This window comes from Strix uralensis, chromosome 2 (assembly GCF_047716275.1).
Source record: "Strix uralensis isolate ZFMK-TIS-50842 chromosome 2, bStrUra1, whole genome shotgun sequence".
NCBI classification, from domain to species: domain Eukaryota; kingdom Metazoa; phylum Chordata; class Aves; order Strigiformes; family Strigidae; genus Strix; species Strix uralensis.
This window is the reverse complement of record NC_133973.1, coordinates 61,520,388-61,592,476: the sequence shown is the minus strand read 5'-3', so window position 1 is coordinate 61,592,476 and position 72,089 is coordinate 61,520,388. Positions and strand designations below refer to the sequence as shown.

At 39.8% G+C, this 72,089-nt stretch overlaps 1 protein-coding gene across 1 annotated transcript; it reads right to left on the bottom strand.

Annotated features, from left to right (window-relative positions):
* Window positions 1-40,818: 40,818 nt before the first annotated feature.
* On the bottom strand, window positions 40,819-57,900 carry CRLF2 (cytokine receptor like factor 2). Its single transcript, XM_074860945.1, has 8 exons — window positions 57,669-57,900; window positions 52,260-52,371; window positions 51,314-51,486; window positions 49,585-49,724; window positions 48,709-48,871; window positions 46,923-47,037; window positions 45,793-45,877; window positions 40,819-43,227 (listed from the first exon to the last, which is right to left on the bottom strand). The coding sequence occupies exons 1-8, from the start codon at window positions 57,784-57,786 to the stop codon at window positions 42,958-42,960; spliced, it is 1,176 nt and encodes a 391-aa protein (XP_074717046.1). The 5' UTR covers window positions 57,787-57,900; the 3' UTR covers window positions 40,819-42,957.
* Window positions 57,901-72,089: the final 14,189 nt, after the last annotated feature.

Below are 72,089 nucleotides of genomic sequence, written 5' to 3'. Positions count from 1 at the left end.
GCATCATAGCTTGGAAGAGGTAATCAGGACTTCCTAGTGCTTTCCCAATTTCCAGGAAAATAACCTTTGAACTTTTGATGGGCCATCAGCACTTTCGAAAAGGAGTACCTTAAGTCATCCTATTCAGAGAGGATATTTGATATGAATACTTTCCTAATATTTAAAGGCTGAGAACTTGTATTCTTTAGTGTCTGGTTTAGCAGATGATACAATGCTTCAGATTAGTAGTGTAGATGTTATTCCATGCATTTTGGAACTTCTGTACTACTTCTTACCTTCTAAATTCACTGGAGGCAGTAATCTTCACTGACATTGATACACTGGAGAGTTTGATAGCCTCGCTATAATTATTCACTAGCACAACTCTAAATCAGGAAAAATGTGACTGGAGTCAATGCAATACAATGAGTGTGTAAAGACAACATGAGCAGACAGGACACTGACCTACAAGTTGTTTCCACCGGTGTAAACTATAATACCTTTTTGTCGTCCCTAATTTGAACTTTGTCTTGTACCTTGTGTCTAGTGTTTGTGTTAGTTACTCCATGGTGCTGAGTGTAATAATGTGTCTCTTGCCACTTGTAAAAAGTACAGTGGGAATTTTTTCTTGTCCAGCCTGAAATTACAAAAGTAGCCAAGCAGAGTTTAGTCACACTTACAAAGCAAATATTTAAGTACGACTAAGTCTATAAATAATAGTAGCAACCGGCTCACGTTGTTACCAGTTCAGAAATAAGGGTTTTGTAAATGAAAATGTTTTCATGTCATAATTATAATGGCAAAGGAAATCAACATCCTGGACAAAAGATGCTAGGAGTGAAGTGGCCCTTATTCTTACCTCAGATTTAATCCCCAGAGGGGCAAAGTGTCTTCAGTTCACATCAGTTTCAGTTTGAATTAATTGAGGTGCACTCAGTGTCCCATAGAGTCTGCCCCTCACACCTGCTTGGGGTTTCTTTCATCCTCTAAAGCATGGATGGCCAACTTTCATATCCTAAAAGCTTTTTTTATTCCCAGCCAGATGCTATGGGGCCAAACAGATATAGACATATTGCTACAGTGCTGCTCCAATGGACCAGACCAAACCCAGATCTGTACCTTCTCCCTCATACAACATGATATAGGAACAGGCCAGTTGCTGACTGGCCAGTGTTCCCCAAGCCAGAAAAATGTCCTTAAAGGCTGAGTCCTGGCCCTGAGCCATCTGTTGACTAGTTTGGCACAAAACTATTCCAAATCTCTTCCCTTTATTCTTCCTACCTCAAGGATCTGAATGATTAGATTCCAACCTCCTTTCCAAAACCACCTTTTTTACAATACTGGCACTGTTTCCACTAGTGACAACCTCTTCCTAAAAAATGAGCTTCTTCCCGTAAGTTTTTCTGAAAGGTTTTGTAATACTATTCTGGCATAGCCCCACCAAACAACATTACCCTTTGAAACTTTTGCTAAGAATTGCTTGTCTCATTATTTTCCTCTTTTTTCATGCCAGTGGCTGGGCTTTTTGTGTGTTTTCCCCCATTTCAACTGAGATGATGTTTTAAAAGGATCTGCTAGAAAAAGTCTTTCTGAATTCTCTCCATCTCCTAGGAAGGAGACAGAACAATTTTTATAATAATTGCTACAAGGTATATTCAATGTTTAATTATACTCACAGTAAATTAAAATAACCATCATAAAAATTAACACTGTAATTAAATGGAATGAAAAGACTTTAAAGCTAAAAGCTAGTGTCTGGCTTTAGTTATGTGAGCGGAGAGTCGTGTGTCATAACTTCTCTGACAACACTGGTGTCGAGCTTGATGGTATCCACTGAAAATCCAAGGAGATGAGGGGAAGTGGGGGTTCCTTGACATGAGAAGCTGATGAAGGAAAAGATGACTGTCAACTTGCTGATGTGCTTTGCTCTTGTCTATTATGATTTGTCTCTCTAACATTGTCCAATGAAATATATTTAACAAAGTAACAAAGTTCTGAAGACTGACAAACTGAGGACTCAAGGATTTCCTCGTGGTGGATGCATTTCTGTAGGAGGCAAACAGCAGACACAGAAGAAAACTATGGAGTTCATGGTGTACTGTAATGGGCAACATCTTGATGGATGGTCAAGTTTTTCTCTTTCCTACTTTATACAGCTCATGCTCTTTTTGATCAAGTCACTGCCAGTTTGTTTCCTATCCTTGTGACTCTGTAGCTGCTGCCTTTCCTGTATCAGTTAGGAACATCCAAACTGGAAATAAGGTATAACGTTTAACTGTGCTGGTAACTAATCATCACAACTACTTCACTACCTCACATGAAGTCCATAAGTCAAACCTGGTTATTTTCCTAACAGATGTATTTCAACTTAACCACCCACATCACTGGACTTGATGCAGTGAAACAGTGTGGCTTATGCCATGCCCCAGGTCAGATGAGATGGTCACGTCACTCCCCTTTGGATTTAAGGACCCATGAATCAAAACTGGTGCTTTGGTTTATTTCCAAAGAAACTAAGTAAAACAATCAGAGACGGTCCCCAAACAAAACTAGCTGCCTTGCACTAGTGGAAGTAAATTTGTTTAAAATGTGTTTTGACACCTAAGCTCAACTTAGAAAAAGAAAGCTTCCCTTTCATTGGTAAGCTCCACCTCACCTGCTTAAAAATATTACCACAGATGAAGTTTCCCTTTTTAACAATAAACTATTTAGTAAATGTTGGGCTTCAGCTTCTCACCTTTACAGCCAAATCATTAATTATGACCTTTTTAGTGCTGTTATTAAGCAGTTCCCTCCTTTCCCTTCAAATTCTTTTCCTTTTCTAACAGTGAACCTTCTGTGTCAATGGCTCATAGACTGAAGCAGTTGTAATGTGTAAGTAGCATCAACAGATCAAAGTGGGGGGAAAAGTGTACTGGAAAGGGGCAGTGCAGCAAAAACAGGAGGAGGCAGTACATGGACAGGCAAAGCAATGACTTATCTTTCTTTGTCCCTGTTACTAGCTGGGATTGTTTGGGGGTGGCTCTGCAGGGACAGCCATCAGGATTCACAGAAATGTGGAAGTTGAAATCATATGAGTCTCTGCTTTCTTAGGGGAGATGAGAAGGCTGCAGGCATCTCTCCAGCAAGTGAGCACCCAAAGCAAGCATGATGGGCTGCCACGGGCACCTGTTCCCAGAAGTGCTGCCTCCGGCACTGGCTCTGCTATGGCCTGGGCACTGCCTGCTGCAGAGCCCTGTGTGAACAGAAGGGTCGCCATCTGAGGAGGATCCATTGTGATTGCCCTGGAGACTTCCACAGCACAGTTCACAGAAAGAAGGAGCAACTTTTGCCTTTGAATAAAAGAGGCTCTCCCTTTTCATCTGTCCAGGCATTGCTCCCGGAGGGGATGAAAAGGCATGGGGGATGGGAAGACATGGGGGAGTCTGCACTTGGAAGGGGTGAGAGCTGCATTACCCAACACATTTTCTCAACTACAGATGCATCAGGCTTGTATACTTGCATTTGTTCAGTGTAAGTAAAGACTACAATGATGACATGTTCAGTGCAAGAGCTGAGGCCACTTTTGCCATTGCTCATGCATTCACTAAGGTCAACTGCCGGCTGGCCACTTCCCAGGCTGCCATTCACACTGTGCCCCTATCCTGGTGGGGATGCTTTCCCTTCTCTGCTGCATTTTCAAGGCACTGGGTGAGGGACATGGTATTGAGTTAGTGCAATGTGATCAGCAGAGGTGAGAGGCAGTCCTCTCATAGCTACCTGTGGCATTAAAATTGAGATACCTTTTTTTCCTCAGTAAGTTAATTTTAAACTTTATTCCTTCCTTCCTTTCTTCTTTTCTCTCTTTCTGAGTTGCTACAGAGATTGAAATCACCTCAGGAGAAATGAAACAGAGATCTGCTGCCACCTTCTGATCACTTGGAATTCCTTCCATGTCCCCAACACAGAAACAACGCTGTGGAATACAAGTGACTATGTTTCACTAAATGGTGAAAATATCATTCTGTCATCTATTGTACATTATATTAATTTTCATCAAAAATACACTAGAATAAAAACAATATTGGGTGAAGTATTCAGGGAAGGGGTCCCACTCTTGTGTGTATAAAAGCATTAGATGCCCAGTGCTGGTGTAGGTACCCAAAGTTTCCAGTGAGCTCAGTCAGTGCTAGAATTCAAAATGCTTTTGTGCGTCATGTCCAAAACTGGAAACAGCCACAGAATCCACCTTATTCTGAACAATCACAAGAGCTTTAAACCTGTCACTACTTTCATTTATTAAGAAGTTCTTAAGTTTATAGTTTGCAATATTTGGCATGGCAGGGATGGAAAAGGACGTGTGAACAGCCTATTACTGTTGATGGAGTTTTTAAAACACTCGAGGGGCTATTCCTTAGCTGCTCTGTAATCACTTATTTCAAATTTTGAATTACTCTGGTATGTAAATACTGATAATAGCTAAATATAACAGAAAGCGGCCACATAGACATGTGTACACCATATTAATCTGTCAGGATATTTTCCTGGGTCCTCAGCACCAAACCCCTGACCTTTACCACTTGAAATAAAGACTCTTTTGTCTATAAGCAAAGTTGCAGGCTGAACAGTAATTTTGGCCAGCCACAAGAAAGACAGTATTAAGCATTAACTTCTCAGAGGCATCAATATGGCTAATGATTTCAAACCCCTGACTCAGGCCTCCTGAAACCATTAGACAGGCCTTACAATCATCAGTGCTTAAGACAACAATAAAGATGTAAGTTTTTTTTTATTTTTCATCTGTTATTTGAATCTTTACAATTCTGGGTTTTAAATTTTCATCAATCACCCTGGCAGACAATTTTTAGGAGAAACTCAGCTTCTCCTGTGATTACCTGGCTGCAGAATCTGGAGTTTTATGGGGGAAAAAAACACACACACACCGACAGCTCCCCCCCCACACCCCCCAATGAAAATGTTAAATATTTGATGGCTATGAAATTTGGAAAGTCAGCAGCATGAGCGTAAGTTTTTGCAGCCCACCAAAGTGTGCAGAATATTAGATCCCCCCTTAAGCTGCCATTTAGTCATGGCTACTGTTCCATTATGGTGGTGACAGCAGCTCTGGCTCAGACTGGCTGCTCAGGCTCATGTGAGTTCTGCCATCCCAACCCAGCCACCAGAGAAGACAAGATGCCACACATAAGGCTCCTGTTGTCCTTTTGCAAAGGAACAAACCGTGGCAGGATTCCTGCTTAAGCACTGTAAGTCCTCGCATCTCTTGGCCCCAGCCGCCCGCTGTGCCTCCAAGATGGGCTCTGCCCCTTGCACAAAGGCAGATCTAGCTGGGTCATACGCTGTGCCTGATCCAGTCATGGGGAAAACCATGCCTGAAGAGCCAAGTCCTTCTGCATGAGATCAGCAGCCTGGATCACAGAGATATAAATGCGCTTATCTGACAGGCAATGCCAAAACTAAAAATCTTCAGCAAGTCAGGGAGAGGGACTGGGGACCCTCAGTTTTTGTTGTAGAGCTTAATGGAGACTGATATTCAGAAAACACTCAGCATCCACCCTCAGAAAATCAAGAACAGTGATGATGCCTAAAAGCAAGACTCTGACAACATTAGTCTCTTCTAAAAATCTCAGCAGGAGTTTTTAATCAGGATCAGTCTTGTAACGAAGAGACAAGTAATGATTTCCTATAGTCTGTAAAATTCTGATGAGGGTAAAGTAAACATTGCTATTACAGGGTTACAGAGTCAATTTCCTATCACTTTTCACTAGGACTATTGTAGGGAAACATTTGGGTAACCACATGTTGTGCTAAAAAAACCTCTAAACACTAGCAATGTTTCCTTTTTAGGAAAAGAGACTTGTGAATGATTTAAAGCCTGATTCTGTAAATTGGGCCCTCTTTTACTCTGAAAAGGAAGGGGGGAGAAGGGGGAGGGTGCCAAAACTATATTGCACATTACCAGATTTCCAGGATTCTGCATTTTCTTACTCATTAAACTTCACATTGAATATGCATCATTTCTCCGCACACAGTTCCAGCCCTAGGGATTGCACAGTCCAAATGTATTTTAATTACATTATTTATTATTTAAATTAATTTAATTACAAAAAATAACAGACTCTGCACATGTTCGAAAATGCCATGCTGTACAACTAAATCTTGAGTAATTGTTAAATTTCTTGCAGGCCTCCTGCTAGGAAGTACTGTTTTTCTTTAAAAGTGAGAACACTATTATATCCGTCAGTGGAAAGTTTACACATTGTATTTCTTCTTTCATATGCCGTTAAACATGAGGCTCTCTCATTTCCCCCTTTCTTCAGAAAGCAGGAGACCCATCTGGTAATATTCTGCAGATCAGCATTTCTTAAGGAGAGTTTGATTTAAGTGGTGGTTTTGTTGAAGGCAACGAAAAAGAAACTTATGAACCTGGGTTACAGCACTATGTCTTGTGTTGTTATTAAAGTTACTCCATGCTTGTTCCATGCCAAAGATAGAGCTGTCTTTAAGCTGCAGAGAATAAAAGCTATTCTCTTAGTTCTCATCCCACTGTATTTTGGACTTGCAGCAAAGAAAAAATGTCCAGTGTTTGCATAGCTCTTGACTTTGTTTTGAGGGTTGAAAACTGATATGGATAAAATAAGAGCTCCTTCATAAGCTCATGTGTTGTTTTAGAAAAAAAAATAAAAATGAAAGGAACTGTTTTCAAGACTGATAAGTGTCTGCATGCCTTTTCACTTCTGTTTTCTGTCTGGGACTGGGCACACGGTTGATGAGATACTTCAAGAAAGATACAGCCATCTCTCTTACCTGGATGAAATTTAGTGGTTGAGCCTCTTCCTTTCTCTCTCTGAACTGGGAATCCGGAGCAAAATGTGTAAAAATGGAATCAACCTTTCTTGAATGAGAGAATATATCTAAGGGATTTTGCTATAGAACAATGTCCCAACAAAGATCAGGAAACTTTTCAGAAGTTTCCTCTTGGGAAAAAAAAAAGCCCTCTTGACCAGAAGTCAAGTTCATTATACAACTATATTCTTTTTTTCTCAAACCCTAAATGCTCCAAATTACCCCAGACTTATGTTTTCTCTTCAACAGGACTTTGATACTGTAAGAGAAAACAACATGTGAAATCCACTGGAGAATTTTCTGCTGCTGTTGCTGGTGTTTTTCATGGATTTTAGTCAACAGCGATAAAAACTCAGTATAGGCATCAGGCAGGGAGTACACTGTACAGAAAATGCCAAGTTGGATCAGTGATCTATATAGTTCATATTTTGTTTCAAGAAAGGCTAGTGACAGATAATTCAGTCCTAGTCATTTAAGTAATTGCATCATCTGCAAATATTATAATACCATCTCAGTATTCAGCATGCTACTGAAATGACTAGCAATTATGTTAAACTGTTCTACTCAAACACACTGAGGCAGCGAAATGCTAAGGTATGCAGTGGTGAAAAATGCACTTTTAATTTTAGCCTGGTTTCAGTCAATCTAGCTTTAGGAAATTAGCTGAGGTCCGAAAATATAACTGTACTCTATGCTGTCTTTGTAGTTGTTGTAGAGAGAAAAGCACTTTTAGAAGGTAAGTAATCCAATATAAGTGTCCCACTTGCAATCTATAAATAGACTACCTTGGAAGAGTCTAGTTTTCTCCCTCTCTCTATAAAGAAGGGCCAGCAGGACTATTCTCTTGGCAACAATAAAAGACAATTTATCAATGACTTTTTTTTTATTCCACACCATAAAACAGCTTATTTGATGGATTGGCTTCCATCAGAGACTTAGACAAAGACTTTCTGAAAGTCCTTTCTCTCCCCTTTGAAAAGAGAAGAGTAGATATCTTTTACCTTGGCTTCATTAAGGCTTTCAACACTGTTTCCCATAACATCCTTGTAGAGAAGCTGATGAAGTGTAGGTTGGATGAGCAGTGGTGTGGATTGAAAACTGTCTGAATGGCCAAGCCCAGGGGGCAGTGATCAGTGACATGAAGTCTAGTTGGAGGTCAGTAACTAGTGGTGTACCCCAGGGGTCAATACTGGGTTCAGTCTTGCTTAATGTCTTCATTAATGATCTGGATGATGGGGTAGCACACTCTCAGCAAGTTAGTTGATGACACAAAACTGGGAGGAGTGGCTGAATCGCCAGAGGGTCATGCTGCCATCCAGAGGGACCACAACAGGCCAGAGAAATGGGCTGACAGGAATCTCCTGAAATTCAACAAGTGGAAGTGCAAAGTCCTGCACCTGGGGAGGAACAACCCCATACACCAGTACATGCTGGGAGCTGCCCAGCTGGAAAGCAACTTGGCAGAAAAGCACCTGGGTGTCCTGGTGGACACCAAGTTGAACATAAGCCACCAATGTACCCTGGCTGCAAAGGCGGCTAATGGTATGACACACTGCCTCTTGACACCTTGTCCCTTGTCCATCATCGACATGTAGGCAGGATGTCACCCACATCATCTAAAATGACATGTAGTGCATGCTACTGCCACTTGAAGTATGATTCTCTCAAATCACAGTACCATTGGTGGAGCCAAAGGGTGGCATGACTTTTACCCACATTCAAAAGGCATTTGCACAATTGACTGTGGCTGTCAGATGACCTGGACATTAAGCATCCCTAGCAGCTGCCAGAGCCAAGGCATTGTTTATGATCCTGTGTTTGCTATCGGTGATCTGATGAGTCACTGCGTGGGCACATCGTTGCTCATCTTTCTTACTGCCTCAATAAAGTTTGGTTTGTAACAGATTGTCAGACACCATTACTGTTTGGACCACATAGCATCCTGGGCTGCATTAGGAGGAGTGTTACCAGCAGGTTGAGGGAGGTCATCCTTCCCCTTTGCTCAGCATTGGTGAGGCCACACCTGGAGTGGTGGGTCTAGTTCTGGGCTCCCCGGTATGGGAAATGTGGACATACTGGAGAGAGTCCAGCAAAGGGCTACAAAGACGATCAAGGGACTGGAACTTCTCTTGTGTGAGGCAAGGCTGGGAATGCTGGAACTGTTCAGCCTGGAGAAGAGAAGGCTGATGGAGGGAATCTTACTAATGTATGTGAATACCTGAAGAGAGTGTGTAAAGACAAAGCCAGGCTCTTTTCAGTGTTGCCAAGTGACAGGACAAGAGGCAATGAGAACAAACCGAAACACAGGAGGTTCTAACTGAACATCAGGAAATACTTTTTCATTGTGAGGATGGACAAGTACCAGCACAGGCTGTGCAGAGGGGTTGTAGAGTCTCCATCCTTGGAGATATCCAAAAGGCATCTGGACATGGTCCTGGACAACTGACACTAGGTGTCCCTGTTTGAGCACAGGAGTTGGACCAGATGACCTCCAGAGGTGCTTTCCAACCTCAACCATTCTATGACTCTTTGGTGATGTCAGAGAATTTTAGTTTAGAAATTATAGATTTGTGGCTTTTTCTTACCTGATAGATTCCCTTACCACTTAAACTAGCCTAATTTTACTGATGTAGGCTTAAAACCAATTTTGTATTTATGCTGAGAATAATGATGACTGGGCCCATGGCCCAAGCATGCTATTTGCTTTCTGTAATGGACTTGAACTTTCTCTTTCTGAACTTCTGTTTCTGTGGTTCCTCTTTTCTGTGATCTTTAAAAGCTCGTGTCCTTTGTTAGCAGGATTTCTTAACCTCTGTACCCCTAACTGATATTTATCATTGTCCTGTATTTGCCCTTCAGTATATGTTATTTGAAAATATACTGATAGTATTAGACTGACTTTAGCTTTCATCCAGAATAATGCCATGAGGCCATATATTCCCCATGCTGTCAGGGCCAAAACAGAGTTTCCCTGTTTCTGAAAGTTTCATCTTCACTCTAAAAAGCTGTGTCCTTAGTGACAACAGCAGAGCTCACAATTTATAGGCCCACAGGTGAATTTTGAGATAATTTAGTTAAAAGTGTCAAGGCAAGGACCTGAAAAGGTCTCCTCTCCCATGAAAACGCTTAAGAGATTTGTGATTCAGTGAGATTTTGCATTCCTTAACATAAATGACATGTAAGAAATTCATCCCTCACAGCTAGATTAAACACTCCCCCAGCCTCTCCAAATCTAGCTTTGGTAGCCAAGAGAGTCATGAAAACAGGGATGAAATACTTCAAAGTCTGGATGTATATTTTGAGTACTTTTGAACCCATTACAAAATCCCAACTGTGGACCTTCATGTGTCTCATATACTCCTATTTCCTAAAGGCAGGATACATGCAGATGTGACACCTGATATCTTTGGCTTCTGGGGAGTATGGCACCAGGCAACTTACAATGCAGAATAATGCCATTGGATGGAACCACGCTTTAGAAAGACCTGTTCATTTGGCCCTTCTCAATGAGAAAGAAAAGGCTGGGGAAAGGGGAAGGTGAATGAACAGAGGAAAAAAGTGATGACTCCACAAAAAAATGAGTGGGCTTTGCTGAAAATGAGGTGAGCCTTGGGGCAAAGTAATAATAGAATAGTAACTTAAATTGATAAAATACCTTTCAGCATGGTCTCAAAGCACTGCACAGTTATTAAAACCTAATGCCAAATTTAGCACTACAATAAAAAGACAAAACAAAAGCAGTTCCACAGTATAGTGAAATATATATAAAATACCAAAAATAGAGTAACTCTAAACCCAGAACAATCTTACTTTCTCCCTAAGTTTGGAAATATAAAGTGATTTTCAGGGCTTTGAGTACTAGGTTATGTTGTTTTACAAAGATGACCATAAAGTAAGTAGGCAGTACACATTTTTGGGTAGGGGGCACATGTTGGCAGAAAGTAAACCTGCTAATTGTGTCATGGAAATGCCTTAGACCATAAGATTTTTAACATTGGTCATAGACTTTACATTTAAGATAGTCTAAAAGTTTGATATTAGAGGAAGAGGAAGGCAGGTAAGAAAAAATGGACTTTATTCATTGGGTCACAAGATATTTTTTGGCTCAGTGCAAGGACTATTGCATAAAATACCAGGTCTGGCTTATGCAGAAAATCAGACTATGTGATTATAATGATCCTTTTCAGTTTCAAGAACATATGCATATACCAGTAATTAATGTTATTTATTGTGCACATAAGTATAACTGAGACATATGGGGGATTCTTCTTGCAGCTTATGTCTGGCCTGGACATCCTACTCTTTTCTTACGATTAATAAAGAGATATGGGCTTCTTCATTCATCACTCACCTGCCTCACTATAGCTATCTCCATTAGGAGGTGATTAATTGTGTCCTAAAAATTCCTGTTTCCCTTCACCAGCTTCACAAGTTTAGTAGCACAGGCAGAGAGCTCTTCATTCAGTTAGATAAATTCTTACCTTGGGCTGGGGACTGAGGGAAAGAGAAATATTTTCCATTTGTGCAGGAAAAAAAAAAAAAAAGAAGAGACAGAAAATATTGTACTGGATGAAACTTTAAATAGTCAACCCGGAAAATATGGAATTTGGATGAGAGAGTTGTAGGCATTTCTTGTATGCCATCAACAATTTTGGAGTAGTTAATGAACACATCAATTTCCAGGACATTTTGTAAAACATTTTTTCAGTTTGGCTCTACTGAGTGCAGCTGGTCAAACTAGAGCTGCATTCAGTTATCAAAATATTTATTTGTGTGTCTTGCAATTTATAGAACAAGCTGTGTTCTCTCTCTTGTGGTCTCCTTCCACCCCTTCTCTCTCTAATTTGTTGCTGAGTGGTAAACAAAATCATGGGGAGTGTAATGAATAAGACAGGCTGTTTTTAAAACTTACTGATTTACACAAAATGAAAAATACTGCCAGAATTATACAAAAATGAGCTTTGACTTCATACCACTTGAGTAAATCTATTGTGACTGAAAGATGAAGAAAAATGCACAACCTGCAATCCCTTAAAATGTATATCCCAGAGAAAATTAACTACCCCTTCCTCTCTGGTTTAATGTCAGTAATTTGATATCTAAATTGCCAGTGCAATCAGGATTTGATAGGTTTAAAATCAATTAGAAGGAACTGGGAATAGGATCGGTAATCTACAGATGCTGACTAAAAACTGCAAAACTATAATTAGGTATGGATCTGGAAAATAAAATCAAGTGGATTTAGAACATAAAGGAAGAAATAATCTAAAAATTAGCTGTTTCCCACAAGGCACAGAGGAGTGAGAGATTCTGTTAACTGTTGTAACAATCTTCTGTCTTTTGCGTCTGACGACAAAACCAACAGTAAGGCCAGTGCTCCCAGGGGTCTCCAAACTGCCTCCTTCAACAGTCCTTTTCAAAGAAACTCAAGACCATGACAGTAAGTTTGCTCAAAATAGCAGATTCTGAAAAGGCCTGGAAAGTCTTAGTTTGGGAGGGTATGAGGCACATGTGCTTCATGACTATAGCCTACTATGGGAAAAATAAAAGAACTGAATGAGACTAATCCTGTCTTAAAATAATAAATGAAAGACAGAGGACACTTTCATTTCAATGGAGTTCACGCTGTAATGTATTTTACATATCAAGAACAGAAAGAGATCAAAAAGAAGAGGAAAGGAATGCAATCCTACAGAAACTGAAGTTAATGGAAATGATCTGGAAAATTATGAGCCAAATTTGTCAGAAAGTGAAAAGTTTCATGATTTTAGAGGTTAATTTTTTTTTAAATCTAAGACAAAGAAGGCATTGCAGAGCAAGGAAAGGAAAAGTGGTAAATAAAAATCATGACGCTGTGGTTGTTTGAGGGAATTTAGGTATAACTGAACAATAATATGCAAAACAGTAAAAGTACTACTGTTGGTAACAAATATGAAGAAAGTGGGTATCGAAAAGCATAACTCTAAACCCAAGAACACAGGAAAGAGAGATATGTATAGATTAACACAGGAAAGGTGAAGGAGGATGACCTGGAACAAGTTCTGCCCAAACACTGGTATCTTGATACAACACTGCCTCTTCACCCTGGTGGCAGACTGAAACCCTCCAGGTGGAACTTCATGCTGAAGGTGAGGAGGGGATGGGTGTTCCTCACCATCACAGGGTGAGTTTGAGTTTCCATGTTTAGGTTAAAAGAAAATAGGGTTGTGGAAAGGATTATCTGGGGATCCACATGAGTCAGCATTTGAGCTGAGGAAGCAGCCAGGGCTGAGGAGTAGTGTGAAGACATATTTAGCTGTTTGGGTCTATGGTTAAGAAAGTTAATTTTAGAGATTGTAGAAAATTATAAAAGAAGATTAAAAAAGTAATCTGCATATATTGGGAGACTGAGAAATAACCAAGACATTTATTATCTCTTAATTGTAAAAAAAGAAAGTCAGTTTTAAACTCTACACTTGTTACTATAGTTTAACACTGTATTGGCAGGTCTTAGTCTGACAGGGCTGGAATTACATTGTAGAAACAAAAAGGTTAAGAGAATATGGGCTGATAAATTGTGGATTTGTGAGACAATAAAAATTGTAGCTATAAAAATTACAGGTCCAAATGGGTCTGTCAAGGAAAAGAAGGTTTTACAAACAATACAGGTGGATATACCAGTTAATATACCGTAAAAGAAACCCATTTGCAAGTTGCAGATAAAAAATAACTAGGAATAACATACACACACAGCACATTGATCTCTACAAGAGCTAACTGAGAAAATGAAAGTCACTTTATTAGTTAAAAGTCACTTCTGTTTTAGGAGATATTCTGAAGAATGAAGAGGAAGATTAAAGGTCACCTAAAGAGGAATGAAAATTAATAGTTTTCCTATGAGCCACAGGCAGAATCAATTCTTTTCTTTTTGTTGTTTTTAAGGTATCTTAATAAATTCAGGGAGCAGGAGACTGCTGAAATGCCATAAACTGCCCCCTGTGAGTCACAGGAGTTGAGGACTGGAAAAAGAAAGTGACACAAAGAGCTAGTAAAGTGTTAGAATCGTGAGATCTGAACAGTATTTGAAAAACAAGGAAATTTGAAATTAGAACTCACACATAACGTTCACTACCACAATACACAATATATACACATCCTCCCTCCCAAATTCTTCTCAACTATCAGCTGCCATCATCACTTGCATTTGGTGTTAATATGCTGGTAATCAAAAAGCAAACAGTACAGATGGAGACTGAGCAGAATTATATCCTCTGACCTCATAAAAGTACAAGAATTATACAGGCACCTCTCAGAAATTTCTAAGAGAAAATGGTAAAGATGAAATAGATTAAAAAATGTTGTGGGATTCTAACAAGCAGTAATGAGAGAAATTTTTATTACTGAAGTTTCCCATCTTTAAAAAAGAGAACAAGAATTAAGAAGAGACAATATCTGTCAGAATCCTGGAATTAGAATAAATTTAGAGAGTCCAATAATTATAAGAAATTAGTGGAAGCGAGAAGAAATTAGACCTCTGCAAATTAGTAAAATGGAACAAACTTTAAGATAGTTAAAAAAGAATGTGACAAAGAAAAGGACAGGCAAATCTGTGACAAGAGAGCTTCAGAGAAAATGCCTGTTTGGCAATCATTTTAGTTAGAGATAATAACCCACAAGTATTCAAAAGAGACAATCATTCAAAAGACACAGCACATTATTTGAACAATTCTGTGGATTGCAAATTTTCAAAGCTGGAGGCTGGGGGAAGAGGTTGTCTTTATGTTTTATACCTGCTTCAGTTATAAATAGAAAATAGATGCTTTCTGGAGAACTGCATTACACAGGACATTCTTATTAGGAACCTGAAGAGAAATGTGATAACAAAATTTTACAAACTTCTGAGAAAGTTGATAATTTAAGGAATAAATTCTTTCCCTTCCAAGCAAGAAGGGTATCTGTCAGAGTCCAAAGCTCCAAAATAAATGAACAAGTTTAGAAAGACTGAAAGTGTATTTTTCAAGGACTTTCTGTTTGTGAATAAAAATCATTTGAAATAAAAGAATAAATAATTCTTTAAAGATTTTTGAGATAAAATGAGGAGATGCATTTTTCTGCTTTTTATAGAAGTCCTCATGTTTTTGTGGTAGGTAATGGAAATCTCAGATTTAATAAAAGTAACGCACATTTTCACCACTGTTGTTTACATTACCCATGGAATCCTCAACTTTAGTAATTTTCATGTGATTCTTCTTTAAAAGTAATAGTACTGTAAACATATACATTTAACTGTGCTTCTCCATGTACAATAAATAACGACAATCCAGAAACGTTAAATGGCAACATTTTTAAGGAAATTTAACTAGAACAGAAAAAATTGTAAAAAAACCCCTACAGATTCAATTGAGTTAAAAATGCAATAAGATGCCTAAATATAAACCTTACAGGAAAACATGGCAGCATGTAAAGTTCCTCATCTATCTAACTGTTGTAGCCCTCTGAAGAAACACTGGTTAACTGTCATTTGCCATATGATGAAAATAAAATCTTTCATGAGGACCACAACCATTTTGTTCTTGGTGACAAAGACTAACCATACTGCAATAGTAACATTGGAAAATGAGATACTTTGGCATTCTCCCAGTACCTGATGCAGGTTTAAAATAATGAAAGGCCTAAAATAATGGGAAGGAAGAAAGATCTTTTCAAGTGGAAGGAGCAGTTACCATCACAGGAAATGTATTTCCTAAATTTCTTTTCCATTTCAATGTTGACCTTTAACTATAATGGATAGACTGGTCTTTAAAGAGTGGGTATGAATGTCACCTGGAAGAGTGGCCAAGTATGACCAAGCATGTGAACACTGCATTATGCTGATGTTCAAAGAAAAACATTTTCACAGCTTTCTCAACCTAGTGAGCTGTTCTCTCATACAGCTCATCTGAAGAATGACATAAATCCACGTATTGATTGATCAAACTTTATTCACAGGTATGGACTGGAGAAGAATGACATGAGGAATTTGGTTTCTTAAATGTTTGCTGACAGAAAAGAATTCTGGTTAGTAAAAAGTAAAAGCTACTAATTTAGTCAAGCTATTTGAATATTGCTGAATAACTACAAGAAATTTCTTTCTCATGTATACTAACTAACTTCATCAAAAGTAAGAAACCAAGAAACTAAAAAACTTCTTATGACCCCCTTGGAGAGAAAAAAACCAAAAATCTTCTTTCAAATATTTTCAAATAAGAGTTTTAAAAATCAAAATAATCATATTGAAACTCTCACTGAAGTAATTCTATTGAACTATACCAATAACTCAAGAGGAAAAGCATTATTTTTAAAAGAAAAGAATAAAGAAAAAGGAGGGAATAGGGAGATTTAAGCAGAAGATGGTGTTGGAAGAAGACCTTAGGAAATACTGACATGGAACTGGAGTAAGACTACTTATTTTCCACTTGTTTTACACAGAGGAAATAGTATGAAATAATATGATGATAGAAGCTGTCTCCAGTTAGCATCAATGCATTTCCTAGCAGCAAGGCAATTTTCTGGAATAGCTGTAGAGAAAGAAGCTCCTTTTTCCGTCTCTGATGGTTATTCTCAGAAGTACAGGTGTGCTGGAGAGAAATTAGCATTGTAGTGGACAGCAATATCCCTACAGGTCTCCTAAGCTCTCATGTAAGAAAATTCACTTTGTGCAGAACAGAAAAGCAAGCAAACAAACAAGCAAAATCAGCTATCATTTCAGAGAATAGCTTCTGTTAAAGGTGCTGCTCAAATGTGTAAGGAAATTTTCATCCCTCTCTCTCCTGGTAGTCATGAAAATATGATATGGGATATCCTGATATTAAAAGAGTGATTCTGTCAAGGCAAGTTGTAAAGAAGAGGCAGAAGAGGCACAGATATTTATAAATATGGAATGTTTGTTGTAGGATGCACAAGACATACCACAGATTCAGTAAATCTAAATTCCAAATGAGATATTTTGAATACTAATAGTAATATTAGATGATATAAAGTTTCCCTAGATGGTGGAGATGATTTGAACTTCAGAAAACTTGTCACCAAGTTCGGTAAAGTGAACCCTTCATTTCTTCTGTAAAGCTAGAATAACTTCAGCTTTAGGCAGTTGTCTAGTTGTCTCTATATCTAGTGTGTTTGTAGGATTACTTGCACTGTTTCTTGACTTGCCTGAATAAAAAAGATCAATGAGCTCTTTCCAAGAGATACATGCACCATTTCTGACTGTGGTCCTTACCAAACTTGTGACTGTGCAGTATGGATGAGGTGAGTGTTCTCAATTTCACTGTGTAGTTGCTCTCTCACTCTGTCATAAGGCAGTACCAAATAGGAATTCACTGTTTTCTGACCTGCTGGCCTCTAAGACAATATCAAACACTTTTCCTCTTTATTTGTGCTGGAAAGAGAGTTTTTTATATATATATATATTTATATATATTTATATATATAAAGTGCCTATCACCATGTTGATAAACATTCTTTGGAACCACTCTGCAGCAGAGGTAAGAACAGGAGGTTCTACATCCTGTTAGTACCTCAGCACTTCTGTTTCCAACCAATTTAAAAAAAAAAAAAAAAAAAGCCAGAAGACTTTGCTGCCAGCCTGCCTGGCTGGTGTTTAATACTGTTACTCCATCAGGGTTGGAGGGAGACTTATTGTGAATGGCAGCAGTTTGCACTGTGACTTCTCCAGCTGTGCTGCAGAACAGTGCAGGTGTCGCAGAAGGGCAGTGGGCCATGAAGGCTCAGACCTGTTACCAGTCAAAACGTGTTTTCGGACCTGCTAGCCTCTAAGACGATATCAAACACTCTTCCTCTTTCTTTGTGCTGGAAAGAGAGTATGCATTTGTTGTATCCATGTGGAATTCATGCATATTCATAGAATGATAGGATGATAGAATATCTCAAGTTGGAAGGGATCATGAAGTCTAACTCCCTGATCCTTGCAAGACTACCTAAAACTAAACCATGTGACTAAGAGCGTCGTCCAGATGCTCCTTGAACTCTGACAGGCTGGGTGCCATGACCACTTCCCTGGGGAGCTTATTGCAGTGAATGACCACCCTCTCAGTGAAGAAACTTTTCTTAATGTCCCACATTGTTAAATATCTCCAATTCAGCACAACAAGCAACTTTTATTCCCCCAATCTGTAAGAGAAACCTGCAAGAGCAAATGATATGAAGGAGAAAAAAGGGTGAGTGTTGAGCTAATATTAATTTTGAGAAAATAGATATTTTCTGAATTTATATATCTTGTTTCCGTTTAAGAACCAATGCCTGTAATACATCTATTTTGTTGATTATATGCTTTTGAGAAAAAGACATTCAGTACTAACATTTCAATATTAGAATACACTACTGAAATTTTAACTTTGTTAGTACCCTATCAAGGAATTATTTACCTCTCTCTTCCCTCTTCAGAAATATACAGAAGGCATCAAAACCATCTCTGCTGCATTTATTTAAACACAAATGCAGTGCTTGATGACTATCAGTGTTCACAGTTTTAACAAAAATCATGAGAAAGTTCTTGCAGGAAATAAAAAATTATCTCCAAATGACAACACAATGTCCAGAGCACTGAGAAACCCACTCTAGAACAAAGAGAGTATCTGACCAACTTCAGGTGATGTCATTTTAATAGAAATTTATAACATGGAAATAGATATTCAGTAGGGCCTGTTTGAACAGAGGGATTGATCTGGAAATGTTAAGCTCCTGGTTGACTACCTGGACTTAAGTGCCCCATTTCTCCTCTGCAGCAGGTGCTGCTATATCTCTCCTAGATGACACACATGGGCTCCAGTGGTCCTTTTCGAATGCTGGTCTAATGCATCGGGCACTGTATGAGCAAGGGCAGGGAAGGCTACAAGGCCACATCTGCTTCACGCAAGCATCATGGGTCCCATTTGGTCACTCATCATTTTCTCATTCCCTGTCATCCCCCTTCCCATGCAACATGTGCCAAGGGGACATTTTAGAGCATTTGTGATCAGTTCTTCATGGGCAGGAATGGAAAGTTCCCACTGGTCTTTATCTCTCAGAGGAAGCTTAAATCACCATATTTGTGAGTATGGCAGGATCTCAAGCATTTTCTCAGTCTTGGCCCATCAAACTGGTGTTCCCATGCTGACAAATATATCCATTAGGATTGCTAACTTAATATTCCTCACCCTAAAGTAATAGAACCCAATTTCATTCTCCTTCCCTCTTCCACAACAGTGGTTTTTACTGGGATTGGAGACGCCAATCTGAGCCTAATAAACATTAGTAGTACTGGAGCCTAATTTTTCCTGAATAGACCCCTTATTTAACTAGATTCTTTTGTCACATCATCCATCACAACCATTGGTTTTAACCTGTTCCTGTGATTCGGTTACACTTAATGCAGCAGTTCAGCTAATTATGTGGCCTTGTACACACAGCAAAAGTTTTGTCTTATTTGCTGTTTGCTGAATTAGCATTTTATGACTAAGCGCTGATGACTGTCACTATACAGCCTCCTGATAAAGAGGACAATTATCACTTACACCATGTCATATTAGAAATGGAGATCATTCAAGGGAAATATACCACTCAGCTGAGAATTGTTAAATGAGCTTGTTTACAGGGTGAAACCTCATATAAAGCAGAAGTCCCTATTTTGCCAAATATAAAGCCATAACAAAAATAAACTGAAAACCAAAGTCCTCCCCTGCATACTACTTGGCAATTTGTTTTGGTGGTAACTTGCTTAATCAGGAAGCTCAATATAAAAATGTTAATTTTATGTTGGAAAATCAGCATGCCTGTCATTCCATGTTGCAACCTTTCCACATTTCAGCCAACACTGGCCTTTGTCAGGCTTATATAGTCTTGAATTTATTTTGACAAAGTCTAATGCTGTCCAAACTGCCAGAGTTACTTAACTTGGCTACAAATACCCTATGTAATAAAGGCTGTTCTTCAGCATGGACTGCATGACCTTTATTAAGCTTGATGACCTACCAGTAAGTTACTAGATGAAATTAAGCTTTTTATATATAATGTGTATACACACACACATATTTGAATGTACATTCATACACACATTAATTTGTAGAAAAAAGCCTATTAATTTCCTCCCAAGAAAAGACAGAACTCATGCCAAATAATTTTTCTAGAAAGACCTATATTAGGTTAACAGAGAAATCAGTTGCATTTTCAGCACTGTGAGAAATTCAGGTGTAAACAATTCCAGAAGATCATACATATGAGGAACATTTTAACAACTGGATTTCCCAATTGCTTCTGGCACCTAAAGATGTGAGTAGACCTTAAGGAGGACTTTCAGAAGTGTTTAACCAGCTTCACTCTCTAAAGGGCTTTTGTTACACCCAGGAGGTGACTACCTCATGTTTAGACACTCATATTAGCAAATTTGTCCTCACTGATTTTGAAGAGAGTATTATGCAGATTGACAGTGGGCAGCACCTCAGAAATGACAAAATAAAAAAGAAGAATCAAGCCATTTGTCCACAACATTTAGGGTTGAAAATCTACCATGAACCCACTTGCACAATAACCCTGTCGTACACTCTCCTACCTGAAGAGCTTTTTATTTAGCTGAGAATTATTATGATTTGTCTGACATCCTAATCCAGCCCTTATTCAGAAGAGGGTAGGATGACCTTCTGACCATAGTCTTGTCTCTTCCAACTACTGTGAAATTAAATAGCCAGACACCATGCAGACATTACCAGCTTGATGCAGGAACAGCTGATGAGCTCCTTCAGCCCCTGTGTTTGAGGAGATTAGTGCCAGCTGATACTATCTGCAGTGAAGCCAAATTTAACTTCTTTTAACTGATTATAGTGAGCTTTGAACCAACTTATTTGACAACTTTAAGGCAGATTTTGAAAACCAGTTAATGTAGCAGAGAGATGTAAACATAAGGTAGCTTGGCAAAGCAGTCAGTTACTGAGATGCTGGCAGAACAGCCACGTTTACTGGGGAGACCTCAGATCCACCTGATGTTCATTATACAATGTATATGAAAGCTGTTGTGATGTTTCACAACAGTTGTATCACAGGTGGCACTGGCAGTAATAGACTACTACCTTTTCCTGGAAGCTCAGGCTTTCAGCCACTTTGAACTTTGCTAACCTTTTTCTCACTGCTTGCTGCCCAGGCTTCCACACCCCTTCAGTCAGAAATTTGTGGAAGTCTGATGGAGACAGTTCAGCATGAGAATTGCTGTGAAAAGTTTTTTCAAAAATTTGAAAAGAAAATAGAGCTATCTTTCCTGCTTCTAGTCTGTGAAAATGGCTTGAAGTTCTAAAGATAATATTATTAGACCTAAGAAATACTTATTATTTTCATTGTGGAAAGAAGAAAATTAATTCATATATGCTCAGACTATAACACCCTGGAAATCACCTCTTCAGAACTTCTTAAGAGGTTGGGTCCTCTAATCTCTGGGTAACTACATGCACATGATAATGAAAATAAGGCTTATATGAACTCCAGCCTCAAAGAAGTCTTTACTTTTTTTTTTTTTTTTTCTGTAGAGTATGCTCAATGCCTGCAGTGGCACTTTATGCATGCCAGCTCTACTCACCTTGCTCAGCTTCTGAGGAATATAAAGATTTCTTGGACTCCACAGTTACATGCAGGCCGACCTGTCCTTTATTTCACTCACAAAGCAAATAATACTGATGCAAGAAAAGGATTAATGTTCATGCTAGGTCGTAGCATTTTCAGTGATGTCCAAAGTGGTAGACCTTCTGGTTCTCCCACAAGCTTACCAGCTTATACCAGATAAAGAAATTAGGGAAACCCCAGCATTTCTTAAGCTGGAAGCTAGCAATTTTCAACCTGTAACATTAAGCAATTTATTTCATATTCTACATATATGTTTATCACCCTCCAATATACTTAATAAAGAAATGTTATGATTACAAAGTCACAAAGAAAAGAGATAAATAAGAGTATTAGTGGCCTGTGTGCATGCATTATGATGCAGTCTTTAATTACACAGCCATGTCCACCCGCAGGACCCCTGTCTCATTCAGTGCACATGGCAGACTGTGCTCACAAAATGAGCAACCATGCAGTATTTCTTTTTCTTCTCATCATTTAATATATGTCCCCATGCCTAATTTTCTTCACACCATCCAAACCTTGCACTGAATACATAATTATTCATTTCCTAATGGGCTTTTCCCTGGTGCTTTTTTTTCATAGTATCCTACTTATTAACAGAAATTAATGAATTTATCTTCATAATGTCCCTGTGGTATCATTCTTCCCATTTTACAGATAGGGAATTATCAAAAGTGCCAGCTAATTTGGAGGTGTAATTTGAGATGCCTGAGGTCTGCTTTCTCACAGTATATAGCAGTATGTATGCTGAGAGTAGTGCTCCTATTTATCTTAGTGACTGCTGCAAAAGCTTGACATTTCTTCTAAAAAGGATTGTAGGATGACAAGTTATATGCCCAAAATATGAGAATAGAAAATTTATATGATTTTCATAGAAAATCTCTGACAAAGACAGGATAAAATCTGGTTTTCCAGGAACATCCAGTGACTTTTATCACAATCCTTTTTGTTCATCTGCCTCATGCGGTGCCCATCTCCAAAGCATCAAGTGATCTTCAGTCATGACACAAAACTGATTCACGCCCAAGCACTGTTCATCCTATATTTTTAATGAATTGGGAGTCTTATGATCTTTAATTTCAATCCTCAGGCATAACACGTATTCATATAGTGATGAATTAAGCTTAACTTTATTTAGACATTTTCTAATGTTGGGCTACTAGGAAATTTTGCAGTTTAAAGATTCTTTCAATGTAGCCTTGTGGCTTAGAACTAATTAATTTGAACACAGAGGATGTAGGAAAAAATTAATTGAACAGCGCTCATGCATGCATGTGTACCCACACAAGGAAACTCGCTGAAGCAGAACCAGGGTGTGCAGAGCAGTCCTTTATCCTTCAAACTGTGGTAGAAACTGGAAAAGGGAGGAAACACTTGCTGTGTGGACCTCCCACTAGAGGGGGGTGGAGGAACACATTTGACCAGTGACTTTGAAGCCTCATAACAAAGCAGAAATATTGACATTCAAAAGCTGTTGAATTAGACAGGTGGAATTGTTAAGGGGTGTGGATATATTGGAAGACCAGTAGGAAAGCTGTGGCACTCATTTTCCCCTTTTCCTATACACATGTACTATATGTTCTTGATCAAAGGACAGCTATATAGTAGTTTCATCATTCCTCCATTGGATATAGCTGTACCCAGCTCCCCTCTACCCAGGTCCTAAGGGAAAAATGTCCTAATGAATACAATATATTCTGTGTTCCTGCTCTTCCCTAGCTCCAGGTCTTTCTTTCTTCATTTTTTTACCTCCAGTGTCTTGCCTTGCCCCTTCTTGCTCACTCTTATTGTCTGCTCTTAATTCTCCTCCTTAATGATTTTCCATCTCTCAGGATGGATTTTCCATCTTTCATCTCGGTTCAGCTCCTGACACCTTCCTTTTCACCACATCTCTTCCAAACTTTACCCCTCACTCCTCCATCCCACCTGCCCACCCTTTTCCTCACTTTCTACTACACTTCCAAGTGCAGCTCTCCCGTGGCATGCCGCAGGGATGGAAGAACATGGTGTGGGCTCAGAGTGGGTGCATGTGGCATCCATGACCAATGCTGGCAGAGCAGGCTTTGCTGCTCTTGAGACGAAGCTGTCCAAAGAGTGGCAGCCATATGGTCAAACATCATCCCATCTAGTTGTGAGACTGGCAAGACTTTACAATGTGTATATGAGGATTCAGAGAGGTAGAAAGTGTATGATTTTTCACAAGTTTATAACGTGGCCAGATTTGGGCAACTTTACAGTACAAGGCACAGTCCTTATATGAATATGATCTTTATACCAAATTTTGGAGGAGCCACAACATTTCCAAGGCACAATTTTCTATTTTCCTCTTTTGTTTGTAATGTGATCTAAAGAATATTTTATGTAGCATCATTCTCAGAAGTAACTACACCATTTATGCTGAGCAGCAAAGTAACCTCTGTTACTCAAAAATCTTGTAAACAAAAAGCACAATGGAAACAAAACCTTCCTTCAGCAGTCCTATGGCATGGGGCTTTTCAACTCTATAGTTGAAGTTTGCCAGGCTATAAACAGCTAGTGAGTTTTAAACTGTGTAGTGATGTGAGTTTTAGCTAACACCGTATCTGTTTCATACCTCCAGCACTATAAACCCACTTTAAACATTACCAGAGCTCCATTAGAAACTGAAGAAGAATTTTTGATCATATTTTGATTAGTTATCACAAATGATGAAATAGCATCAGTGACAGATATTTGCTGAAATAAGTACTCAGTGGAGGAAGACCTGTTCATTGACGGCATGTTCTTGATTCCTGTGTTTAAAACTGGGTTTGACAAAATGCTCCATGCCCTCATCATAATAAACTATGCTGGTTCCTCTGTCATAGCAACATGATAAAGTAAGTAAGTGAAGTCATATAATCAACGTATGAATATGTCATTTATAACCAGGATATGCTTCTGTAAGAGTGAGATCTGTCACAGAAGTTACACTGAACATTTTATAGACTTATTGATCTTATTTTGGCCAGCAACCTTTTTAATAAGCTTGAAAGATATTCCAGTTCTGATGTCATGGACCTGGTTTTAGATGGCCAGATATGGAGACAGACTCATAAAAGTAGATATTCAGCTTTTAAAAATTTCTCAATGGTTATAAAAGCTTTGAAAGACTAAATTATTCAAATAAAAAGATTTTTTGAATAACCCAGGCCAGAAAAGTCCTGCCTCAAAAGAGTACAAGTAAAAATAATGTGGAATGTCTCTACCCACATTAAAAATATTCATATTTGGTATGTTTTCATTTACTATTATTTATTTTCATCTTTCAGAGAATTGTATTAAATTATAATAGTATTTTATTTCTTGAGATCAAAAGAATCTGCATTTAATATTTCATAGGGGCAATTGTCCGTGTGGTCTCATATTATCTTGTTGGAACATCAAAGCTTGTTTTAGATTTCTGTTAGTACCCCCCTGGGCAGATCCCGTGTTCACATGGAAGCTATTGGTTGAGATTCAGGACTGACTTTCATGTGGGGGGAGGAGAAAAAGACTATCTCATACCTATAAATGGGCCACCAGGGTATGCTTTGAAGATGGGATGGAGGCAAAACACACACTATGTGTGAATGATTACCTAGGAACTTTTTTCATGTGACTGCTGGGAAAAAGTTTTGTTCCTAATGGACAAACCTGATGACAGACCTGGGGAAATTTGACATTTCCATATGCTTTCTTTGCTGTTTTGCCTATGAGTATAGGCATGTTTTGAAAAGATCTTTAATGAGTAGCTGTTGTATACAGGAACCCCTTTTTTTGAAAGATTTGTGCAATGGCTATTGACATTCATTGTACCTATATCTTAAAAGGCCCTGATAACCTCTTCATTTATATGGGACCATTTTCAATATGTATTTAACGTGATTGTAAAAGGTTCCAGTCCCTCCTGTATAACAGTCCCTCCTGCATAAAGAGCAAAACATAATAACCACAACAACAGCTGCATTCTTGGACATTTGGGCAGGATTTATCTCTTTCAAATTCGCCCATGTAAAAGTTAGTGGACTAGGCTGAGCTGGCTGTCTTACCTTCACTCTAGTCAATGGAGAGAAACAGGAAGCCCCAGAAGTTATCCAAACTGACTTAGCTATCTCAGACAGGGTGAACTGCTCTCTAGAGATACTTGTTGCTTTCCATAGGGAGACACTAGATGATTTGCTTGCGTGGATGTGAGACAGCTAATACTTAGTCAACTCAACAAACTAAATGCCATGCTTGTATGGAGAGACTGATAAGGATGTTATGGTGTTTGTTTGTCTAGGACATCGTTCCTAGACATCAAGGGGCAAAGTACTACTCAAAGAGCCATCTTACTGCAGCTCATGGGCTGTTACTGACATTTATCATTAGACTTTATGAAGATTATTTCCTCCCTGCTGAAGAACTGTGAAGTCTGGTGTGACAGCTGAAGGCCAGGCACAACACTACAGGCATCTTGGGTGATGCTAGACACCTATGTGTGTACAATTAAATCCAGTCCCTGCATTCAGATACTTAAGCTTAGATACCAGCAGTGTAGTGCTCAATCTGACCTGCACTGCTCACCTGGCATTAAGAAGAAATTTCCTTTTTTCTGTCATTTAATTGTTGATTCTGGAGGTGTATGTATCCTCTGAGACACCCAGAGGTCACTGGGAAAGGATATTACATAAAAAGGGACCTCAGGTAGCACTCATTCCAACTCAGTTTAAATGGTTACAACATGCACACTCACATCTGAGTTATTTACCCTGAGCCTACATTAATGTCATCAGAGAGAGGGACGACTCTGGGGTATAACTCACCTGACCTACTTTTTATGGTTTCTTTAGGGTTAAATGAATAGTTCCCTAAAAGTGCTGGTTTTTCTGCACTGACTATGAAAGGGGTGGAGGGTGACTAGCTCTGAGGTAACATCTGCATCACAGCTGGCCACATCTGATGGCATGAACCACACCTGCTCTGACCACCACCCACCCAGCAGAACTCTGCAAAGGGTTTCTGAAACAAAACCTGCTTTACAGAAGTATCACTAATCCTGAAAACGGTGACAGATGTCCTCTCTCTGCAGTTAGATGTTACAGTATCAGCTCAGCAGAAAAGTTGTTTGCTGTATTTGCCCAGTCATTAACCTCTTCATGGAGGAAACAGCAGGATCTAATTCAAGAATTGCCCCCAGGGAGTGCGAGCGACCAGGAGTGCGGCAAACAGGGTGGACAAACAGGGCGTGGCGCTTCAGAAGGTTGTGGTGTGGCAGTTTGTGCAACAGTTCATGTGGACAGGGCGCAGTCCATCTGGGCCTAGAACTTATCTGAGCTAGTTCCATCTTATCGTCCTCCACGAGTGGACTGAATCATGGTCTCCACTCACGTCAAAACCACCACCAGAAAGAACATGGCAACCCAGACGGAGCTGCCACGCAAACATGCAGCGGTCCAGGTCCCGGGCTGCAGGGAGTGCCTGAGCCTGTCAATCCTGCCGGAGGGCAGCAGTGATAACACCTGTGTGTGCTGTGATCAGCTGGATGACCTGCTCAGCCTGGTGGTGCAACTCAAAGAAGACGTCGAAAGATTAAGAATATTAGGGAGTGTGAAAGGGAAATTGATTGGTGGAGTAGCACCTTGGCACCCATGAAGCAACAGGAGCAAATGGAGGCTCCAAACGAGGGAGGCAATCCCTCACCCTCTTGCTACCAGGCAGAAGGAGGGGACCTAAGAGATGGGGGAGGCTGGAAACAGGTCCCTGCTCACGGAGGCAGGAAAATCCTCTACCGACCTCCACCACCCCTATGGTGTCCCTTCACAATAGATTTGGGGCCCTGGAACTTTTGAATGAAGAAGAGAAGGAGGAAGAAAATGAGACAAACAAGGAGGAAGACCAAGGTCCACCAAGGCCGGTTCGTTCTGGACCAGGTATTAAAACCAGTTCTGAAAAGAACCCCAGAAGAGTCATTGTAGTGGGTGACTCCATTCTGAGGGGTATCGAAGGCCCAATATGCAGACCAGACCCGCTTCATAGGGAAGTCTGCTGCCTCCCTGGGGCCCGGGTCAAGGACCTCATGGCAAAACTCCCCGCTTTAGTGAGACCCAAGGACTACTACCCTCTCTTGGTTTTTCAGGTAGTAGCGACAACATTACCAGGAGAAGTCCTAAAGCAGTGAAGAGAGATTTCGGGTCCTTGGGGAAACTGATTAAGGGGTCAGGGGCACAAATTGTGTTCTCCTCCATCCCTTCAGTTGTGGGGATGGACGAAGAATAATACAGGAGAACTCAAGAGATGAACTTGTGGCTCCAAGACTGGTGTTACTGTCAGGGCTTTGGATTTTTCAATCATGGGTTGCTATACAGGACGCCAGACCTTTTGGCATTAGATGGGATGAACCTGTCCCAGAGGGGGAAAAGGATCTTGGGGCAGGAGTTAGCTGGGCTCATTGACAGAGCTTTAAACTAGATTTGAAGGGGGAAGGGGGCAAAACACCATCCCATCTGAAGTGCATGTATACCAATGCACATAGCATGGGAAACAAATAGGAGGAGATTGAAGCCATGATGAAACAGGAAAATTATGATGTTGTGGCTATTACAGAAACATGGTGGGATGTCTCCCATGACTGGAGTGTGCCAATTGATGGCTACAAGCTGTTTAGGAAGGATAGACAAGGTAGGAGAGGTGGTGGGGTGGCGCTGTATGTTAGGGACTGTTATGATTGCTTTGAGTACAAGTGTAGTGAAGACAGGGTGGAGTGTCTTTGCGTTAGAATCAGGGAGAAGGCCAATAGGACAGATGTTGTAGTAGAAGTCTACTATAGGCCACCCACCCAGGACAGAGAGGTGGATGAAATATGGTACAGGCATTTAGGAGAAATCTCACGATCGCTTGCCCTTGTTCTTGTGGGAGACTTTAACTTCCCAGACATCTGCTGGAAATACAACACAGCAGAGTGGGACTAGTCCTGGAGATTCCTGGAATGTGTGGGAGACAACTTCCTGACACAGCTGGTGAGTGAACCGACCAGAGAAGGTGCCCTGCTGGATCTCCTCTTTGTGAACAGAGAAGGACTGGTGGATGATGTGGCGGCTGGAGGCTGACTAGGGCACAACGATCATGAAATAATAGAGTTCTCTATTCTTAGAGAGGCCAGAAGAGGGGGCAGCAGAACTGACACCCTGGTCTTCCAAAGGGCTGACTTTATCTTGTTTGGACTCCTGCTTGACAGGACCCCTTGGGAGACGGTCCTGAAGGGTATAGGGGTCCAGGAGGGCTGGGCACTCTTCAAGAAGGAAGTCTTAATGGCACAGAAGCAGGCTGTCCCCAGGTGCTGTAAGAGAAGCCGGTGCCAGAGAAGACCACCCTGGCTAAACAGGGAGCTTTGGCTGCAACTCAGGGAGAAAAGGAGAGTTTACAGCTTTTGGAAGAAGGGGCTAACGACTCACAATGATTACAAAGATGCTGTGAGGCTATGCAGGGAGGAAATCAGGAGGTCTAAAGCCCAACTGGAAATTAATCTGGCTTCAGCAATCAAAGACAACAAGAAATGTTTCTATAAGTATGTGACCAGCAAAAGCAAGACCAGAGAGAGCCTCCATCCCCTGCTAGACGCAGAAGGAAACATGGTAATAAATGATGAGGAAAAGGCTGAGGTGCTTAATGCCTTTTTGCCTCAGTCTTTAGTAGCAAGACTAGTTGTACTGAGGGAATCCAGCCTCCTCAGCCAGAAGACAGAGACTGGGAGAACGACCCCCCTGCATTCCAGGAGAAGATAGTGACCTACTGCATCACATAGACACACACAAGTCTATGGGACTGGATGGGATACACCCGAGGGTGATGAAGGAGCTGGCTGGGGTGCTCGCCAAGCCACTTTCCATCATTTACCAGCAGTCCTGGCTGACTGAGGATGTCCCGACAGATTGGAAATTGGCCAGTGTGACACCCATATATAAGAAGGGTCGGAAGGATGATCGGGGAAATTACAGGCCTGTCAGCTTGACGTCGGTGCCCAGGAAGCTGATGGCCTGAGTACCATCATACAACACGTGCAGGACAACCAGATGATCAGGCCCAGTCAGCATGGGTTTATGAAAGGCAGGTCCTGCTTGACAAATCTGATCTCCTTCTACGACAGGGCGACCTGCTTAGTGGATGAGGGAAACGCTGTGGATGTTGTTTACCTTGACTTCAGTAAGGCCTTTGACACCGTTTCCCACAGCATTCTCCTGGCAAAACTGGCTGCTCGAGGCTTGGATGGGCACATGCTTTGCTGGGTAAAAAACTGGCTGGATGGCCGGGCCCAAAGAGTTCTGGTGAACGGAGTTAAATCCAGTTGGTGGCCGGTCACGAGTGGTGTCCCCCAGGGCTCGGTTTTGGGGCCACTCCTGTTTAACATCTTTATTGATGATCTAGACGAGGGGATCGAGTGCACCCTCAGTAAGTTTGCAGATGACACCAAGTTGGGTGGGAGTGTTGATCTGCTCGAGGGTAGGGAGGCTCTGCAGAGAGACCTGGACAGGCTGGAGCGATGGGCTAAGGCCAACTGTATGAGTTTCAATAAGGCCAAATGCCGGGTGCTGCACTTGGGCCACAACAACCCCCAGCAGTGCTACAGGCTTGGGGAGGAGTGGCTGGAGAGCTGCCAGTCAGAGAGGGACCTGGGGGTGTTGATTGACAGCCAGCTGAACATGAGCCAGCAGTGCGCCCAGGTGGCCAAGAAGGCCAATGGCATCCTGGCTTGTATCAGAAATAGCGTGGCCAGCAGGGACAGGGAAGTGATCTTACCCCTGTACTCGGCACTGGTGAGGCCGCACCTTGATTACTGTGTTCAGTTTTGGGCCCCTCACTACAAAAAGGACATTGAATTACTCGAGCGTGTTCAAAGAAGGGCAATGAAGCTGGTGAAAGGTCTGGAGCACATGTCGTACGAGGAGTGGCTGAGGGAACTGGGGTTGTTTGGTCTGGAGAAGAGGAGGCTGAAGGGAGACCTCATTGCCCTCTACAACTACCTGAAAGGTGGTTGCAGAGAACTGGGGGTGAGTCTCTTTAACCAAGTAACAAGCTATAGGACAAGAGGGAATGCCCTCAACTTGCGCCAGGGAAGGTTTAGACTAGATATTAGGAAGCATTTCTTTACAGAACGGGTTGTTAGACATTGGAATGGGCTGCCCAGGGAGGTGGTGGAGTCCCCATCCCTGGAGGTGTTTAAGAGTAGGGTCGACATAGTGCTGAGGGATATGCTGTAGTTGGGAACTGTCAGTGTTGGGTTAATGGTTGGATTAGATGATCTTCAAGGTCTTTTCCAACCGAGAAGATTCTGTGATTCTGTGAAGAAAGAATTGCTACCTTTCGTCACTACTTATCTAGGAAACTGCCTTTCTCTCCCTTGATTGTGTATGGGCTCACCAGTATGAGTAAGAGAATCCCAGAGAAACTCTATGTAGTTTTTCTCAGTCAGATTTTTTAAACTTGTATTCAGATGATGGCAGTTTCTAATGAGCAAGAAAGCTGGTTGTTCACTGTATGGGGTGCTGTGTGACCGATGGATATCCGTAGGGGTATTTGAACCACATGCCTCACCACAGTGTATGGAAAACTAACTTCAAACTCCAGTGTTTGTATATAGGAATTAGGTTTTGGTATACAGGAATTAGTGTTTGGAATACAGGAGTTATCATACAGAATCAAACTGAAATTTTGGAATTAGCATACTAATCAAGCTGAAATTACCATATTGCATCAAACAAAAAATTTTGCTAGCCTGTTCTGCTGTTACTAGTATATACTTTACATGGATAGGTGAAAAATCTTCCAAGTAGGCTGAAGGAGTACTCTGTTAACACTGATGCTTTAATCTGAATTTAGAACAGAATCATAGATTCATAGAATGGTTTGGGTTGGAAGGGACCTTAAAGACCATCTGGTTCCAACCCCCCTGACATGGGGAGGGACACCTTCCACTAGACCAGGTTGCTCAAAGCCCCGTCCAACCTGGCCTTGAACACTTCCAGGGAGGGGGCATCCACAAGTTCTCTGGGCAACCTGTTCCTGTGCCTCACCACCCTCATAGTGAAAAACTGCTTCTTTACATCTAATCTAAATCTGCCCTACTGCCTATCTAGGCGGTGTGAATTTAGTTTTATAAACTTTTTCAATTTCTTAAACTAATCATTCTATTTCCAGATACTATTATGATATCAGTGAGGCATTTTTACTGGAGACTTTAAAACGAAGGTAAATACTAAGAATCCAGAAGCAAAAATTATTCTTCTGGAATACAATATAGGGGTAGAATACAAGCAAACATAGTTATAACTTTTTGAGAAAGTTGGAATTAACACTAGACAAAATGGAGAGCTAATTTTCTCTTATTTGTAAACACCTGAAAGATTATCTTGGCCTTAGTTTTTGGTCTAGAGAAAGCATTGTGATTCCTTTTGTACCTGAAACTTTGTTTCATATCATTATATAGCTTGTATATAGTATTAAGCCAGGCAGAAATTGAAAGATAGTACTCTTGCGTACGTGTCCCACTGGACTGTAAACATAAGCAGCATGAAAGGTTTTATCCCTGAAGATTTCATTGCACTTGATGGGATTGTTGCACCAAGGAGAACCACCTGTTTGGAGGATGTTCTGAGGGAAAGTGATCTGAGTGATTTTTCAGGTTGGTTTTAGTGGAAGAAATACAGATTGCTTCAAGCTATTCTCATCATGTAAACAGAGAAAGAACAATATTCTATTTTGAGAATATGTGATATGCATATTGGTTAGTGAATTGATGTTTCAAGTAATTTGTAGCGTTCACTGGACACCTATAGAAATCAAACTACCTCTTTATCTTCATCAAACTTTGTAACTTGCAGTGTCAGTACTTCTGACCAGCAAGGCTATTCTTTGTCTTCAGTTGTCTAGCACTTTTTGTAGCACTCCTTGGTATGATTTGCATGCTCATGTTATCTAGTCTGTAAGGCCCCTTAAGGCTTCTTGCACTTAAAAAGTTAATGTATTGAAGCAATAAACTGAACTTCTATGCAAAATAACATAGGACATTGTGATAATATTTTTCCAAAATACCCAGAGGCAGCTGACTGTATTGTCAGAGTATTACAAGGACAGAAATACATCTGATATTACTAAGATGCTTTCTACATTGGTGTGTGGTCCAATAGCTTATCTGAATCTTAGAGGACATGTTTTTGTTAGATTTGATAAAACATTTAGTCCTTCAGGCTGACTTTGTTTGCAAAGTATTTCCTTGTCTTCAAAGACAGCAGCAAACGCCTATGTAAATGTTGACAGAATGTGTGAATGACATCAGAGCATTTGTATTCCATCTTCAACTCTTGCTTTTTTTAGGCATCAAAAGGGGTTTTTTTTCCACTATTTGAGAGCTAGATTTACTATAGCATATGTGCTATCACTTCCTCATCTACCTACCTCTCATCTTCTTTTTTAGATCATCTTAACTGTCTGTAGATGCTGTCTATAATTCTGTGTACTGTTTGTATAGTTTCTAGTACAAGTATTCCACACTCAATTTTCTTTTAAATATTACCTTACCAAACATGATAAACAATAATTTATCATGCTATTGTTATAGCAATGGATGTTATCAACTGCACCCTCCACAATGTACCATTTCTTACACCAGTGCAGGTCAAAAGAGTGTCTCAACTGTGTTTTTTGCATTTACACAGAAGTGTCACCTGTGCAAAATAATTTGCTTATCTTAAGACAGCAATCTTGAAAGGCTGGAGGAAAAGGGTGACAGGAACTTCATGAAATTCAGCAAAAAGAAGTGCAAAGTCCTGCACCTGAGGAGGAACAACCTCAGGTACCAGCATAGGCTTGGGGCTGACCAGCTGGAAAGCAACTTGACAGGGAAGGCAAAGCTAGTAGACAAGAAGCTGACCGTGAGCCAGAAATGCAGCCCTGCAGCAAAGAAGGCCAATGGCATCCTGGGCTGCATTAGGCAGAGCTTTGCCAGCACGTAGCGGTAGGTAATCCTTCCCCTCTGCTCAGCACTGGTGAGGCACATCTGGAGTGCTGGGTCCAGTGCTGGGCTCCTGTGCTGGGTTTGTGTGCGTGGTGGAGTTTTTGGTAGCGGGGGAGGGGGCTACAGGAGTGGCCCCTTGTGAGAAGCTTCTAGAAGCTCCCCTGGCTCCAAGTAGGACCTGCCTTTGCACCAAGGTTGGGCCAATTAGCGATGGCGGCTGCATTTCTGTGATAATCTATTTAAGAAGGGGAATCTGGGAGGAGGAGTTGGAGTTGCAAGGAGGAATTGTGAGGAGGACACCTGTGCAAACACCAAGGTCAGAAAGGAGAAGGAAAGGGTGGGGGGTGTGCACCAGTGCAGAGACTCCCCTGCAGCCCATGGTGAGATGGCAGGGCCACCCCCTGCCACCCATGAAGGTCCAAGGTGGAGCAGATATCCACCTGCAACCCATGGAGGACCATGGAGGAGCAGGTGGCTGTGCCCAAAGAAGGCCGGGACTTCGTTTCTGTGGGAAGAAGAAACGCGTGCTGTTGTAGTTCAGCACTGGGAAGATTGCAACATGCCCCACTGGAGCATCTCAGGAAGAATGCATCCCATGGGAAAGACTCATATCAGAGAAAGTTCATGGAGGACTGTCTCCCATGAAAGGGACACCATGCTGGAGCAGGAGAGAATGTGAGGAGTCCTCTCCCTGAGGAGCAAGAAGTGGTGGGACTGACCGCACACCCCATTGCCTACCCCCTTGGCCGCTATGGGGAAGGAGGTAGAGCAACTGGGGGCAAAACTGAGCCTGGGAAGAAGGGAGGGGTGGGGGGAAGGTGTTTTTAAGATATGGTAATGCTTCTCACTGTCCTACTCTTTCTGTTAAGTGTTGGTGGTGTTAGTGTCTGTATTAAATTGATGTTCTTTTTTCTTCCGCTAACGAGTCTGTCTTTTGCCCATGACTGTAATGGGTGACTCATCCCTCCCTGTCCTTATCTCAATTACTGAGACCCTTTTTGCTTTATATCCTCCTTCCCATTCCTAAGAAAGAAAGGGTGAGTGAGCGGCTGCATGGTGCTCAGTTGCCCTCTGGGCTCAAACCATGACAGCTCCCCAGAACAAGAGACATACAGCCATACTGGAGCGAGTTTAGTGCAGGGCTACAAAAATGGTTAAGGGACTGGAGCACCTTTCATGAAAAGGAAGGCTGAGAGAGCTGGGACTGTTCAGCCTGGAGAGGAGAAGACTCATGGGGAATTTTACCTATGTGTATAAATACCCAGTTGGGGGCAGTAAAGAAGACAGAGTCAGGGTCTGCTCACAAACTGGGCACAAACCAAAAAAGATTAAATTCAGTCTGAACACAAGAAAGCTCTTTTTACTATGGGGGTGGTCAACCACAGGAATAGGTTGCCCAGATGGGTTGTGGAGTTTACATCCTTGGAGATACTCAAAATCCAGCTGGACATGGTCCTGGGCAACCAGCTGTGGCTGACCCTGCTCTGAGCAGGTGGTTTGACTAGATAACCTCCAGAGATGCTTTCCAGCCTCAGTCCTTCTGTGATTCTGTGTGGATACATGATATCTGTTCTAGCTAAGCAAGGCCATAAGTTTAAAACCAAAATATTCTTTGCCTTTTTGCAGAAGGAGAAAGGATGAGGAACATACCCTCTGACTTCCCCTTTTTTTCCAGGTTTTATTATTCTCTAGGAATGACTGTCTAAATGTCTTTCCTAAATAATACCTGGAAGTCTGGAATAGAATTTAAATTTTAACAGATAATGGAAGATGTCTACATTTCACTGTTTATGAATTCTGTGACTCTGTGGTACAGTTAATGTACTTGCAGTACAAAATCAGATAGAGGCTTATATAAGCAAGACTTTTAGCCATCACTTTCAAAAGTGTCCTTCCAGTCAGATTGTGCTGCCTTTTCTTAAGTCATTTAATTCTTCTATGAATTTCCCTGTTGCTGCATAAGCAGCATTGGAACAAAAGGTTGCGTAAGTTCTCTGTCTTTCAACTCCTTTGGTTTCTCAGCTTCAAAGGGTCACATCAAAATATCTTGCAACAGAACAAAAAACAACTGGATTTTCTTTCAGCATTCAACAGATATTACATTCTGCTGACTGCCCAGCAGAATATGGGGAAATGCTGCCAAATTCCTCCTTGACATACAACAGAGACCATTAATACTGAGGTAGCTTTATGAGTATATTGCAAAATATTTTGCTCGGTTTCTTTAAATATACTTTCACATCAAATTAAATGGTGCTGTAAAAGGCTGATTTATAACATTTGAGGTAAAATTGTACTGTTGAAACATATAATTCAGTTGTCTGAACTTTGTCTCTTAAAGCTATGATGCTTAGATTCTCCCACTTTCTCCCCATTCCCTTGAGTTCATTGCTGAGGACAGTCCTCCCACTGAGTCCCATGGTAGCAGAAGCAGCACCTCAACCAGTATGTAAACTTTGAAAACAATTCTGATTTGTCTGATTTCAACCCAAGATGTAGAATAACTTCATAGTTGTGGGTTTAATCAAAATTAAGAGGAAGTACAGACTCTCTTCTGGCTGCTTCTTTCACCTCTTGTTTTTAATCTACTCTATATTCGCTGTGCTACCAGTTTTAGTCTGGGGGGTGGTAACCCACTGAGATTTTTCTGATGTGGAGACCTTCTCCAGTACCAGGGTGTTCGAATCCTTTGTGTTGTTGATTGTGATCTAACACCTTCTGCAAAATAGCATGCAAGAGGTATGAGACATTTGCACGAATTGAGATACCATAAGTGATAACTCCCCTCTCAACCATCTGCTAGACCCTTTGTTTACTGCTGCTTTTTGTACTGAAGTTCAAATATTTTGGAATGAATGGGGGAAAAATTGCACAAGAAGCCCCCCAACTCAGCTGTAGCTTTTTTATGAACAACATCTGCAGAATATGATAGGAAACAAAAACATCTGTTTCCAGTGGCTTTGCTGTATTGTGCCTTTCTAGTGACTCATAAGCAAACCTGAAGCCAGGCTGTTTGGGTGGTTCTCTCCTTTTTTATTATGAAAAAAGCCCTGGGCAAACTCAATACACAAAGCTAAGATAATTAGAGGTGGAGGAGGTATTAGTAGTCCCACAGTAAGCCTAATTCAACTTCACAACTTCTTGATGAAAATCTTTTAGATGGAAATGGATTGAGGTCTTAGCTACCTAATGAGAGAGAAATCCCCAAAGACATCCATTTTCTAGTGGTAACACCATTGCTCAAAGTAAGATTTACTGTAAAATAGAGTCAGACTTTTACCTGTATCTATTAGTTTCCTCTGGCCTATGACAATTTAATGTACTGGAAATGTGGTTGTTTGCCTAACAGATCAGTGTGCCTGGTTCTGCTGTCCTGGTGTGTGTTTCACTTGAATATCCAAGAGATGCTGGGCAACACCTGTGTGACCTGGTAAGTGGCTGTAGTCTCCCACTGCCTCTGTGAATGTATTTAAGTGGTGATAGAATTAATAGTTGAAAATCCACCCTTTAAGAATTTCAGGTGAAAAACATTATTTACTGTTATCATTGACCAAACATAGCTTTGAAATTTAGGCCTCCTTGTACATGCAAAATTGAAATTTTCCCTTCATCTTACCAGAGGGAGGGAGTGACCCTCCCCTCCCTCTCTCCTTGCTTAATCTTATAGCTCAGCAGTTAAGAGGACTGTGTCACAGGACATTAGAAGTTAGGCTCTTACTGATCTTCTTTTTAGTAAGAAGGACCTCCTATATTCGTTAAAAACCATGGTGTGTTTGTGTATGCTGTTCTCAACCTTCTTTTGAAGCTCAGCTCTTTCACAAAGATAAAACTCTTTCAGACTGGCTGGCTCAGGGGTAAGAGGACATATGGCTCTGCAGCCCAGAGATGCAGATGCTCACCGAAAGGGGTGGTTGATCCTTTTTCCATGGATCTCACCACACTAAAGAGTCATTGGAAAAAGCAGAGCTGTTTGTACCAAGATACAGCAGTGTAGGTAATACATGTCCCTCTCCATCTCACTATGGGAGACTTTAAGCTCTTCTCCAGTTAAGAAGTATACTAAAGACACTTTCTAAGGAAGTCATATGCCTTGTATGGATAATCGAGCTCCGGCAAGTGTATTAGGGATATCTCACCCTTTAAGGGGATTGTGCTGAAATGTTTCCTCTTATTGATATAATTACATATGCATAATTACATATTACATAGTACAGAGAGCTAATGTAAGCGTATAGCTCACTCTGTCTCTAGTCCTTACAAGACCTATTGCGTACAATTTCTCAACCCATCTTGTTTTCTTATTAAAAAGCTGAAACTGGTTATATTCTTCCCTTTAATAACCTTTTTAACAGAACTCTTTTGCAGAACAATATAGAGCAGGAAAACATTTATCAAAAAATTGTGATTCTTGACAAGGAAACCAAAGAGGAAGAAAGCAAAATAGAGCTATGAAAGAATATTTGTTCCTCTTCTGTATAATTATAATGTTATATAAATCAGAAAGGTAAAGATATTCCTTCAGTCTCTCCTCTGGTAACACTTTCAGCTTGCCTAGATATATATGTGGAGATTTTATTTTTTTTTTTTAATATGGTGCATATTGTTTCTTTCTCACACTTATGCTCTAGGACTAGGAAACCAGAAGCTCCAGCCACAGAGCAAGTAGACATCAATCCTATGACTAATCCCAGTGATTTCAATTTGAGAAAGAAATGGTGTTATTTCACTAGGAAAGAGACACAGGCTCCTTTGCATCCTGTGATAGAGCATCCTCTGTGGGGTTGTGGGGCACAGAGGGAAGCCAGGCTCTGCCTCCTGCTCCCCTGGCCCTGCTGCACCCAGGTGAGGGGGAGAGAGGAACCCCAAACAGCTGCAGCTTCTTGTGTTTCAAGCCTGGGGCTCCTCTCCAACATGGATGCACACAGGGACCAGTGATTGCTCAGGGTCAGTGTACACCTGCTGTTTCCCATCCACAAAACCTTGTGCCAGCAGTTGCCAGCAATAAACTGAGCAGGAGCAAACACTGCAGATGACACTAATCCAGCTCGCAAATTGTAAGAGTTATGAGAAATCTGCAGGAAAGGATGAGTTATTATTGCATTACTTTTTTCCTGCATAATACTGCTCTTTCAGCCACTATATTAGTCAGTGATAGATGTCTACTTAGATACTCAGTGACAAAAGGTCAGTTAAGGTTGTGTTTTCTTTTCCCACAGAAAATGCTGACTGTTTGCCCTTGGTATTTTGACAAGTTTAGACCTGTGTGGCTTTTCCAAAAAAAAAAAACAACCCCAAACTGTATCTAGTCCAGTCCTTCAAGCATTCAGTGCGTGTGACCCTCCATTTTCATCTTTGCAACTCATGTAATTTTCAGGAAATGGGAAAAGCAAAATAAACTACGTTTTACATATCTGAGTTTAATGACTGTAAAAATGTAAGCCACCAAAAAAACCCAAGGATGGTTTTGAAAGTTTTTGTGAGTACACTGTAAGAAAATTCTAGACATTGCTAAAGAAGCAACCATTTTCTGCTTAAAATTATGCATTTGACAATTGTGCAAAACATATTTCAAAATAAATTGAAAAACAGTAATATAATTTAAAAAACCCAACAAACAAACAACAACAAAAAAAAGGAAAGTAGAAGTTGCAGGACTGGCTTCAATAAGTCCTGTTTACTTGTTTAAAGAAAAGCTCATGTGATTTCCTTCTATTCTTCCTCTCACTGAAAATCATATATCAAAAGTAAAGCAAACAGCATAGAAGCTCAATCTATCAATGTAAATTGGCTCAGCACTGGTGCAGCTAGCACATAAATTGCATGAGAAATAAATATACAGTCTGCTTGTTCTGCTGTTGAGAAAATACAGTTCAATTAGTCTGGACTACCATATGATACACAGTTTCTCCCTTTGTGTGAGATATAATTAGGAACAAAATGTAGCATCTGAGGGACACATGCCTTTGAAGAACATGACAACTTTTGACTAAATAAGAAGGAAGATGTGAAAGTTGCAATGTACCTTTCTTCTCACTGTGGGGAGTCGATCAGGCCTTTTCCTGTCTGGCCATTTAATTTGCTCATTTGTAGCTGGGCTTGCATGAATCACTGCAAGCCTCCTCTGAGAGATGGGCTGCACAGCTGTGTGACCATCTGGGAAATGGGATGGGAGGGGAGAGGAGAGGAGAGGAGAGGAGAGGAGAGGAGAGGAGAGGAGAGGAGAGGAGAGGAGAGGAGAGGAGAGGAGAGGAGAGGAGAGGAGAGGAGAGGAGACAGAAGAAAAAATGACAAAATGGTGGAAAACGGCAGATGGGCGATTAAGAAAACCTCATGTTACTCTCTTTCCAACTTGTCACTGTTTGTGACAGTAGTTGAAAGCAGCAAGCCAGCCTGCTGTTCCATTCAGTAAACCATGTGGAGCCAAGGCTCTTGAATTTTGCTACAGTTGCCTAGCACTCTCCTGCAAAATGAGCATTAGGCCAACAGGCAAAGATGCACAAGATACATTTATAATGTAAAGAAAGCACCTCTTATTTGAACAGCAAGCAGCATTTTCTGACAATCTTAGAAGCCCAAATGGCTTGGGACCAATGTGATGCCCTTGCAAGTCTATAACTTCTGTAAGCTAAAAGTATTATTTCTGTCAATATGTCATAAAAGGGAAACCAATCCTGATATGAAGATGGGGATGATTGGTTATACAGCATAACTGAAAGGAAACTGTGTTCTCAAACTTATCTGACTTGCTAATATTCTTCTCTGACATGCCAGATCCACCCAAACCCTCTTAGATTTGGTATAGAAAGCATATAATCGTATTTTCATAAAGACATTTTGTTCCACCCTTCAGACATGTTTTATCTGGGTCCAGCTTCTCATACTCTGACTGATCTTCTCATTGATCTTTCAGTCAATGGTTCAGCCTGAAGCCACAGCGTGTCCAGGAGCACTGGCTCCCAGATCTTCATACCAGGAGCTGGGGCAGAAGGTGCCATGGGCACCAGGTATCCTTCCTGGGGACACACTGCCTGGTGTGGCTGAGCACTACCAGGGTCTACATCTCATCAGAGATGGTCTACAGCAGGCACCAGAAGAGAAGAGCTCAGGGATGTGCTTGGGTTCCCCCAGCATCCCCAACACTCGCAAGTGATGAGTGTTGCTAATCTGATATGTGTCTTGTTTTACCATATTTGATAGAATCATCATTAGTATTTGGTGGAGGACCTTTCCTGTTGCTTAAATCATGTTCTTCATCATTCTGTAGACATTTTTCTAGAGTCCCCCAAGAATGGAAGTGGTTTTTTTTTTTTTTTAAATGCTTTGTTTTAAATTTCAATAATTGCCTGTGTTTTATTTTCTTCATAAGGGAACGTTTTTAAAATAACTATATGAGATATGTGGGTGTTTTATTTGTTTTATGTCTAGTCTTTACATGCAATATGAATATGGCTGTATACATACACAAAAAGAACCTTTATGTCTATAAAATATAATACAAGGTATTATAGTTTGTACTAAAAACTTAAATGACTAACATTTCAGTTCAGGAATGCTGCTTAAACAGCACACTTCAATATGACTTTTTTTTTCACAGTAAAATTTCAGGAAAATATACTAAAACATTTTGAATTCAGACAGAAAAGTATTTGCTCCACACAAAGTGGTTTAATTAAGGTATTTAGCTAGCTCTGTAGACAACCATATGTATGTGTGGTTCAAACATGAAGTAACTAAGCAGTACATTCTGGGCTTTACTTCACACTTTATTGTTGGAACCTTTACTGGAACAGGTTCTTATCTGTTGTAAATCTCTGTAACTTCTTTGATTCTCATGCAATAATGCCAATTTTATATCAGATCAGAAGAGCTGATCTGAGCTAGATTCTGTTCATCAAATTATATGCAGCTTGCATTAGTTTAAAATCCATTGCATTTGCACGGTGTTATTGAAACTTTGCATGGTTACCTTTATAAAAAATTTCCAGAAATGTGGGCTGTACAAAAGGCCCCCAAAAACTTGCACACATCTGTTTTAGATAGGAAAAGGCAGAAATGTTTTCAGGATTATGGGAAAATCCTTTGTTAGCATGTTAATCTTGTTAGTGAACAACCAAATCTGAAGTAATACCAAGCAAAACTTGGGGAATGTGCCTGAACTATCCTTCCAGTTGAGTTTCCCAGTTATTGGCCAGAAAATTTCTGGATTTTAACTTGTACACCTAACTGGGTCACCTAGAAACAGATTTTGATACCTAATGATCCATATTGCTATTTACTATTTTCAAAGAGATCTGGAGTTGAAGTTTTTTAAAGACCGAATTAAAAATATTTTACTAATCACTGTAATTCTCTGATATGTGCAATTTCCAAGTTATACTACAATGAAAGTATGCAACTGGCAAAGTTAATCAACTGATAAAGTCATTTAATGACTGACTGATATCCACGTAAATATCTGGACCTAAGTCAACATATAATCACGGTATATCTACCAGACATTACCCATATCATAGATGCATTTAGCAATTAAACTTCTTTTTAAATAGCATGTAGCCTAAGTGATAGAGGGAAAATAAAAATAGTCAAGATTTTTTTTCTGATGTCTAATTGCATAGTATATTGTAATTTAAACTGAAAATTAAACATATTTTAAAAGATGGTGTGTTTAGAAAACTTTAGAACGTTATTTGAGAACAAGAGGCTGGTGTATGCAACACAAATAAGAAGTCCTAATTTGGGTCTACAGCTGCTGATTACACTGAAAAAAAAGTTTGAAATAAATGTGACTTAGTTAAATACAAATATTATTCAAAATGAACCTCAGCTTTCTAGAAGAATTTGCATAGTCATACAAAGACTTTAAGATACTGAGGACCTGATCTCAGAGGAGGCCCATGAAGCCCTGCTGTTCTGGGGGAAGCAGCCTATACAGCACTGCTTGCAGGATAAAATGTGACTCAATATTGCTTATCCTCACTCTTCTGTTCTTAGATATGGGGACTTACTCTTTCTCTTTATAAAAACTTTGATGTGTGCCATTCGGCACAAAGTTTCACAGTGGGAGAAGCAGCTTACAAAAACAAGTGCTTCCAGTCTAAGAGGGCATGCAAAGCCCTATCATTGTGAAAATGAGCAGTGTATGATTTGGTCTTTGTGAGACAAAGACCATTAGCAGAAAAATCCCTTTATTTTCTCTCTTCATTTGGGAAGAATAACAGTGTAGTTTACACTGCTCTACATACTCCATAAGTGCAAGGACTGAGTCTTGGCTGTGCAAACACGTATTATGGAGGAGCTTTTGTTGTATCCTCTCCATATCAGGAAAATGGGGGTCCATTTAGTCTTAAATCCCAATTAGAACAAATTCTAACTATAAATTTCCAGAAGTTTGTTTCGAACATTGAGCCCGCCCAAGTGATCATAAGTGTTGGGAAAGTACAGATCTGAAACCAGATAACACACACTCCCCTAAACTCATCAGGATCTTTTATGTAACACCTAACACCTTCTGCATCATGCAGATTTTATAGCATCACATACATGTCATCATTCATTAAAATCTGGAAGCCAGCAAATGAAGCTATAGTGTTGGATGTTGGCATCAGGCAGGAAATCTGAGCTGCTTTGGGGTCATTATTTTCAGCTGCTCCTGAAAAAGTGATTTTTTCCTGAGGCCCCTGTTTGTCACTGTTCTTCTCATATTCTTGCTGGCTTTCTGCCTCAATGATGCATTCTGGCTCTTCATATTCTAGCTTCGTTTGCATCGCTGCATGATCCGTTTTGTCTATCCATTCCTAGGAAAATTAAAATGTTGATGTTGGCAGGGACTGAAATATCAATCAAAAGAAACCTGTACAGACACCAATTTTCCTCTTGTAATGGCATCTTTTCAGAATGAGCCACAACGGAGAAGATGAAAAGGAAGCAATATAGACAAGCAGGACACAAGATAGCAGGATGGAAGAAAGACAGAATGGCAGGAAAGCAGACAGGATTTCACAAATGCATACAAACTCCTACTTATTATTGAGACTACATTAAATACATCTTTGTATTTAATCAGGTCCTTTAGAAAACCTTAGATGTGTAAAATACCCGGTGTTCCCTCCTTGACAGACTCATGCATTCTTTGACCCAAACCCTGACTTAATCCAAATTAAGACTGAGTTTACATGGAGATTTAGGTGACCCAGTTTGAGCCCAGAGAGCAACTGAGGACCATGCAGTTGCTTGCTCACCCCTTCCCCCTCAGGACTGGGAAGGAAAAAATAAAGCAAAAGGCTCAAGAACAGAGATAAGGACAGAGAGGGATGATTCACCCATTACAGTCATGGGCAAAAGACAGACTCATTAGGGGAAGAAAAAGAACATTAATCCAGACACTGACATCAACACTTAACAGAGTAAGACAGTAAGAAGCATTTCCACATCTTAAAAACACCTTCCCCCCACCCGTCCCTTCTTTCCAGGCTCAGCTTTGCTCCCCATCTCTCTACCTCCTCCCCCTTAGCTGTGCAGGGGGCAGGGAATGGGGGGTATGGTGAGTCCTGCCACTCTTTCCTCCTCGGGGAAGGACTCCTCACACTCTTCCCCTGCTTCAGCATGATGTCCTTCTCATGGAAGACAGCCCTTCACGAACTTTTTTTGATGTGAGTCTTTCCCATGGGCCAGAGCCCTTTCTGAGCTGCTCTAGCATGGATGTCTCCCACGCTTGCAGTCCTCCCAGTGCTGAACTACAACAGTGGGGTGTGGTGGTTTAGTCCCTGCCGGGGTCTGAGACCACGCGGCCGCTGCCCCTCCCCCACAAAGGGAGTGAAATACAAAGCCCCGGGGCTGAGATAAGGAGAGGTTTAATACAACAGTGCAACAGCAACACAACAGACAACAACAATAACAATAACAGTAACAGTAATAACAATGAACAGAGCAAGATATCTACCAGTACAGCAGTGAGAGCAGAGAGATGGCATAACACAGGCGTTAGACTCTCTCCCGCTCCCGCACTTTGGCGCCAGGAGGTGACGTCAGCACGGTATTGAATAACCCAGCTAGAGCTTCCCCCCACTGCTGGGGAAACTTAACCCTATACTAGCTGAACCAGGACATGGGGGCTTCTTTCCCCAGAGTCCCGGCCTCCTTTGGGCACAGCCACCTGCTCTAGTGTGGGGTTCCCCATGGGTTGCAGGTGGGCTTCTACTCCACTACGGACCTCCATGGGTGGCAGGGTGGCAGTCCTGCTGTCTCACCATGGGCTGCAGGGGAGTGTCTAAACTGGTGCACATCCCCCACTTCCTCCTCCTTTCTCCCACTGACCTCGGTGTTCACATAGGTACCCTCCTCGCAACTCCTCTTCCCAACTCCCACTCCTTCTCCCAGGTTCCCCTTCTTAAATACAGCATCACAGAGGCGCAGCCACCAAAACAAATTGGCCTGGCCTTGGTGCAAAGGCAGATCCTACTTGGAGCCAGGGGAGCTTTGAGAAGCTTCTCACAGGTGGCTACTGCTGTAGTCCCCTCCCATACTACCAAGAACCGCTCCCACACACACAAACCCAGCACTTCTGTACTAAAGCTTCAATATTAATTTGTATTTATATCTTTCTTCTTCAGTTTCAGTTTAAAGCTATTTTATATAGAGAGAGTTTTCAGTTTGTTACTGAAATTTTATTATTGCTCTTTGATATTGTCATTGGGTTTTAAAAAGTAAATATTTGACCTCTCTCTACTCGGAGGAAACTTAGTGGTAATTAAGATAAAGACAGTCCAATTAATACAGAAAAATACATCATGTATGTGGTGTCATGGACTCAAGGAACAGTAAGAAACCAAAGCAAAAACTGTGGTCTATTCATTTGACAGTCATTTCATGTCTAAACTTTTAGCGACCATACACCTCTGTGGCTAAGAGAGCATGCTTCCTATCATGACTGATGCCTCCATAGGCATGAGTGGCATCACTGGCTCAGCACTAACTCTCACAACACTTTACAAACATAAAGAGCAAGATCAGGTTGAAGCAATCTCCCTGAGCTATCATGTGCAGGAATGTATGCAAACACCACAGTGGCATCTCACTGGATCTTGTGCCTCTGGAAACCCTTAAATTCTTCTCCAGCAATTTCTCTGTTTCTTTCTATAGCAAGTGTCTTTTCACAGTGCCAATGCAACACTACACTGAGTGTATGAGCTCAGGAATTTGCCCTGTCGATCCTCTTGGTGATGCTGCACAAGGGGAAAAGCTTTTCTCTTGGGTCAGAGAGTGCTTGTGGTAATGTCTGTGCAGAGGAAGTATCAGTATCTACTTTCAAATTATTCTCAACACTCTAGAGATTACAATCTTGCTGGGAAGGGGAAGATTACCTGGAAGTTTCCATTATGGTCACTGAAGAGATCAGAAAATATGTATTTTGGATCTGGTATAGCAGGCATGACTGACTTCTGAAGCCTGCAAAGAGGAAAGAAAAATACAAGTTGATATTTTGGTATAGTGTAGTCATTCACACAAAAATCTACTTTAGCACAGTTGGATAACCACAAATATATTTTACGTGACAGTACTCTAGGCTTGAATTCTTTTAAATGTGTTCTAAAGTCAAAAAGTAGTTATAATAGTATGATAACACCATCAGGCTAAGAGTGATTTTTCTGCTGGATTTTCAACCAACCCCATCCTAGTGAAAACCGTACTCTATAAAAACTTCCACCTAGTCAACAAGTGCCATTCTGCTCCATGCAGTAGTCAGAGTTTTACGTTCCCTGGCCACATTCTCATAGACAGGTGGTGCAGTAACCAGCTCTATTGGCTGACTTAGTGAAGACAAATGTAAACCTGAAACATAGAAGTATAGGAGAAAAAACTCAGCTTATGATCTGAAAAGGTTATCAGAGTCCCATATACTTTCAGATCTGAAAATACTGCATGTTTGTCTTTTTTTTTCCAACAAAAAAGCCAAAATTTGGGGCCTTTGAAGGTTTTGTTTCATTTCTGGGTTTTTTTTTTTTTTTTTTTTAAATTGTAGATTCTAAACATGAACAGTCATTCAACTGCAAATCCAAATATTGATATTGTCTAATTAAAGTTGAATGCACTCAAGCTTACTTCAGCTTACTGCAAACAGACATTGAGTCTGATGAAAGTTGCACAAAAGGATGACGGTTCAGAAGAAAAAAAAAAAATCAACAAAATATTTGGTTTCCCAGGATTTAACTGGATTTCTAAAAAAGAGAGGAAATTAAGTGGAAGAGACAGAATTTTATCCCGAAACATTGTATTTTACCAGAATTGTTCTGGTTTTAAATTTAAAGAATTTGGTGTTTGAAAGGCCAGGATGCATTATCCCTCAAATAGTAGTTAAGATACTGACTTCTACATCTTCATGGTGACTTCATTTACCAGATAAGAATTCTGAGTCTTAAGAGACTTAATCCTGAATGATAGGTCTATTTTCATGACATGGTTATTTAGTACTAACCAATAAAATTATATTTACCTCTGCCATTTGCACAGAAGAATCAAGGGGATAAGCATCATTAGAAGTACTGCCAGCAAACAACTTAAAACAACTATTGGGTTTGACTGAGATTTTATATCATCATCACATGAATCTAGGAATAGTCACAAAAAAAGTATGTGAAAAAATTATTTTTTGCTTTAACAGTAAATATTCTTAATCATGCTGGAACATTGATTTTTCTTTTTAAAAAAAAAGAAAGCAAACAGATAAGTTTTTAAGAACAAATAAGACAAGTTGAATTGTTCAAGTGAAACTGAAAAGAAAAGCTATCCCAAACCTTGAAACAAAGAAAATTGTACATTATATATCTAAATTGACCTGGTACAGGACAAAGGAGCAGGCTTACAGGCAAAGAGTAGAGATGTTATAAATGATGTTATAAATTTTCATCTTCATCACATTGCATTGACAGTGATACAGCAACTTTGTGCTAAGATCTATATTATATATAGATCTGCTTACAATCACCAAAGCTGCAAGTGCAATTTTACTTGTAGCCTAAATGTCTTATTTCCCAAGACAAAACAAAGAACCAAGCAACATCTCTCCCATCCCAGCAAACAAAATGCCAGCAAACCACAAGTGTTGATACCCAGAAAGTAACTAGTGGCAGGATATCATCTAGCTCACAGGTATATAAAACTAATACATTTGTGCATTTTTCAGCATTCCCAGTGTTTTTCCTGCAGCTTTTGTAATGTCACCTCAAAACTCTACCTCGTACTATTGATCTGCTGTCCACATAAAACCTATAAAAACTAATGATTATTCATACAGGAGCAACTGTCCAGCCTTTTCCACATGCCTGCTTTGTTCAGCTTGCCAGAAAGCGACAAGAAATGTTGTGATCCCCAAGTAAGGCATTCAGAGTCTATGAAATTTCTTGAGCATAACTTTGTTCATGTCTTCCTCTGATGTTAGCTTTGGCATCAATAATAACTCATTATAATCCTGAAGTAAAGTGCTTGCCCCAATGAAGGGGCTGAGCCAATGTCACTTTTTATCCAGGGGCACCCAGAACAACTAAACCATTAGTCCATCTCCTCTGTGCTTTCCTTCCTTTCAGTTACCTGCTGGCAGCCATACAAATCTGTTGGGATGGTGTACAGTCTTTCCTTTACTACAGTAAAACTGTTTTTTGATTTTGATAACCAGTAGAAATACTGTTTCCATCAAAGGTCTAATCGAAGTCAATCACACTCAGTTCAATGTGTCTGTCTGGTGGGAACACAGTGCTGATATTGACTTTGCTTCCATTTCATCTCTTTTCCCCCATCCTCCCTGTTTTGATCAATACCACACATATGACCATCAGACTACTATGACCTCTGGTCCTGTAGTTCAACTGGATGCACTCTCAAAACAACTGCCTTCAAAAATGGGGCATCAAGGGTTTTCTTAGGGTTCAGGTTTGATGTCCACTTATCATATGTGGACACACACCCCCCCTCCCCTCCACCCCACACCCCCCATGAATCACATCACTGTCATTGGTGGACCCTAGACAGTATTGTAACACAAATTATATGGACAGTTTTAACTTTGCTTATTATGGCACAAATGGATAGTGTTATGGGCCATCGGGAACAAACTGGACAGGAGTTAAACTTGGGCAATTAGATATCCCCATAAACTTTCTTTGATAACAGAAGATGGAGCACAACAGTGCAACATTAATTTGCTGCATGTTCCCAGAATCTTTTGCAGTGACCCCTTCCCCATTTGTACTTAAGACAATATATGAATGCAGCACAGTTGTTACCTAATAATGTGCCATTCATCCAAAATGTTTCTGCTTCCCAGTCACTGCTGTAATTAACTACGTTGCAGTAGGGTACTAGCCTCTTCAGTCTGACCCGGAAAGAATAGCATTTCCTTGGATCAAAGCCTTGCTCTCCAACACTGCAACACTTAGAAGTTCTGGACTGAGAAGGAAGGTGTATCATCGTTAATTCTGTTTTTCAAGACCGTGCTTCAGAATGTTACACTCAGTTGTATTCACAACTAGGACAAGGGATAGGCCAACCCAAAACCTCAGAACTGAATTTTAACCTCTCTGAGTTTCAAGGAATTCTGTTTCTTGCCTGACTCTTCACTATTTATATCCATTCCTCATTGTCTGATATTGAGTTGAAGATCATAACAATCATTACATAGTGCACTATGTTACACTTACATATTTACAGTATGCAAAGACATAGATCCACAAAATATTTACAAGTTATATTTGAGACTGGAAAGGTTTAAGTCAATGAAATAATATTTAGAAATACTTAACAACTAACTTTAGAATAAATAGAAATCCCTTCATCTCTTTTCTTTCATTCTATTTCATTTTTTTTTTCTCCCTTTTTCTATCTTCTTTTCTCTACTCTGCTTTCTGCTTTTATCTTCCAATGAACCTTTCCCTTAGAGTGTCCTCAGCTCTTTGGGTGGCAACTAGTTATAACTCAAAAAGTAAATGATTTCTGGCATGGCAGGGATCCAGGATCCTAAAAATCTGTCTGTTTTCTGCTACCATCTATATTTGAAAATATAGGATGGGAGAACCATTTGAAAATAACTTTATTTTACATTCTATGGAGATGCTACTTCCAGCTCCTTTCAATGTTGATTCAAAATGTCATGTCCAACTCACTTGCCACTCTTTGTCAAACTTGCTTTTGTATTGAAGCTCAAGTCTCAAGCACTTCACAGCTCTCTCTGGTTTATTACAGCTTACAGTAACAGTGTCATCTTTCCAGAAGAATGTCACATTTTCTGGTCGATTGGGCTTTACTAAGAAGAAGAGAAATAAATTATGCTATAGTTTCTTAAAAAGAAGTTCTTGCAGTTAAAATTACTGTTATTCTTTTGTTGTCACAATGTTTTTCTGAGTAGAAAGTGAAGAAGGTGGACTGTCTTTCTCTTGATTGTAGGGAGTATGAGGAGACTAAAGTCCTTCCTTAAGTACTCGCAGTAGGTTCCTGACATGAGATAGCATCTACTTTTGAATGTGGCACCTCAAATGGTGAGAAGTGTCATGGTGTCAAGCTCCATTTTGATGTTTTATATGGAGGTCACATACAAAAGTTCATCCTCCAAGGAGAAAGAGTTTTCTTCATTGGAAAGGGACTGACAAATTCAATACCCCAAAATCTACAAAACACAGTTGTGCTGCTGCTGGAGGCTATGTGGGATATGGTAGTGCATCTGCAAAAAGCACTGGGTGCCTACCTGTGCACAACTGAATCTACCCCTCACTGTTTTCAGATGGTTCCAAAACCATGCAATGATTTGCTCTGTGTAGCTCGTTAGTCTTCAGTACTAAATAAGAAATAAAGGTGTGAGAGGAGTGTTGCCTGCTTTTTCAATCCTTCTGGTTCCCTTTTTGTATTATGAAAATTTTGCCTTCCTAATGTAAAGACTTAAGTCTGATCCCTGATATTTGTGCTTTGTTACCTAACCCTTTTGAAATTCGTTTTATTATCAGTGGGTGTTTAATAACCAAAATTTGAGGCTCAGGCTGCACTTTCTATAATTTACTGGATACAGGTAAAATTATGAGATATAAAAATATTCTTAAAGTTAGATGCCCTGACAGGTTTTTGTTTAATTCCTTTTGCTAAAATATTATTAATAAATGCTAATAATGTATTTGGAATATATGTATTTTCCCAGATAATTCTGAGTTGTATATTTTCTGTGCAATTTTTATCAGAAAAAAACCCTCCACTTTAAATGCTGTAACTATGTGACATTCCAGAAGATTATGATAAACTAATCACACACTAGATGTGTATTTGGGGCGGGAGGAATTTAATAAAAACAGGAACATCATCTCTCTATTAGTAGGAGGATGTCTCTTTTATGCTGTCAGACTGTACCAAAGCCACTCAAATAATTTCTATTGACATGTGATGATGGTTTTATGACAGCCTCTTTGATAAGAAGGAGTTTGCTGCCTCACATCGCATGGAAGATGACAAAAGAATGGAAGGTTGAAAATATGAGAAAGATCACACAGCCAGCACTAAGACAAGAAACTCTCAACGTTTATTCATTTTTCTTGATATGAATACTAAGCAGGTCTGCACTAGACTAAGCACACCCGTGTATTTTAGTATTTTCATTCTGATTTTGAAACTGTGTTTGGGGACAAGTCTGACTATGTAATCTTACTTAGCTGCAGCTGCACACAGACCTGTGTAAGCACTGATGACAGCAAGAGATGAAAATCAACATGAATTAACTATAATTTGGTTTTGGGACACACACTAATAACATTTTATACACCAATATAACTGATTTCTTCTCAAATAAAGGACAACTAGAGAATCAGTGAAGACACTAGGACTACCAAAGAAGTTGTGATTTTACATACTTACTATAAAAATCGGATTTTAGTCTTTTAGAAAAAAGCTCCTCACTTCCATCGCTGTGCCTGATAGAGATGGCAAGGGTGGGTCCTTCTGTCTTAAAAAGACATCCAGAATTATAATCTTCATCCAATAAATAGGTGGGACATGGCTTCCAAACTTTGTGCTTGCCTTCATCAAATCTATAAATAAAATAACATTAGTGTATGGAACACTTACTTAACTCTTACCAGATAACACAAATTAATTCCTTTTTGTTACTGTTCTTTCCTTTTTTTTTTTTTTTTTTTTTTTTTTCCTTTTTCAAATGTTCCTACCAAGAGAAGTTTGTGTATGGAATTTCCTGAAGCAACAAATTTCATAGTGGTGTGAGGGAATTCATATCTTAAACCTCATTGACTTTCCAGCCCTGGGTTTTGATGCAGTCTGAAATTATAAAGTTTCCTATATGTTGTTCTTGTTTTCTGATAAGAGAATGAATTGCTCAAACAGATGTTTTCATGAACCTGTTTCCAGGTACTGCTAAAAGTTCTTTCATATATACCACCCAGAAAGAAAAGGGAAGATCAAGAGCTGTGCCTTTAACCAAATTTGGTCTTTAACCAAAACATTATATTTCTGTTACTCATTAACGATGTCAGTTAATAAGGAAAATATACACACATATGTGGAAAACACACTTTCAATAGTGTAATTAACATTAACATTTAGCACAATAACAGAAGAGGGACAAATCTTTCATATAATGTCAGCTGTGACCAACTATTCAGCAGGCTTATTGATTTGTACATTTCTGTAGCAGGTTGTGAATATAAACAGGTTTCATGCCGGATGATTAGCAAGTGTTAAAATCATTTCCAGGTACAGTTCACAGAAGACTCAAATAGATTTAGGTATTTCAGCTTCCCAAAGCAAATCCTTTAAGAAGAGAAAAATAAGCATTGTCAATACTCACGTATAAGAAAATGATACGTTCTTGCTGGGAAATAGTTTTTTTGCTGCCCACGTGATCTGCATCTTCTCATTATTGAAATTGATTATTGTGGTGTTGATGGCATCTTTCCAACCTGCCCGACATTGACAGAGAATATGATTTCAGCAGTGAGTATGAAAAGCATCCCTTGACATTGGTAGGCAATCAGTATTTCAAAGATATTTATGCAGTAGACTCAGATGATCATAAAATAAGAAGACATAAGAATATCTAAAATGCAAGGAAAAAGACTAAAGAAAAAACTTACAGATGTTGAAATTCGAATTTCAAAATAGCAGACTGAAAGCATGCACAGCAACACCAGAGAGCATCCCATGGGCCTGGACCAAAAGATATAAACTGGTTCGCTTCTATGCAATGCATAGGGCCTATACCTTGAGGCCAGCCTTGCCCCATAATACCTACTAAAGTTTTCCTGCTAAGGAAAAGTATTTGGGAGCTAATGCCACATGAAGCCTGTGTGTAAACTGTCAGATATTTACTGTAAGAAACAAGGGACTAACAACACAGGTCAAGACCATAGGAACCCAGAGCAGATCTGCACAAATAGGTATACTGCATATTTGGTCTATGTGGTTCTGGTCAATTCCACTTTAGAGACAAACAAGATCATTTAATGTCCTCTGACTGCATGCAGATATTATTTCGTCTCCTGGCCTTCTCCTTGTTATAGCTCTTGGTAGAGACATGGGTATTTTAATTCTGTATCCATCAGGGTTCCACAATCAGACACAGAAGATAAATCTGCCATTAAAAACCAGAGAAATTAAGAAGGTAGAAGGAAGGATTAGAAACCCATTCTATATCAAGAAGAAGGACAAATTCTTTATTTTGCACTCTATAAGATGTGAAATTATATTTACTTGAATGAGCAAAGAGGAAGAAAATGTCTCGGATATCAGCAAGAAACCATTTGAGGGTAAAATCTGCAGACTGCTGTCTCCAGACATGAAGTGTCTGTCCCTAAAAACTTTAGCTGGAATGTTCCTGCCTAGCAGTGGAATAGAGGATTTTAACTTTGATTGCTGGCTACATTTTATGCCACTCTAGACTTTTGAAGGGATTTAAAGTGGAAAAATTTTAAAACATTTCTTATGAGCTTTTTATCACATCAGTTATCCCGAATGTTTATGTGAATCAGGCCTAACTATCCTTATGGTTGCTATCTTTTTCTCCATAATCAACACTAAGAATGTCAGAAAGGCATGTGGATTCAAGCAACTGTTTTGCCTATTTTCATGGCTATATCTCTGTGTCTAGGCATTTCATGACTTCTCTAATTAGAGTTAGTCAAAATTTTTTTGTATAGATGTAATTGTGTTGTAAAATGTTTTGTCAAAATCATTCAAGAAATAGTCATGACAGAAATCCAAGACACACTGGGTAGATGTAGCTGCAGGTCCCTGCTACATGATTCATGGAGCTCTGGTAAAAATGATTCTGCTCTTACTCAAGAGAAGGACTTGAAACTAACTAACTCCTCCATTTCTTAACTGATGCCTGCAGGCTCGTTCTGTATTGTTTCCTCAAGCTGAAAATCTCATGTGTTTTTCTGAAGAATAGAGAAGTAAGTGCTATTACATGCTGAAGCAAAAACAGAACTTCAAAACCTCAAAAGCTATCATAAAATGGAATTTATCTAGCCAGCTCTACCTCTGTTACAAGAGACCTCCTAGCCCTTGTTTTCTAACTCCTTGAACCCTTCGTAAGTCCCCTCAGCAGGTCTAAGAGATGATCTTGTCTTTAAAGACTCTAAGAAATATGATGGCAAATTGCCTAACAGTGGATTCTTGCCCCGCAATTGCACTAACATATTTCAATTTTTATGGACTAAATTCTAGCGTGGTTGTGTTGTGAAGTATATAGTGTTATACTTAGTGTAACTGAAATCAGTATGACTACTTGGGCTTAGATTTTCTATAAAGATAGTTAAATGTGTATTTAATGCATATTTAAGTGTATAGTTACAGGTTCTCCATCTTTAAATAAAATTAACATTATAAAATATAATATAAATGTTAGTGAATGGAGAATACTGTACTGTCCTGAGATCATTTTTATGACTATAGAATGAATGTTTTCAATTCCATTTAAAAGCAACAAAACATGTACTTTCCACTTTTTGATAATTAGTCTGATTGCAGATATTTTCACTTTGAGAAAGAACTGCTAAAGTCCATACTTCAATTATGAAAATAAAAGCTGGAAGGTCTGATCTGACTGGCCTGTTGGAAGGCAACAAAGGTCACCAATTTGTCTGAACCTTGGACAACACTCATTATTCTCTATTTTTCAGTACATTATGATAGCTTTATACTGCTTATTAGAGGCTACAATTCAGAGATACACACTGAATCTTGGGTTTGGCAATGCATATTTTTTTGGATGACAGAGAATAATATCAGTTTGGCCCCAGTCCTGCAGGGATTTATTGATGGACTTAACTTTGCACACTCTGAGTAGTCCACTTGACTTCAGCCGGATTACTCAGAGAGCATCAACTTAACAACACATATAAATCTTTCTAGGATCAGAACCTTTTTCTGCAAACCCCTACATATTACGAATTGAAATTCAGGAATTTTAACATTTAAATATGAACTCCAGCAACTGCAGTTATTTATGTACTAAAATTGAAGGTAATACATTATTAAATACTTTAACAATAAATCAAAAATTTAATAGAAATGGAACAGAAATTGTAATAAACTGTCTGGTGATATATACCTATTATTTTCTTTGCTCTAGTTTTTAAGAACTTCATAAGATAGTCTATCAGTCTGAATAAGAAGGCTTTACCAATCTTTTATTATTAAAGACTCTGTTTCTAGAGCTCTAGTCAGGGCAATTTTCTACTGTGCTTTCTAATTTCATGCATTTTGTAACCTTTTTGAATGTAGTATGAGTTGTGCTTGTGTAAAACTTCAGTAAACATTTGCATGCATCTTTTCAAATTATAGCATGTATATGTCGCATAATTCACATTTCCACATGAAAAGACGCATAGACCAAGTGAGGTTTTTAAAGTTTGGATTAAATTGACACCAAATCCTCTGAGGATATGTACAAGTTATCTAAAATATGGTATTTCCTTCTGATGATCTTTCCTTTGCCTGAAAAGGTGTTCAGTTTCCTTTTTGTAAATTGTTTTTTTAAGTACCTATACACCTATAGTTCTGGAGGCAGAATCATTCATATCTTTTGTTAATGGAAAGAGATAGAAAGAGAACAGAGGGGACCAATTCTCTCCCTTTCTTTATGATAGAATTTTAATGAATCCACCCATAACACCATGGATTGTTCTCAGCTAATGCGACAACTCTTCCACAGTAATTGTAATTATTTAAAACATTCTTCTATTCATGATCCTAGAGGCACACAATAGAACAAAGTAACACATTTATCATTATTCTTTTTATTATAATGAGTGGATGGAAAGGTCAAATATATTATGAATAGGCAGCCCCTGGATGGCAACAACTTTCTGTTTGAGGGTGGCCTGCTGGTCTAGCTAGGTATGCAGTATGTTATAGTGCTGTAGGACACATACTGGTGCCCTGGAACATGAGCTTCAGAGAGAATTATCCAAGTCTACATCTTCAGTAAAACCAGACGAGGACTGGTAGGACTCCACACAAGCCTTTTACCTCACAGGCACTGCTGGACACCTAACTCTTCTTAGGATAGAGAAGCATGGAAAATATCACTATGGTGTGTGGAGAAAGTACTTTTACAGAGGAAAGTAAAGAAATTTTCTTGAGCAATAAATTGTGCAGACACAAGCATGAGCAAGAATATGAGCAAGTACATTCCACCTCCAAGCCACTTCTGAAAGTTTATTACTGGGAAAAAATACTATTGAAGGGGAATATTGTAAAAAGACTGAATGTCATGGAACAGATAAAAAAAGAGAAAAAGGAGAAGCAGAACGTCAATCTGCAAAGATAACAGAATGGACCATGCATGTACTGGAACAATTGCAACCTCATTGAAACATAACAGAGAAGAAAAACCACTTGTGATTTCCTTACACTGATGAAACCTGTTAAGTAACCACACATTGAACTTCCACATATTGCAACACACTGTATAGAAACCACTGAAGAGCAAGACCCAGATCTGAGCCTACAGTCTTTTGTTACCCTTAATACTACTGATCTATGAGAACAATTTAATTTAATTAATAGGAACACATGTAAGAGAAAGCACAATTCCTTGTACACAAGACTGCTAGATTGAATGCACAGGACAGAGACTGAATAGAAAATCTCTTTTCAAGAAACGGAAAAGACAGCAGGAGAGAGTTTCTTTATAGACATTCTGAGGCAAGGCATAATCCTTATAGCATAATTCCTATAACCCATCAAACTGTTTTTTTTCAGATCACCAAACATTGCTAAGCAGCACGACACTTTGCATCAAATAAGCACTACAACTATAATTTTCAACTTTTGTTCCACAAAGTCATACCATCAGTACAGCATGGCTATAAATGGTTGCCATCTCAGGACAGGGAAGAGTCATGTCCCCTCACAGAAGAGCCAGTGACTCACAGGAGCAATTAACATTGGAGAATCAGGTGGTGTTGCATTGCTGAAATGGTACTTACCGTAAGTACAGCAGAACAGAGACTTGATTTATAGGTTGATAAGATGAGAACGTAACTATAAAGTATTTCTTTCTCCTTATAAAATGAATGACAGGGAACTTGTGATAAATAAACAAGAGTGAAGATTAGATTATCAGTCTATGCGTTGGGCTTTATGTTTGATTTCTGTAATAATCAGTTTATCTTTGGTAATCTATAAGTAATGGCACTGCAGACAAAACACATGAAATATAAATGTTCTTAAATTTAGGTAGCCAAATAACCAGTCTTTAATGTCTTTATTAAGTTTGCTGTTTAATAGTATTTTTACCTTGATGTTTTCTCAGTTGCAAGATCTTGCTGGATATTTCCCATCGTGTTCATTCTTCAAGAATACTAAGAGCTGAAGTCTTACCTAGAATCTGTTTTATCCATCTTTGTTCAATGTGAAGGCTAGTCTTTTTTGGACATAGTCTACTTTATTATAACCTATGCCTTAGACAATAAATAGTCTTGCTTAAAGAACAGACACAAGCTTAGCGAGTTCTGCCTTGATTTTTAATTAGAAAACTTTAATTAAAATCTGTTATTATCATCATCATTATTGTTTGAGTTTTTTTAAGAATCCACTTTCATCTCTGCTGAATATCAATTTCTGTTTGGTTAATTCATTTCACCAAAAAAAGTACTGATTATTGTAACACATGAGGTAAAGTATGCATTGAAATGTTGCTAACTAATATATGAACTTCTTAAATAAATATCTGGGGTTTTGAACTTACCAGGAGATTGTGACTGAGAAGCCATCAGGTTGACCAATGTGAACATCAGTGAACATGCTTGAAGGATGAGTCTCATGGTTGGAATGACACAACAGACTGTGAAGAGATGAGTAATCATAATCTCCGGACTTTACTATTTGATCACTTTATACCAGTGGCTGGAGGGAACTGAAGGAAATGACTACAGGAAATAAAAAATTGTCATATCTCTAGCTATAAACAAATCAGAAGTGTAGGACTTTGGAATGCACACCTTCTTCATACTATGTTAAAAAGAAAATTAAAATTCTCAGAATATGAGTACCTGTCTTGTTAGCACTTCGCTTTATCTTTTCACAGCCATATCAATTGGATGTGACTGTAGCCCTGATCCAAACAAGGACCAGGTAGCTGTTCATAGCTGTGACCACATCATATCTTGGATGAAGACACTGACCTCAGAGTGTCCAGTGACCTGAGGGTAGGAGAGGTGCAAACAGCCTACCTCTCCACTTACAAATCAGGAGCCGTTCCTGCTAGCAGATGTTTAACCTGCCCTCCACATGCCTGGTGCACCTCAGCTGGCTTGAGCCACTTCTGTCCTCAAATCGGATGCAGATGTTGTGGGCCTTTCTGTGACAAAGAGAAATGAGCTGCTAGAGGTAGGGAGGCTATTACACTAGATGTAGAACTGGGATGAATTTCCTCCTGTGTTACCTGGACACATATATACTGCTATACCTTCCAAATATATCCACATACCTAGCATTATATATATACACACACTATAACTTATATATCCATATAGCTAAAATTATACATAGAAAGTGGGAAATAGAACAGTGTGTTGCCTGAGATGAAACATTTTAGAAATAGCAGAACTTAAAATCTTATAATAATCATAATTATCGAGCCTAAAGAGACCTATTACCTGTAGGTCTGCAGTAAACTGAGCTTAGACTATGTCCACATAGTAATGCAGCAAGCAGGAGTGGTGAAGCAGGAGGGTGAAGCACTTGGTGCTGAGGACTCGAGATCCACACAGTGTGCATGGGGACAGCAGGGAGTCTTCCCTGGGCTAGGACCAGTCCAGCCTCATGAGCTGAATGTTTGTTAGCAGAGTCTGCTAGATGTCCTTTTGGAGCTCATCTCTGGGCTAGGCTCACCCAGGGGAACCCAGTGATTCACTGTGTGAACAAAAGCATGGGAATAATTGGGAGATTCAATTCACAAGGACAGACCTAATCTGAACTGAAAATCAGTGTGGCCCTAACCTGCTGGTGTTGTCTAGCAAGAGCTCAGAAAAACAGCTCTGAGTGACAAAGTGTTCTCTTCTTCGGGCTTGCTGGCTGCTCCATTCATGTCCTGGTAAAGGTTTACACTTTACTTTTCTGGGGACATGTGAAAGAGGTAAGCACACTGCCTCCCTTCAAATCCAGTCTCTCCCTTCATTAAGCATCATACAAAATAAGCTGCTCTATGAAATCAAGTAAAAATATAAATGGTAGACCTCAATTCTTATTTCTGTTTTGTAGCTGGTCTCAAGCTTTTTTTCTGCTTGCATCAGAAAAAGTACAGGAACCTTCTTCTCATGCAGGGGCATGCTTGGGCAGATGAATGACTGTCATGTTGTATGCAAAGCGGCCTGGGCACACACACCATACTGCATTCTGGACACCTCCAGTTTCTCAGGTAGGGAGAGTAGAAGTTTGTCTGCCTCACATGGCATGAGGTAGGGAGCTGGATCATGGCCGGGAATACACCCAGAAGTGCTGCCATGATTTCTGTTTAGGCTTATTTTCATTCCTCTCAGAGCCTTCCCTAACATGTTCACTGTCCTTTTTAACCCAACAGTACTGTTTACCAAATGAGACTCTTATCAGCTTTGTCACATCATCAAAGTCTCCAGTCAGGTGATGTGATACCAGTTCTGATCTGGCTATTCACTTTTCTTGGGTTGGATACTTTCACTGGCTTATCCCTTGCATGTCCCAGGAAGACCTGTTCAAAACCCAGTGACTCTTGGAAACCCCAAACTGTCTGACACACATACTGGACTGTTAACTGTCTAGCCCTTGCTTTGATCAAGTTCCTCCTGGGAGGCATTAATTCCTGGAACTAAGATAAAAGCAGCAAGAACTGAAATACTCAACTAGGTCATAGGTGATAATGGAAAGCTGAAATCGCTCATGGTTTCCACAGTCAGCATTGCAGAAGCCAGTGAGATAAACAAATGAAGGCAGACATCCAAAATTCTCTGGTTCCCCAGGACATGGCAACTCCCACGTGTCCCCATTTGAGTTAAAAACACATTTTCCTTCCAGAACGTGTGTCTTGAGTGTGATGGAGCTAAATTTGTCCTTGTCTGCTTCTAAACCAGTTCATTCTTCTGGGGAAAAGGGTGTGGGGAGACAACATGCAAAGAAAAATTATCTAAAATACCTTCTGGCTTATAATTATTCTGATTTTGAGACACTATATCTAAACCAAGGTCTAATTCTCAAATGACAATAGCACTTTTTCATTGACCGTTTCCTCCTACCAGGTATTTTAGTACCTCAAGTAACTGTCCCTCCCACCAGTCTCTACTTCCTTTTAAGGTACTGAGGCCCTCCTGAAGTCACACAAAATGACTCCTTTTACTGCTTTAGAAACCAAACCTAGGGCTAATGTCCTAGGGAATAAAAACCAACAAGAACTGGGTCAAACAGCTTGCATAAAGCTGATGAACTGTCAGGCTATTTTTGCTGCTTCTGAGAGAAACATCAGATTTGGTACTTGAGGGATGTAGGGCCTGGGCAGCTCCCACCTCCCCACCATACAGGTACACACTGGACCAATCACCTGCCTCAGGTTCTGCTTTCTAGAAACCAGCTCTGATTACCTGGTTTGATTTTTTCAGATATGGATGATCCCAGTCCATGAACTGAAAAGCTGCCTGTGAGCCATGGGATCTATTCTCCCACAGGTCTTTTTCTGCCTGCCTGCAGAAGTGTAATTGATTAACTTGTCCACATCCTCTGGGTCACTGCTCCCATGAGGACAAGGACAGAGCATTGTCACAATGTACCCCTTCTTCAGGGCTCACATGCAGTGCAGCATTGGCATGTTTGGCCTGACAAAACAAGATCCATCCTAATATTGTAACTTCATGCAGGAACAGGGAAAGCAAAGAGTGAGGATGAGTTGAAAATTAGCAGCCAGGGCTTGTGATTTTGACTGACAGTAGAGAAAACTCTTAACAAGATATATAATAGAGATATTATAGAGAAAACTCGTAACAAGGATGAGCACAATGCAAGTAAAGCAAGTAAATCAAAAGAAGCCCTTTTAACTTTAATTTGCACTTGAAATCAAATCACAGAAACAGTCCTTGGTCTTCTGCCAACTTCTCCACCCATGGCAGAAGCTCTCAGAGGTGGTTTCACTTGCCAGCTGCAACCTCCAACACCCTTACTAAATTTCATCAGCTTCCTTCCTCTCTTTTTATTCCCCTTCCTTTTATTTTATCAGAAGTGTAAAACTGGTCTTTGATCACCACATAGTTCAGCAAAGCAAATTGTCTAAGTTTATTTTTTCCTTCACTTAGAACCTAAGCAATCAATAACCTGTGAGTAACTTCCATTTAATGTTATTTACTTACTCATGTCCTTGGTAACAGACTCCACAAAAAAACCCACAAAATAACAAAGATTATATCTTTTTTGCAGTGATGATCCCTTGTAATTTTTAGCATTAACAGGAAGCTATTTCAGTGTGCTTTGAGTGGGTGGGATAAAGAGAACAATGACCCATTTATAGAAAATAGTGAGTCCCATCACTCCATGACAAATCAGCTTAGTCAAATTGAGTAAGTGCAGCCCGTTGTTCTGACAGGAGAACTTGATTTACTTTTGCAATATGCTGCAAAATGCATGTATAAAGACCTCTGCTGTACCTTTTGTGCCCATCTTCTACCCATGGGCAAAGCTTAGAGGAGCAATCCTCACAGCTCCCTGGCATACTTAAAATTCATGTTTTTGTGTAATCACCTCAAACGGTGTTGCCTGTTGATCTTTCCTTGTAACACCACAGCTTGGCCTGTCCCAGCCTTCTTTACAAATGACAGGAAAGCAATGGAAGAAAAAAACCAAACAAAGATGGCAGGAGGTCTGCATGGATTAGCAAGGAGCTGCTATCTGAATTCAGACATGAAAAGGAAGTGTGCAAGAAGTGGAAGCAGGAGCAGATGATCTAGCAGTACAAAGCTGCTTTTTGATCTTGCAGGAACAGGGTTAGAAAAGTCAAGGCCAACCTGGAGTTGAGTCTGTTAAGAGATATGAAGGGCAACAAAAAAGGATCTACAAATACATAAACAGTAAAAGGAAGACTAATGAAAAAATGGGCCTACTGCTGAATGAGGCAGGGGACTTGGTGACTAATGACAGAAAACACTGAGGTACTCAACGACTTCTTTGCTTCAGGTTTTACTAGCAAGACCAGCCTTCAGAAATCCCAGGCCTCTGAGACTAGAAGGAAAGTCTGGAGCAAAAAAACCTCACCCTTAACAGAGAAGGACCAGGTTAGTGAGCACTTTAACAAACTGGACATACTTAAATCCATTGGGCCTCACAGGATGCATCCATAAGTGTTAATGGAGCTGCCAGATGGGAGAGATTCCTGAGAACTGGAAGAAAGCAAACATCACCCTTATCTTCAAAAGGGAAAGGAGGATTGTGGAACTACAGGCTGATCAACTTCACCTCAATTCCTGGGAAGGTGATAGAGCAACTAAACCTGGAAACCATTTCCAAATACATGAAATCATTCTCAGCAAACCTGATAACATACTACAGCAAAATTACTATCTTTGTGGATGAGGGAAAGCAGTGGATACTGTTTACTTTGACTTTAGTGAGGCCCTTGACATTGTCTCTCACAACATCCTCATAGACAAATTGACAAAGTACAGGTTAGATGGGAGTTGAGGTGTATTGAAAACTGGCTGAACTATCAGGCCCAAAGTGTTGTGATTTATGGCATGAAGTTCATTTGAAGGCCAGGAACTAGTGGGGTCGATACTGTGGCCAATACAGATTAACATCTTCATTAATGACCTGGGTGCTGGGACAAAGTGCACTCTCAGCAAATTTGCAGATGATAAAAAACTGGAAGCAGTGGCTGTTATCCCAGATGGTTGTGCAGCCATTCAGAGGGACCTCAACAGGCTGGAGAGTTGGACAGAGAGGAACCTCATGAAACTCAGCAGAAGAAATACAAAGTCCTGTAACTGGGGAGGTATGATGCTGGGCTCCAGTACATGTTGAGGGCTGACCAGCTAGAAAGCAGCTCTGCAGAAAAGGACCTTGGTGTCCCAATGTACAACAAGATGGACATGATCCTGCAATGCATTGTAGCACCAAAGAAGGTCAACAGCTTCCTGAGCTACATTAGGCAAAGTGTTGCCAGCAAGTCAAGGCAAGTGAGTCTTCCTCTCTATTCAGACCTGGTGAGACACATCTGGAGTGCTGGGTCCAGTGCTGGTCTCCCCAGTACAAGAAAGATGTAGAGTGAGCCCAGTGAAGGCTGCAAAGGTAATTAAGAGATTGGAACGTCTTTCAGACAGGAGAGGCTGACAGCCTGGAGAGGGCTCAGGAGGATCTTACCTGTGTGTCTAAATAGCTGAAGAGAGTAAAGAGAGACTCTTCTCAGTGATGCCCACTGACAGGACAAAAGACAATGGGCAGAAATTAAAAAAGATTAAGTTCAAGCTCAACACAAGAAGGCACTTTTTACTGTGAGAGTGGCTGAGCACTGGCAGATGTTGCCCAGGGAGGTTGCAGAGTCTCCGTGTGTGGAAATATTAAAAACCCAACTGTACACCATCCTGGGCAAATGGCTCTATTTGACCCTGCTTGAGCAGAGGGATTGGACTAAATGATTTTGAGAGGTGCCTTCCAAGCTCAACCATTCTGTGATATTGTGAAAACACAGGAAATGTCACACCATTTTGCATTTACACATCTGAAGTATTAGAGTTCTGGCATCTCCCTGTTCCCCATTTCCCAAGGATGTGGTAGAGTTAGAAAAGAGAGAGAAGAGCTACAAATTCAACCAGAGGCAGGGAGCAATATTTGTAAGAGTCAAAAATGGAGACAATGTTGCTTTGCAACTCGGAGAAAAGATGAGTGAGTGAAGAATAGATAAAGGTCTAGAAGTTCATGAATAATGAGATGGTAACTAAGGACTGACTGCTTTTTCTCACAACATGACTTCCTGATTTTATAATGAATTTATGAGGCAACAAGATTAGAACATCAAATAACACTATTTCGGAAAATATATCTTCAAACAGTGCAGTGTGCTCCATAGTGAGAAAGTTGCAGCTTGGGAACCGATACTATATTATTGGTAGGTCTAGGAATGCTGACACAGCTAATAGCAATAAGCATGAAATAAGAGACAGTAGACAGTGGGTGAAAGAGAAAAGAGAGAGAAATATCAATTGTCTGTTCACAAGAAATAGAACCTGACATGATCAGAGGAGACATGCTCCGGAACCTGAAATTTTAATCAGTATGGATAAGAAAGAGGAACAAATTGCACAAAGTGGGACCTAGTCATAGATTCTAATATTAGATTATGATCAAGAGATCTGACTTCTTATGTACAAAAAACTAGTCAATTTTATCCCATAAATCCTAGACTGGCAATGTGGGCACCTTCAATGTATAACACTCAAAAAACATTCACATATTTCTTTCTATGGATGGATCTGCAATAGTTACATCCAAGCAATGTGTATGGAGAGACAAATAAAAATTTGACTATCTTAAATTGGCAGGCTGATCTCTCTGTTGCAGAAATTTGTCCTGAAGTAGGAAAGTAGAGATTGTTTTAGATGAAGCAATGATTAACTTTTGTGTGTGTGCAAGAACATTACCTTTCTATCTTTAAAATGCAAGTAGGGTTAATTACAGTTCCTATATATGATTGCACTACAGAGTTTTATCACTAAAGAGGACTGAAAGTTTCCTGTTACTTTGCACTTGTTCACATGATATCATTACAATCTGTCCTACAATACTTAATTTCTGAACATACTGGAAACTTTGAGCTTTCATTCATTCTCAGGCATTGCCTGTTAGCTAGTAGTAGCCACAATAAGCAAGTATATGAAACTGTGAACTCAACAAAAATAGTGCAGAGAGCAGTGTATAAAAGCCTGATCTGCAGTCATTTGTACCAATGCCATTCTCTTTGAGCACAGGTCTATAACTGCCTGATACTCAAGTGTCACCCCGCCACCTAGGCCATACCTATGCCAAGGGAAGTGTAACATTTAACTAGATTCCATATTTACTGCATCAGTAGGTAAAGCTTTATCACACAAAATTATTTCAAAAGGTCATTATTAGAGCTACAAGGTGAAGTATCCTAAAGTCAGAATAAAGAGTGACCTATAAGCTAAACCCTTTATTCAACATCTTTTGTCTGCATACTGCATACAACTTAACCACAGAGAGATGAGTCCAGACAACAGAAAGAATATGCTTTTTTGAATGGATCACACCTGGATCATGAAGAAGTCTTTTATGTGTAGGACCCTGCTTGATGTGCTGAAGAATATGGAAAGTAATGCTGAATGAATGTGGGTGCTACAGAAATAAAGATGAGGGTGTCCTGGCAAGAATACTCACATGTTGTGCAAGGCATTTGTCTACACATTGGAAGTTCTTCACTTTGATAAGGTCTGTTACTGACATTACCAGCTTCAAGATAAATTTCAAGGCCTTGCCTAAGAGAATAAGCATGCCTGGCAATTACAAAAAAAAAATGTATCAGCAGAAATACTACAATTTCAGCTAATAAAAAACTTAGTTATTAAAAAATAGATTAGAATAGAATAGAATAGAATAGAATAGAATAGAATAGAATAGAATAGAATAGAATAGAATAGAATAGAAGTATTTCAGTTGGAAGGAACCTATAAGGACCATTTAGTCCAACTGCCTGACCACTTCAGGGCTGACCAGAAGTTAAAGCATGTTATTAAGGTCATTGTCCAAAAGTCTTTTAGACACTGACAGGCTTGGGGCATTGACCACCTCTCTAGGAAGCCTGTTACAGTGTTTGACTACCCTCTCTGTAAAGAAATCATAGAATCATAGACTCATAGAATGGTTTGGGCTGGAAGGGACCTTCAAATATCATCTAGTTCCAACTCCCCTGACATGGGCAGGGACACCTTCCACTACACCAGGTTGCTCAAAGTCCTGTCCAACCTGGCCTTGAACATTTCCAGGGAGGAGGCATCCACAACCTCTCTGGACAATCTGTTCCAGTGTCTCACCACTCTCACAGTAAAGAATTTCCTCCATATATCTAATCTAAATCTTTCAGTTTAAAGCCATTACACCTCATCCTATCACTACACTCCCTGATAAAGAGTCCCTCCCCATCTTCCCTGTAGGACCCCTTTAAGTACTGGAAGGCCACTATTAGATCTCTCTGGAGCCTTCTCTTCTCTGGGCTGAACAATCCCAATTCTCTCAGCCTATCCTTGTAAGGGAGGTGCTCCAGCCTCCTGGTCATCTCTGTGGCCCTTCTCTGGACCCGTTTCAACAATGTTTCACAATGTCAAGTCTGAATCTCCAAAGAAAAAAGAAAAATAAAACCCAAAAATGTTGGCTGAAGTTAAACATATTTTTTTAAAAAATAGACATAAGCAAGCACCCTACATAATGTAAAAATTAGGAATGGACAGATCAAGTTATAAAGTACTGAAACATTATAAGCAAAGAACACTTTTCATGGGTAGTATACAACAGTTTGCATCTTAAAAAGGGTTATGTGTTTCATTTAGAAAAAGTTTTTTCATTATGCATGTTTAATTTTTTACCATATTGTTTTGTTAAATTTTGTCCTTGCCATGTATATCCTTAAAATGCCTGTAATAAGTACTATATTTTTGTTCTTAGCATTATGATTTTATTTTCTGGGGAAGAGAATAATAGAAATATAAGTTCAAGGATGCAACTGAACCCATTTCTCTTTTTGGGATATCATCATTTTTGGAGCATTTTCCATCAAATGGAAACCTGACAGTCACACTTCTATTCTCTTTCTCTTTTCCCATCTACTTATGTTAACTTAGCATGTGGAGCCCTTCAACTGTAAGTCAAAATATTGCCCTAATCCCACATCTGAACTGAAAAGATGGCAAAGCAAATTTTACTGTATTGTCTCTAAAACAAAGATGGAGTAACTGTGTACAAGCGCATTTGTGATGATCTTTTGATTACATAACCCTTAAGATTATGTAAGATTAAGATCCTTAAGATTATAATAATATACATTAATAATAATAATCAATAAGAATATGTAATTATGCAATTACAGCATTACAGTCCTTTAATGCTAGGAAAGATCAGAGGCTAAAAATAATTTTTGTAACTTTCAGTTGTTCTTCTTTGAAGAAGTCTTCTTCTTCCATCTCCCAACATTGAATATTTTGACCTATTTTTTAAATTTCCAATCCTCTGGCACATTCTTTGCAAAATATCCAACACAGTTTCCCTTGTTTTTTCCTGGTAAAAGGCAGAGCTCCTGTCATCCTTGAACAATTTTGTGTTGCAGGCAAGGGGCTTTATTCTTGCTTCCTAAAATGGTAAAGAACGTAACCTGAAGTGATGGTGAATATATCTGGGACAAAGGTCTGATATATTAAAGAATACATAAGCAATAATAGGTAGGAAATTATTGCAGATTACATGGGAAAAGAGGAACCCCAGATATTCATTTGCAACCTGGAAGAAAACATGTTTTACTAAAGTGGGTATATTCTTCTCTCTACGTACCTTCCCCACATTTAGAAAGAAAAAAAAAAAAAGAGGAGAAAATAAAGATCCTCAAACTAGCCGCTGGTGTTTTCACTGCCAAAAAGGAAGAGCAAGTAATGGAGCCAATACAAAACCAGTAATCTTTCCTTCTCCCACCCAAAAGCTATTTCACTCCATGTATCTCATTTCTCCCTGAGTCCTCACTTGCTGCATGCAGCAGGCAGGAGACCATGCCAGGAATACATCAGGGCATTAGTTCATCATTCAGAGTTTGAACTACTTTGGAATACATCCAACAAAACATGCAAGGTAAAGTGGTGAAACACCTCTTAGAAATTGTGGGATGAATGGAGACCTGGGGGTTAAATAACCATTTTGAGACCAGATCATAGCCTCTCCCATAAGTTACTCACTGGCTGGGGCTGCACTATTGAAATCCTGGCCTGCCTTTCAACACATAAGGGAACTAGCATTGTTTCTGAAAATAAACTGTTATGTCCCACACATGAGGAAACTATGCATTGACCTATTTATTACAGAGATTCCTATCACTCTCACTGTTTCAGCTTCTAGATCCTGTAATGGCATTCAGTTCTTATTTAGTGACCTCACGTGAAACTTCACTTCAATGCAAGATAAGATGTTAGCAAGAGTAAGGGAGGGAAAGAACAAAATTTGGTCTTGATTTTTCTTCTGTGTTTGTAGAGAATAGATACTCATCCCCAAGGATGCTGTGTGAGGGATGAGCCTACTAGGAAAGCAGAAGGGTTTTGTCTGCAATATGAAGATCATTGCTAGGGCTCAAAGAAGACGGGCATGAGACAGGCATCAGGAGATGCTGATTTCGTGCAGGTGTTTTCATAAAGTGTTGCAGGCTCCTGTGTTTACTGGTGAGCCCCAAATGGTAGGGAAACTCCATGAAATGCACCCTGGAATTTCCAGCCAGCTTCCCTTCCCTCCCCCTCCTCTCTCCACTGCTGCAGACACTGATGGGGAGGAGATAAGGATACAGTTAAGAGCTCTTCCGGAGAAGCATCTGCACATTCAGTTGTATAGGAGCTACTGAAACTAAGATAAGAACATTAAGAATTATTTTTTCCATGCTACTTTTAACTTGCTTTCATACATTATGACAAAATGCAGTTGTATTTTTCTGCTGCTGAGTGCCAAATGTGACATTCTGAGTCAAATTAGGTTAATGACATAGATCTGTTTTGCTGTTTACATTCATTTGGACATTTCATTAGAAAAGGCCAAGTCACAGACCACTCCTGCTACATCTTCTATGGCTGCAATGGCTACAGCAACAGCAAAACTAGTCTCTATAACCTTCCAGCTGGCAGTTCATTTCAAGAAATTGGGCTCTGCTTACAACATGCACTGACTTACCTTGAACAAACCAAACTCTACTGGATTTCACCCATTGCTGGTATGAAGTGCTGTTGGTGTTTCAGTAGTTTGCTGGTGGATGGTGTGTTGAAACAGGCTAAATGCTTTCCGCACTTACCGTCTGTGCTCAGCTCTTAACAGCAAACTTTTGTGGCATCTGGAACCAAACATATTTAAAGAAAAAAGCTAATCAGTGTGAAATAATGCTAGAATGAGTAGTCAGTAATATCAGGATGTACTGAGATGACTGCAGATTCTTATCTTTAAAGCATTTTAATCCTTGTCTCAGGTATTTGTTTTGAAAGTTGCAGGTACCACACTCATTTCATTCATAAGACAGTTTATTGCTTTGGCTTTTATAACTTTTTAGATAAGATTAACTCTTCACAAGAATAAACTGTCCAAAAATTACGGCATAGTAACAATTTCATTCTTTTGAAACTACTAAGCAAGGACTTCCAGGAACATAGGATTTTATTTTCATAAGTGGAACTGAATTCTGTTGGTACTTACTTTTTGAGGATTTTTATTAGCTTTCTCAAATAACTATATTTCTTTTTCCACATGGTGTCTGACTGAGAATCAGTATTTTTTACCTCTAACATGCCTAAATTCAATCACAGAAAGATCTCCAAAGCTGGTACTTAGAATTGAGCCCTGTGGACTTGTGATGCACTAAACAGTTCATTATGATTTTCATAACAGATTGAATCTGTTATGAACTAACTGAACTTGCTGCTTCTGAAAAATCCCACATTCCACCATTGTTGTTGACATTGTCCTAAAAATATTCCAGACTGCAATAATTGTTTGAATATATTTTAGTGCTCTTGAGTTTAAATCTTGCACAAAAACTGATAACATCAAAGATATTTTGAACAGTGTTCCCTTGACCTTGAAGGCAGGTATTGAGTTAATTTAAATTAAGATTAAAATCAACAAAGAATTTAGGTCAGTTACAGGGCAGTGCAGGAATATGAATACGAGAGCAGGGGACCATGAAGGGGAAACATACAGGGAACAGAATCTCCTTATGCTGAGGTTGCTACCAGGAAAAAACACACCTTGGTCACAGTGGTGGATTTGTACCCCTCACTGAGTCAAGGAAATACAAACAGAACCACTGCACAAGTAGCATTTGCTACAGATAACAATAGTCCTTAATTTTCTAGGACTTTGAACACTAGTGGATTTTGCTAGAGTATAAACTTTGGGAAGGGGAATTGAATCATACTAAAACTTTGGAGGGCCCTGAGAAGAGCTATAGATAAGTTGTAAAAGTTAATGAGTTTTATCAGGAAAGGGTTTGCTCTGAAGATTGTTATCTGCAATTGTTATCAACAATTGTTATCAGCAAGCAGGGAGCAGAAATCCCTGATCTCTCAGGCCAAGAAGGGACCTACAGCATGTCACCTGAAAAGAGACAGAAACGAAACCTTTAAATTTTGTGCTTGCTCTAGGAAGATCATAGTGTTTATTTTCTTCACTTCTTTCAATTCTTTTATAAGCATCAGCTATTTTTAATGATGCTCCAGAATAGACATATTTTCTCTTTGAATTAAGCTGTATTTAATGAAGGGTGATTTCAATCTGACTACCACAAGTACTTTTCACACAAGCCTGCTGTGATTCTTAAAACGAGCAGAGGAGGCACCCTAACAAGTGCCTATCTCTCTGAAGCATTGCTTGAGGCTGTCCAAGGAGGAGCAGAGGCTCTTCTACAGGAGCAGGCTGGTGTGAGAGCTGTCATTGCAGAGATCAAGAGAAATCATGTCTTCCAATGATGAGCAACAACTGGGCAAACCTCCAGCATTTGACAAGCGAAATGGAAGCAAGGTTTGGACTCTGATGGGTCTCCAAGGGGTTCAGAACTCCTGAAAATTTGGTTCACAAGCCAGATAGTTTTGATCTAAACTAATTAAAATATCAAGAGTAAGGTTTCCTAATATTCACAAAAGAAACATGTAAAATGACCACTTTTTATAACTTACCCCAAGAAACTGTGTCCCCTATATGTTAAAAATGGGATGTTTTAAGGCATCCCAAACTGCACACACACCTTTCCACGTTTCAGGGACAAGTCAGTTTTTCAACTGCAAACACACAGAATAGTTATTTGTGTCCTGCAGTCAGCACAAGATGAAGCACAAGCCAATGGTATCATCTGGTTTTGGTCTGTGTTCCTGCCCAGCCTGTTTCTTGAGTTTTTAGGGTTGCTCTTCCACATGTACCTGTCTCTCTGCAGTAATAATCATGAGCAAAGATGGGTGCCAGGTGACTTAAACACATGAAAATAAGGGCAGGTTGTGAGAATTTAAGCTTTCTTCTGTTTTCTCCACCTGATGTTCTTGACATGTCTCACCAGAAAAGAAACAGCCAAGGTGTCAGCAGCAGCCAGAGCACACTGCTGGACCATTTCCTCCTACACAGTGAAATCGCTCCATGTTTCACTACCTTCCACATCAGCAGCTTCTTCTGGTTATGGGTCAGCATTGTGATGAGTGCTTCATTTGACTCATGTATAAGGAGATGGAGCATGCACATGATCAGCAGCACTAAAACCAACAGCACCACTTTTAATATTAGAATAATATCTTCTGGACTCTGAGTCAGATTATACTGTCTGGGTGCCCAAATAGACTCGAGTGAGAATCAACTTGGATAAACAATGCGTATAAGTGAAAAAGTCACATAAAATGAAGTACTCTGGCTTTTGAACTTGAAATCAAAGAGCAGGAACTTGAGTTTCCCAGACACTAAAGTGACAGACATATAGTCATGCATTTTTCTGTTAAAATGTTTTTGCTCAGAAGAATAATGGATGTGGTTAGTAAAACTAGATAAAATTCGTTAAATATAATTCAAAGGTGCTCCATAATAGCAGTTAGAGCAGCAAAAACATGCTTTTATATCTGGAAGTTTTCTCACTGCTGCTCCTTTAAGTCATATCTTTCTCCATTATTCACATTTGTGAAGTAACCTTATAATGCTATTGATATTATTCTTTCCATCCTTTTTATCTGCAGAGTAGACATATTTTCTTGTTTTCTTACCATTTAGTTGCAGACCCAGCTCACAGTGCTCCATTATTCACTTTGGAACTTATTCAGCACAGAGGAAAATCAAGCATTACAGACCATTTAATGAGATGAAATGCAGGAATTTACAGCCTTGAAAGTGTCTCTAGACTGGGACAACAGCTGTTCAGTATGAACATGCAGCTGTATCTGGC

Coding starts and splice junctions, on each gene's coding strand:
- CRLF2 (XM_074860945.1), bottom strand. CDS start 57,786: ATGATTACTCATCTCTTCACAGTCTGTTGTGTCATTCCAACCATGAGA. Junction 51,487..52,259: donor AACGTATCATTTTCTTATAC/GTGAGTATTGAC, acceptor TTTTATTTATAG/ATTTGATGAAGGCAAGCACA. Junction 49,725..51,313: donor ACTAAAATCCGATTTTTATA/GTAAGTATGTAA, acceptor TCTTCTTCTTAG/TAAAGCCCAATCGACCAGAA.